We start from the raw sequence: 72,089 nt of genomic DNA, 5'->3' as shown, positions 1-72,089 counted from the left end.
CCAAAATAAGATTATATTAACCGCAATAGACAAATTTTCTAAATACGCGCAAGTTAAACTCGTAAACTCAAAAGCAGCAGAACACCTTAAAGTACCCTTACGTGAGTTGTTAATAGCCTTCTGTATGACAAAAACCGTGGTGATGGATAAGGAAAAGGCTTTAAATTCTGCATCAATAAAATTTCTTTTGAATAATCAGTTAGGTATACAAGTCCCCACTACTCCACCATATACTTCGTCTAGCAATGGCCAAATAGAAAGATTTCATTCAACATATACAGAAATAATGAGATGCTTGAAGCTAGAGCACCCCGAAATGGAATTCGAGGATTTAATATTCAAAGCCGTGGATGAGTACAATAAAACCATCCATAGGACCACCAACAAAAAGCCAATAGAAGCATTTTTTGGAACAAATTTAATCCATACTCCAGAAAAATTAGCACTTGAAAGGGAAAAGATTTCAGAAACCATCTTAAAGAAGCAAAATAAGGACCTAGGGTACCATAATAAAACAAAAAAACACGTCAAAATTTACGATCCAGGTGAAATCATCTACGTTAGAATTAATAAGTGGCTAGGCTCGAAACTAACGTCTAGATATAAAAAAGAAATAGTAGCCGAAGATCTTTATACCAAGATTAAAACCAGGTCAGGCAGGATAGTTCATAAAAACCACTTGAAGTATTGATAAACATCCTCTTCCGACAGATTGCTCATGTTACCACTTTGCTGGGGTCACACAACCATACTAGACTATACTAAGTCAAGAGTGGTCATGTTGGAAACCGGGTTAGCCGCGCGCCAGAACGGAACTTTTAAAATCATTCACGTTATCGAATTAGAAAAATATCAAATTGCCATATCCGTTCTAAAAGAAGTCGTTAAGAATTCGACAAACCTTAGTCCGTATCAACCTTTTTTGGCCTATGAGATAACTCGGATACAGAACGAATTGAGGAGGCTTCAGCCGATGAAATTCAGAAAAAAAAAAATCGCTTGATATACTTGGCACGGCTTGGAAATGGTTAGCGGGCACACCTGACCACGAGGACCACATAAGAATGTTGTAGAACAATAATCGGTAAAACAATAATCGGCAGGTCATAATTAATAATCTAATAGAAAATAAGATAAACGATTTAATTAAGATAACTAATACTATATTAATTAGAGGTAAACCCGAATGCAATAATAAGTCAGAAGAGATTGAAATAACCAAATTTAAATTGAGTCTTTTAAGAGAAGAAATAACAAATATTATTTACGCAATTGATTGGGCTAAGGCCAATACCGTAAACTCATTAATACTGTCCTCTGCTGAAATAGACTATATTGACACAATTAAAGAAGAGAGCCTAACATTTGTAAACATTGAAACTCATTAATACTGTCCTCTGCTGAAATAGACTATATTAACACAATTAAAGAAGAGAGCCTAACATTTGTAAACATTGAAGAACTAATAGAGTATAGACTAATAGACGGTAAATCACTCCTTTATATTGTTAGCCTACCCAGAGTAATTAATGAAACTTGTAAACAAATCCTAGCAATACCAATTAAATATCAAAAATTTATAGAAGATATAGACTGGAAACTGGAAGATCTGACTAATTTAGAAAACAGTAAATGTGTAGGAGCCTACTTGTAAAGAAGGAATCCACAATGTAAGGTCATCAACAACCAGCACGTAAAATCCCATTCAGAAATAATGCCCGGTACCTTGCTGCTGAACCAATTTCAAGGGGACATCAACATCAATGGAGAAAACATTACCCTAGAAGGCACCTTCATAATTCAAGCGGAAAACGCGACAGTCATCATAGAAGACTCCTGGTATATTGTGAAGACACGCTTTGAAGTCGAGGTTCAACCGCCGCTGTTGCAATTACTATCAGATAAGCAGCATAGAGGTGAAAGGTTATCACTGGAAATGATCAAGGAGCTACACATTAATAATACTAATATTCTGGAGAGAATCCAAAGAAACAACTTGATTATGTCTTCGTCAAACTGGATTATTCTAACCCTTCTGGCAGCTGCAATGATAACATATTGCATCATCCAAAAATTCTGCAGCGACGGAACAGGCAACCATGGTCCACCAATGGAAGTCTCAACCGCGCCAGTTCAATATGTTGTTGCGACCGAGGACGTCCGCACTTAAGGGGGAAGGAGTTAAGCACTTCTATCATAACAAGGAGTTAAGTACTTATACCATAACAAGGAAGACATAAACCCAAGTCCGTCAACACATGCCCATTAACCGCATGCTCATTGGCCGACCCTATTACATCATCACATGCAATACCCATCGGTCAACCCCACTCAATTGTCACATGCCCATTTGTCGCATGATCGCCTATCCCAAGTAACAGTCCGATCGCTAGGATAAACAACAAGCCACCCCACTCAATCGTCACATGCCAATTTGTCGCATGATCGCCTATCCCAAGTAACAGTCCGATCGCTAGTATAAGCAAAAAGCCTGATACCCAGAACTCCACAAATTTCGGCAATAAACAAAGAATGGTCCTGAACACTTGTGCATCGTCCAACATAATCGAATCATAGAAAATCAGTCTTAAGCCTAAGTTCAAACCATCCGGTAACTTCGCTTTAGCTCCGCGGAATTCACTCAGTCAGAATCTTTCAGTTATCATTAAGTTGTATGTAATTGTAAAGTGACTTTAAATAAAAATTTTATTTTTTTATACCGTGAGTGAAGAAAGTGTTTAATTGGCGCCCGAGCAGGGACCCTGCCAAATAAAACTTGATCGAGTGTTAGTGAAAGATACCAGTGGTCGTGACCGAGAAAACGCGTTAAATGCCTTAAAGTGTCAACGAAATAAAAACACTATATTGAACTACACGAAGAATCAGACAGGGTCAAATTTATCGCTGCAATTTCCTCCAAGATCCGTTCAGAGGAAAGCTCATAACCCAAACGTGTTTGCCCAGGAGCGTTAGTACCTTCAACGTTGGAAAAGCGAGCCCTCCTACATGCCGATCAGTACAAGCACCGAAGATGTTATTAATAATGTAAGTTAAGCAAAATAATTCTAAGTAAAAATCAAAATAAGAAAAAAAGAATTTGTGTAGACACAGCGGGAGAAAAAATTTGTGAACCAAAATTTAAATTTAAAAAGAAAAAAAAAGAAAAACACAAGCTAAAATATTTATAAAATCCTTATTTAAATTTGTTTCCCACTCAAGAAAAAAGAATCAAAAATTGAAAAAGAAACTAGTAATAAGTAATCCCAAAAAAAAAGGGAGAGAAATAATTCAAAATCTTTTAAAAAGATATTTTTGAAAAAAAAGAATAATCATTTAATATTGAAAAATTTGCATAATACCACAAACTAAGTATTAAAAAAATATTTTTGGAAAAAAAGAGAATAATCATTTAATATTGAAAATATTTGCATAATACCACAAACTAAGTATCTAAGTACCAAAAACCATTTCCACCCAAGATTAGCGGACATACCGCTATACCTTTGTCAATATAAACGAAAATCCAATTTTCGCGGCAGCAGCTTCCGATGCTCCGACAGCATCCACCTCAAGTGCAGCAACCGCAAATAGAATAGAGGCACTGTCGATACAAGGATTAGATGTAGCTATCCAAACAATTTTGTCAGCTACAGGAAATAGTGAAGCAATTAAATTATTCTCAGCCAGGACACATTCCCTTTAGGGACCAGACAGCTAGCGTCCAGGATAACTGGCATGAATTAGACAAAGTGCCAGATATCGTAAAAAATCTTGACAAATTCTCAGGTAGTCGTGAAGAATTCTCAACATGGTTTGCTTCCGCCACACGTTTGATGGAATTGTACGCCCCCATTCAGGGAACACCCAAATACTTTGCAATTCTTGTGACCATTCAAGGCAAAATTACAGGCCATGCGAATACACTGTTGAAAGTATATCGCACCGCATTACATTGGGGTGCAATCTCGCAATGTCTGTTATCTGAGTACTCAGACAAACGAGATTTAAGCAGTTTAGAATATCAGTTATTCACCATGACCCAGGAAGGCGCATCCGTTCATCAATTTTACTTCGCCGTTTACCAACAGATGTCTTTAATACTAGACCAAATCGAAACACTGGGTTATACTCCCGAGACTATGGAAGCCATGGCAAAACAGGTCAGAGATGGGGCTCTAGATACCTTCATCAGAGGTCTTAACAGAGATCACTCAGACAGAATGAGCTTAGCTCAACCCAGAGATCTAAGGCATGCATTGCAATTGTGCGAGATGTTGGACAATAAAAGGGCTAGGAACATTATCAGCCATCGTGACACTCGTCCACCAGTAGGACCAAAACCCCTGCAGTATGCAAAAAATAACTTCCAACCTCAACAATCATACATACCGGCAATTCCACCCAAACCTTATAATAACAAACAACTTTTATAATCAAAAACCAATGCAAAACGTGTTCATTCCCCAAAACAAATTCCCTCAAACGAAAAACCCCATGTTTTTCAATGCACCACCGAGGCCATTTGCCCCGAAGCCTCTGCCGGCACCAACTCCTATGGATGTCGACGGCTCTATTTTAACAAAAAAAAGTTGACTACATGAACATGCCAAACGCTAATTTACCACAACAATTTGCTCTCAAAAGAGTCAACCAGTCCACCGGAAATTTTTCCAATAAAGTACAGAGGCAATTCCATATCGAAACCGGTATGTCAGGTGAACAATATGTCACCATACCGCCTCAAGAAGAGCATTACTCCGATATGTCCGATTATCAGGCTGCTTACCAAGGCCAAGAAGACCTTTTCGAATTAGTCCCATATTCTGAGGTTCGTGAATATCAACAGCAGGAGGAATATTTTACCTCACAAGGGGTCAGAGTTAGTCCCGCAGAATAAAGAGGAATCCAGATCACAATCACAGGAGCCTCAACAGCCACAAATCGAGGACACCGTTAACTTTTTAGGTTAAAGTGTTCCTCTTTGCCGTACTTTGTTGTCCGGGACAAAGACGGAACCGCATACAATTTCTTAATAGATACCGGCTCCAACAAAAACTATGTCCAACCAGAAATAGCCAAAAACGTCAAAACGAATGAACACAAGTTTTACGCGAACACCGTAAGTGGTCGCATTCTAATCACCAGCCATATCCATTTGGGTTTATTTAACGAACCCAACAAACCTATAACTTTCTTCTTATTACCTTATTTGAATCCGTTCCATGGAATTCTAGGTAATGACACACTAAGAGAATTAAACGCCATCATTGATGTAGGGAAAGATCTACTATATGTCAACAACTCTCACGTTGTTAAAGTAAAGCAGATGCGAGCTCATCAGGTCCATACGATCAAATCAGATGAGCTCACCAATCAACAGAAACTAGGGTTAAAGGCACTCCAAGAGGAGTACGAATCGCTTTTCGCAGACCCAAATAAGAAGTTGACTTATGCTACTAATGTCCAAGGAGAAATCCGAACGACAACAGACACTCCAGTCTACATCAAACATTACCCGTACCCAGCTTCTCTTAAAGAAGTAGTAGAAGACCAGCTACAAGAACTACTATGAGATGGTATAATACGACCCTCACGGTCGCCCTATAATTCCCCTGTATGGATAGTCCCTAAAACGAGCGACAGCCTTGGGAATAAGAAATATAGGATGGTCATTGATTACAGAAAGCTCAATGCAGTTACAGTTTCGGATAAGTATCCTATCCCCGAAATCGGAGAAATGGTTGCGCAGTTGGGCAACACTAAGTATTTCTCTGTTCTCGATCTAAAGAGGGGATTTCATCAGATTTTCCTTAAGGAATCGATATTGAAAAAACGGCATTCTCTGTAAATGGAGGGAAATACGAGTTCACAAGACTTCGGCCTAAAAAATTCCCCATCAAAATTCCAAAGAGCTCTCGATGACATTTTGAGAGACCTCATTGGAAAAATTTGCTATGTCTACATTGATGATATAATAATATTCAGTAAATCTGAGGTAGAGCATTTCCGACATCTAGCTCTAGTATTTTCTACCTTGTCCAAAGCAAATATGAAGGTCCAAGTAGATAAATGCAAATTCCTAAGACACAGCGTTGATTTCCTAGGCGTAGTTATCTCAAGTGAGGGAGTTAAAACCAATCCAGAGAAAATTCAAGATTTATCAAAGATTTTGCTAAGTTAGCTAGACCCTTGACCGCGTTATTGAGAGGAGAACATGGCAGAGCTAAAAAGAATGTCTCAAGCAAGATCGAAATCCGATTCGGTGAAGCCTTTGAGAAAGTAAAAAATGCATTAGTATCACAAGACGAGATGTTAGCATACCCTGATTTTAAACAAGAGTTCCATCTAACCACTGATGCCTCAAACTTTGCATTAGGAGCTTCTCTAGAACAGAACAGTAGACCCATTACATTTCTCTCCCGTGCGTTATCCAAGGCCGAAAAAAATTATGCTACAAATGAAAGAGAAATGCTAGCAATAGTATGGGCATTGGATAAGGTAAGGATGTATGTATACGGCAATTCCAAGGTGATCATTTACACTGACCACCAGACTCTCACTTATGCTCTCAGACCGAAAAATAACAACACAAAGCTGAAGAAATGGAAAAGTTACCTGGAGGAATATAACTACGAGTTGAAATATAAACCGGGTAGCTCAAATGTGGTAGCAGACGCACTCTCTAGAAACCCTACCAGCATAAATGCTAGCAGTACGTCAGCTACAGTCCATAGTGATGAAAGCTCAGGTCATGAACTCATTCCAGCAATGGAAATCCCCATCAATGTCTTTAAAAACCAATTGTTTATCCTCACTGGTGATAACGAGTCCACCACCTTTGAAATACCGTTCCCTACATATCACAGACATACAATAGTGAGAAGCAATAGAATAGTTAATGGTATTTTCACTTCCGAAAGTATCATGGAAAAAATTCAACAAATATTTCCGGAGCATTTTACGAATTACAAAGCAAGAATCACACATATTCAAACTATAGATGTCCATGATCAGATTCAACAATAAGATATCATAATAAAAGATCACCTCAGAGCATTCCGTTGAAAATAAAAAACAAATTTTATCTGAATATTTTTTTCCCGGTATGAAGAAAAAGGTAGAAGCAATAGTAAACACTTGCCAAACGTGCAAACTCTCTAAATACCAAAGACACCCTCCGAATCAAGAAATACAACCAACCCCTATTCCGACATATCCAGGTAAAATTATTCATATATATTTATATTCCACCCAAAATAAGATTATATTAACCGCAATAGACAAATTTTCTAAATACGCGCAAGTTAAACTCGTAAACTCAAAAGCAGCAGAACACCTTAAAGTACCCTTACGTGAGTTGTTAATAGCCTTCTGTATGACAAAAACCGTGGTGATGGATAACGAAAAGGCTTTAAATTCTGCATCAATAAAATTTCTTTTGAATAATCAGTTAGGTATACAAGTCCACACTACTCCACCATATACTTCGTCTAGCAACGGCCAAATAGAAAGATTTCATTCAACATATACAGAAATAATGAGATGCTTGAAGCTAGAGCACCCCGAAAGGGAATTCGAGGATTTAATATTCAAAGCCGTGGATGAGTACAATAAAACCATCCATAGGACCACCAACAAAAAGCCAATAGAAGCATTTTTTGGAACAAATTTAATCCATACTCCAGAAAAATTAGCACTTGAAAGGGAAAAGATTTTAGAAACCATCTTAAAGAAGCAAAATAAGGACCTAGGGTACCATAATAAAACAAAAAAACACGTCAAAATTTACGATCCAGGTGAAATCATCTACGTTAGAATTAATAAACGGCTAGGCTCGAAACTAACGTCTAGATATAAAAAAGAAATAGTAGCCGAAGATCTTTATACCAAGATTAAAACCAGGTCAGGCAGGATAGTTCATAAAACCCACTTGAAGTATTGATAAACATCCTCTTCCGACAGATTGCTCATGTTACCACTTTGCTGGGGTCACACAACCATACTAGACTATACTAAGTCAAGAGTGGTCATGTTGGAAACCGGGTTAGCCGCGCGCCAGAACGGAACTTTTAAAATCATTCACGTTATCGAATTAGAAAAATATCAAATTGCCATATCCGTTCTAAAAGAAGTCGTTAAGAATTCGACAAACCTTAGTCCGTATCAACCTTTTTTGGCCTATGAGATAACTCGGATACAGAACGAATTGAGGAGGCTTCAGCCGATGAAATTCAGAAAAAAAAGATCGCTTGATATACTTGGCACGGCTTGGAAATGGTTAGCGGGCACACCTGATCACGAGGATCATAAGAATGTGGTAGAACAATAATCGGTAAAGCAATAATCGGCAGGTCATAATTAATAATCTAATAGAAAATAAGATAAACGATTTAATTAAGATAACTAATACTATATTAATTAGAGGTAAACCCGAATGCAATAATAAGTCAGAAGAAATTGAAATAACCAAATTTAAATTGAGTCTTTTAAGAGAAGAAATAACAAATACCGTAAACTCATTAATACTGTCCTCTGCTGTTGTGGCACAATTAAAGAAGAGAGCCTAACATTTGTAAACATTGAAACTCATTAATACTGTCCTCTGCTGAAATAGACTATATTGACACAATTAAAGAAGAGAGCCTAACATTTGTAAACATTGAAGAACTAATAGAGTTTGCCGAGGTCAGCGTAGCCTCAGACGGTAAATCACTCCTTTATATTGTTAGCCTACCCAGAGTAATTAATGATACTTGTAAACAAATCCTAGCAATACCAATTAAATATCAAAAATTTATAGAAGATATAGACTATGAGAATATCATGAAATGCAACAAGAAATACTTCGGGTTAATCAAGAAGAATAAATGTAAAATTCATAATGGTAAGACAATCTGTAAACTGGAAGATCTGACTAATTTAGAAAACAGTAAATGTGTAGGCGCCTACTTGCAAAGAAGGAATCCACAATGTAAGGTCATCAACAACCAGCACGTAAAATCCCATTCAGAAATAATGCCCGGTACCTTGCTGCTGAACCAATTTCAAGGGGACATCAACATCAATGGAGAAAACATTACCCTAGAAGGCACCTTCATAATTCAAGCGGAAAACGCGACAGTCATCATAGAAGACTCCTGGTATATTGTGAAGACACGCTTTGAAGTCGAGGTTCAACCGCCGCTGTTGCAATTACTATCAGATAAGCAGCATAGAGGTGAAAGGTTATCACTGGAAATGATCAAGGAGCTACACATTAATAATACTAATATTCTGGAGAGAATCCAAAGAAACAACTTGATTATGTCTTCGTCAAACTGGATTATTCTAACCCTTCTGGCAGCTGCAATGATAACATATTGCATCATCAAAAAATTCTGCAGCGACGGAACAGGCAACCATGGTCCACCAATGGAAGTCTCAACCGCGCCAGTTCAATATGTTGTTGCGACCGAGGACGTCCGCACTTAAAGGAGGAGGAGTTAAGCACTTCTATCATAACAAGGAGTTAAGTTCTTATACCATAACAAGGAAGACATAAACCCAAGTCCGTCAACACATGCCCATTAACCGCATGCTCATTGGCCGACCATATTTCATCATCACATGCAATACCCATCGGTCAACCCCACTCAATTGTCACATGCCCATTTGTCGCATGATCGCCTGTCTCAAGTAACAGTCCGATCGCTAGGATAAACAACAAGCCACCCCACTCAATCGTCACATGCCAATTTGTCGCATGATCGCCTATCCCAAGTAACAGTCCGATCGCTAGTATAAGCAAAAAGCCTGATACCCAGAACCACTCCACAAATTTCGGCAATAAACAAAGAATTTATTTATAGCGGACGTTGACGATACTATGCGCAGTACGTTCAAGTGGCCCCTACGACACCAGGACATAGCCTGTTACGCGCGAGCCCAAGCAGATAACTGCCCACCTCCCACCCGACCGACCGAGGGGTGCAGCCGTATAACGCACGGCACGAATCGCGTGGACAAATACACAATAGAAAAAACAGACAAACAAATAATACTATAACTGTCTATTAACTAAATGGGATAGGATAGATGTTTTAAGCATATTAATAGAAAACTCTGAGCTGATTACAGGGAATAGAAGGTTGTAATCAGAGCAGAGGACCCTAAAAGGTTCATGCATAGCATAGTTAGAAGAACAACGACTAAGGGATAAAGGTATCAAAGGATGTCTACTCCGTCTACATGGTACCGACAGATTCACCTGAGCTAATAACTCAGGCGAGTCGATATCACCAATTAGGAGCTTGTGCATAAAAATGACACCAAGCATAATTCTACGGTTAGTTAGGGACGGAAGGTTAATCAAGAGAAGTCTACTAGAATACGAAGGCAAATTGACATTGCGATCCCAGCTTAAGCCACGAAGAGCAAATAGCAAAAACTGCTTTTGAACGGATTCAAGTCTAATCTGGTGCGACTCATATTGAGGTGACCAAATGCAAGATCCATACTCTAAAATAGGACGGACAAGCGAAGTAAAAAGAACTTTAGTTGTATAGGGGTCATCAAATTCTTTTGACCATCTTTAAATGAAACCCAGGACACTCATGGCCTTTGCGACCGTGGTGGAAATGTGGGTGTTAAAATTTAACTTATGGTCCATAAGTACGCCCAAATCATTTATATTATTTAAACGTTCTAAAGGGCTATTGTTTAGAAAATAAGTGACCAGTTGGGGAGAGTTACGGAAAAAAGTCATTACCTTACATTTGGTAGTGTTAAGATTTAGTAGATTAAACTGGCACCAGGATTGAAAGTTTTTAAGATCAGCTTGTAGCCGACTAAATGAATCTGTATCTTTATGAGTAAGACAAATCTTGACATCGTCAGCATACATAAGCACACGCGAATGAACAATGACTGATGGAAGATCGTTAATGAATAGTCTGAAGAGCAGAGGGCCAAGATGACTACCTTGAGGTACACCAGAAGTCACAGGAATGGAAGCGGAAAAAGAAGACTTAAAAAGTACCTTCTGTTTTCTATTTGTTAAATATTCACGAACCCAAGAAAGGAAAAGGGGTGGAAACCCAATGTCGCTCAGCTTAGAAAGTAATAGGGTATGATTAACGGAATCAAAGGCTTTGCTAAAGTCAGTATATATTACATCAGTTTGTTTACCATTTTTAAACCCCTTGATAATTACTGATGTAAATTCTAAAAGGTTGGTGGTTGTAGATCTACGTTTCACAAACCCATGTTGGGATGGCGAAATAATAGAGCTGCAAAAATGTTGCAATTGAGAAGTTATAATTTTCTCAAAAGCTTTCGGAATAGCGGACAATTTTGAGATACCCCTATAGTTAGAGGCTTCGGACTTTTTGCCATTTTTATGCAGAGGAATGATATACGACTCCTTCCAAATAGATGGAAAAGAGGAAGATTCGACAGACAATAGAAACAATTTTAAAATGGGTTTACATAATGCATTTGCACAGAACCTGAGTACGCATCCAGGAAGACCATCTGGCCCCGGAGAATAAACAGGTTTAACTAATTTAAGTTCGCTAAGAATAGAACTTTCATCAATCACTGGATTGAAAATGCAATTAGCCTTTTTTAAATGATAAGGATACGGACTTGCTCGATATTCCGTTGAGGAATAAGTTGTTTTGAAAAAACTCGCAAACATATCGGCAATTGCCTGATCAGTGCTTGCTTTTTTATTTTGAAAAGACAAAAAAGATGGGTGCACAGAGGTCTTACGTTTAGAATTAACAAAGTTATAAAATTGTTTAGGGTCAGAAGAAAACTGAAGCCTACACCGCTGAAGATAATTCTTATAGCATTGTGTATTAAGCATCATGAATTTTGAACGAGCGACTGTATACAGAGCATAATCTGATGAACGACGTGTTTTTTGAAACTTCTTATAATATCGTGTCTTCACATTTTTCAAATTGGATAACTCACGAGAGAACCAGGGAGGTTTGTTAAGCCGCTCCAGCCTACCAAGAGGCACACAAATATCAAAGAGTGAATTCAGAGTATCATAGAAAAAACGAACAGCTGAGTTCATATCTCTACAATTGTACAGATAAGACCAATCGGTAGTAGCAATGTTTTCATTAAGGCTGGCAAAGTCAGTATTACGAAAGCACCTAGTTAGAGGTAACTCATTTAAACCAAGTAATGGTGAAAGCAAGGGCAAATCAATTTTTAAATTTAATGTAGGATGAAATTTGTCTTCTGGAAGAACAAATGGTTCGATCCTAGAAACCTCACAATAAGAAGAATCCAATACAAAAATAAGATCTAACGATTTTCTATTAGAATTTACGACGGGATTGACTTGGGATAAAGATAAGCCTAGAAGGCCATCAATAAAGTCATGTGACAAAGAGGGCAGCAACGTGGTAGATTCATCTGTTAGTGACCATGCTAAAGCGGGTAAATTAAAATCACCTACAACTATGAGCAAGTCTTGACTGGAAACTAAAGAGGAGACAAACTGAATTGCCTCTAAATGATTTAAATATACCACCATGTCTGACAATGGTGGAATATAGGAACAAGTAATGAAAGCATTAAAAGATTTAAAATTTACTTTAACACCGACAAACTCAATCTCCTGGGTACTAGAAAATTGAATCATTTCAGATGATAAAGCAGCATCAACAGCTATCAGAACGCCACCACCTATACGAGAAATCCGGTCACGTCTGAATATAGAAAAGTTTGTGGAAAAAACCGATGCATCAGCAATATCAGGTTTTAGCCACGTCTCTGTAAAAGCTAGAATGTTATGTTCAAAAGAAAGACTATCTACATAGAGATTAGAAAGTTTAGATTTCAGCCCTCTAACGTTCTGGTAACCCAGGTTAAGGGACGAAGCTAGTTTTTTGACACACCAGCAGATGCTGATGTGGCAGGAATGGTATTAGTTGTTGTTGTTGGCAAGCGAATCGGTTTCCGATTTTTCTTTTTCACAGTATATTCCTTAACTAGTATATGTTTTGGCCAAAAATCTTCTCGACATATAGTGTCGAAGATATTGGCAGAAACACTAATTTTAAAGGACGAAATGTCCCGAGAGTAAGAAAATTTAAACTTCTCCAACGCAATATTCGAGACGTTAACTTTCTTCCGAATATAGGCTATTACATCATCAGATGTGACAACAGGGTCTAGCCTAGAAACAAATATATGTTTCTTTGGTGGTATGCCAACGAGAGGCCGCGGTCCCAAAGCGTCAGCCACAGCAGTAACGTTGGACAAGTCACCCACTGCAGCAGTCAACTTGAATGGTCCTGAACACTTGTGTAAACAAAGAATGGTCCCACGCACTTAGTGGACTAATGGACTCAGCCAACGCCACCGCCTGCGACGACGTCAATTATCCAAGGCATCATTCAACATAATCGAATCATAGAAAATCAGTCTTAAGCCTAAGTTCAAACCATCCGGTAACTTCGCTTTAGCTCCGCGGAATTCACTCAGTCAGAATCTTTCAGTTATCATTAGGTTGTATGTAATTGTAAAGTTTTTTTTTTTTTTTTTTTTTAACGTTTAATATATATTTGTTGAATCTACTCTTAAATTAGAGCCTAACAACAAGTTTGAGATATTTTTCTTAATCTAGTACTTAAGATAAATCCTGGGGATATTGCAGGCGGCCCGAATCACTTGTTATTGGGTTGGTCTGTCATTTCTTTTAAGACGAGTTCTATTATTAGTTCGCGTAAGGGAATTGGCAAGAACATTTCGGTGTGCATCCAGTTTCGCAGAATACTTTAGTTGTTGACTACCTATTTCAGATTTTACGCTAGGTATATTTAGATCATTTTGAATGTTGTCGTTCCGTATGTACCACGGGGCCCCCGTGATTGATCTTAAAATTTTCGACTGCGCTCTTTGTATAATATCGACATTGCTGGTACTTGCCTTCCCCCATAGTACTGCTCCGTAAGTCCAGAACTGGTACGTTGTTTAGCATTAGAGCTGGACAGTTTCTTTTGTTAAGCGTAAATGTAACATGTTTGCATTTCTGCTCGTTGACCCGGATACGCCAGGTTGCTAGCCATTCCTCTACCACCTTGAGGTGTTCCTCTAATTTTGCAGAGGCTTGTATTGGGCATTTGGATCTGCTGAGGATTGCCGTGTCATCGGCAAAAGTGGACGTTGTAAGTCCTAAACTCGTTGGTAAGTCTGCAGTGTACAGTAGGTAGAGCAATGGGCCGAGTACACTGCCTTGCGGTACACCAGCTTTGATTTCAAAATCAGCCGAGACGGAGCCATTACATCTTACAGCGAATTGCCTATTGTAAAGGTAAGATTCCATGAGTTTGTGGGTGTACTGTGGCAGTTTTTGCCGGATTTTGAACATCAGACCCTCCAGCCAAACTGTATCGAAAGCCTGGGCAACGTCGAGAAAGACAGCTGCACAGTATTCTTTTAGTTCGAAAGCTGTTCGTATTTCAGATGTTATGCGATTGACTTGTTCAATTGTACCATGTTTTTCGCGAAAGCCGAACTGGTGTGAAGGGATTGTGTTCTCCGATGCCAGAAATGAGTTTAGTCGGATCTGCAAGACCTTTTCAAAAAGCTTCGAAAGACAAGGCAGCAAACTGATTGGAATAGGATGATGGCTGGGTTTTGTCCTTTCCCACTTTAGGAATCATGATGATAGTGGACCTTTTCCATGTTCTTGGGAAGTAGCCAATTCTTATTATAGCGTTGAACAGTTTACAGATGTATTGTATGGCAATGATAGGAAGTTCCAGGATCATTTTCGGTGTGATTAGGTCATGGCCAGGGGCTTTTTTTGGCTTTATGTGGTTTTTAATAACTGCAGTGATCTCGTCCGATTGGAGTTCCGAGTACTCACTATCCGTTAGCGTGCTCGAAGGGGGAAGTACAGATGAGTTTGATGTTGGATTTGGCTGGAAAACCATTTTAAGATGTGTGGCAAATACGGATGCCCTTTCTTCGTCACTGCGGGCCCATCCACTGGTTGGACTCCTTATCGGTGAAATTGTCTCTGAAGGAGCGCTTAAAGTTGGGTGGGCTTTCCACAGAGGATGTTTGGTGCTGGTTGGGCTGAGCTTTTCTATGTATTTTCTTTTTCGATTAGCATGCCTTAGGCGAAGTTTTGCTGCTGGTGATCGAGTAATCTGCCATTCTCTTCTTAGACGTCGTTTTTCCGTTACTAATTGTTCTATCCGCCGGTTCGTAGGGCTGTCAACAGGTTTAGTGTAAGAAGAGGCAGGTGGAGTAGATGCTCTTGCTGCAGCTGCCATCATAGACTCAAGTGCAGAGACGCACATATCAATGTCCTCTGCAGCATCCAGTTTCGGCGAACAGTCAATGTGGGCACCCATGTACATTTTAAATTTAAACCAATTTGTTTTGTTGTTTGTAAGCCTATATGGGCGATCAAGTACTTGAGGTCTTGTTAATAGTGTGAATAGCACTGGAGAGTGATCGGAAGTTAGATCTAGCAGTGTATCCGCAGTGATCCGATTACGTGGAATCCTCTTGGTTACTGCGAAATCAATCAAGTCAGGCACTTTCTGTGGATCTGTGGGCCAATAAGTAGGCCTACCCGGTGAGACGCAATCCATCTTATTGAGAGGGTTGACTATTGTGTTGTACAACTGCTTGCCTTTAGGATTTACCAGGCGAGATCCCCAGTGCGTATGTTTGGCGTTATAGTCCCCTGCTGCAATGAAGCGATCTCCGAGTGTGTTAAAGAAATCGGTAAATTCCTTTTCAGAGATTGAGAAGCGTGGTAGGCAGTACAGGGCAACCAATGTAGTGTTGCCGCAGCTGGTTTGGACGGTTATAGCAGTTGCTTGTAGGTGCTGTGTTTCAAATCTGTTGAGGAACGAGTGTTTTATACGGTTTTTTGATTAGGATACCAGTCCCGCCATGAGCTTTTCCGTCTGGATGGTTTGTTGCATAGAAGGTATATTTTGGTATTTGAAAATTATTTTTTGATGTTAAATGTGTTTCCGAAATCAGCAAAACGTCGATTTAACTTGAGTCTAGGAATAGTTGCCGTTCATTTTTGTGCTTGGAGATGCCGTTAGCATTCCAAAGACATAGACGTAGGGAAGCCATTATTTATTCTCGATAAGCTTCTGGATGAGCAGGTTTTGATTCCGCATCAGTTCTTGCATACAGTTTTGCATGAACGTCATAAAAGTGGTCATGTTTTGATTGAGTGAGATCAATAGGGCTTCTAAGCCACTTGGAGTTTGCTGGCCAAGCTCTGGTGCGCTAGGTTGCGGATTCTGTAGATGGTGGAGTGACGGGGTCTCTTTTGCGGGCTCCGTGTCCAGTTCGGAGCACACTAGCGAAGGATACACTAGGACTGTATGTAGCAGGCATGTTAGATGATCTAACAGCCTTGGCGAAGAATACCTCCGGTGTAGTTTTAGAGGCGTTGACGGTGATTTTTGGTCCAGCTGGGGGTTTGCTCCCGTTTAGGTGAGATTTAAGATCCTTGAAGACAGGACATCCTCTGTAGTTGGCCGTGTGGTTCCCTCCACAGTTACTGCGTAATCTTAGTGCGACATTGTTTCTGTCCTTGGTGCAAATGCCATCTTTATGATGTTCGCCACAGCCAACACACACTGACCTGAGATTGCAGTTGTTAGAGGTGTGGTTGTATTCCTGGCAGTTTTTACGCTGCGGTGGTTGGTGTCTCTAATGGGGCTCCTCTACGGTGATTCTTCTGTGCAGTAGGAGGTTGTAGATTGGGTGCACTTCATTTGGCTTCGACCGCTTTGCATCTGGTTGGAGCTCGATTTTAAAGAGCGGCTGTGCGACTTTGTTCCTGTTGATGATGTTGACAACGGATTTGACCGCAAACCCTTTTTCGACCAACGCGTCTGCTATTTCTTGAGTAGGGACCGATGGCTCAATCCCCTTCAACACAACCTTTTAGTTGGTAGGTATAGAAGTTGATGTTAGCATTACGAAGGTACTTTCGATGGGCTTAGCTTCCGCTTAGTTATTTTAATATATCTATCCATTCCAGTTTGGACAGAAGTCGTTGTGTTTACTATTGTGGCTGACTCAGGGCGACTTGTCGTTGACGGCTTGAGGCAGGTCAATACTTCGGCAGACGCTGCAGTAGTTGCTGTCAACGAGCTGACGGTGCTGGTCGGTGCAATCGGTGACCCAGTTATCGTTATTGATGGAGAAGCACACTGCTCTCTCCACGGTAAGTTGCTTTTGATTGCTGAGTGGCTGGCACTTTCGGTGTTATTGCTTACGTTAGCATTCAGTGGGGTCGGCGACACCACCGAAAAGTACGCGTTGTTGCGTTGGACCGAGAGTCGACGCTCACGTTGTTGTTGTACAATTAGTTCTTGTAGCTGTTGCTGTTGGGGATCGAGAGAGCTTGGGCCCGAATTGTTGGACATGGCTTTTGTAAAAATTACGCACTTTGTTGTTGCAACTTAGTATTTATTGCTATTAGAGCAATCTAATAGCAATATGATTGTAAATAGGCGTCTCTGGGGCGACTGAGAGCCCTACACAAATTTTTGCAAACGCGGTCTTTTTTTACACTCAATTTTTGCGCGGTGCATTAAAAAACACGTCTGTACACGGCGGCAGTTAAATTATTATCGAAATTGTAAAGTGACTTTAAATAAAAACTTTATTTTTTTATACCGTGAGTGAAGGAAGTGTTTAATTGGCGCCCGAGCAGGGACCCTGCCAAATAAAACTTGATCGAATGTTAGTGAAAGATACCAGTGGTCGTGACCGAGAAAACGCGTTAAATGCCTTAAAGTGTCAACGAAATAAAAACACTATATTGAACTACACGAAGAATCAGACAGGGTCAAATTTATCGCTGCAATTTCCTCCAAGATCCGTTCAGAGGAAAGCTCATAACCCAAACGTGTTTGCCCAGGAGCGTTAGTACCTTCAACGTTGGAAAAGCGAGCCCTCCTACATGCCGATCAGTACAAGCACCGAAGATGTTATTAATAATGTAAGTTAAGCAAAATAATTCTAAGTAAAAATCAAAATAAGAAAAAAAGAATTTGTGTAGACACAGCGGGAGAAAAAATTTGTGAACCAAAATTTAAATTTAAAAAGAAAAAAAAGAAAAACACAAGCTAAAATATTTATAAAATCCTTATTTAAATTTGTTTCCCACTCAAGAAAAAAGAATCAAAAATTGAAAAAGAAACTAGTAATAAGTAATCCCCAAAAAAAAAAAAGGAGAGAAATAATTCAAAATCTTTAAAAAAAATATTTTTGAAAAAAAAGAATAATCATTTAATATTGAAAAATTTGCATAATACCACAAACTAAGTATTAAAAAAATATTTTTGGAAAAAAAGAGAATAATCATTTAATATTGAAAATATTTGCATAATACCACAAACTAAGTATCTAAGTACCAAAAACCATTTCCACCCAAGATTAGCGGACATACCGCTTTCCACAGAGGATGTTTGGTGCTGGTTGGGCTGAGCTTTTCTATGTATTTTCTTTTTCGATTAGCATGCCTTAGGCGAAGTTTTGCTGCTGGTGATCGAGTAATCTGCCATTCTCTTCTTAGACGTCGTTTTTCCGTTACTAATTGTTCTATCCGCCGGTTCGTAGGGCTGTCAACAGGTTTAGTGTAAGAAGAGGCAGGTGGAGTAGATGCTCTTGCTGCAGCTGCCATCATAGACTCAAGTGCAGAGACGCACATATCAATGTCCTCTGCAGCATCCAGTTTCGGCGAACAGTCAATGTGGGCACCCATGTACATTTTAAATTTAAACCAATTTGTTTTGTTGTTTGTAAGCCTATATGGGCGATCAAGTACTTGAGGTCTTGTTAATAGTGTGAATAGCACTGGAGAGTGATCGGAAGTTAGATCTAGCAGTGTATCCGCAGTGATCCGATTACGTGGAATCCTCTTGGTTACTGCGAAATCAATCAAGTCAGGCACTTTCTGTGGATCTGTGGGCCAATAAGTAGGCCTACCCGGTGAGACGCAATCCATCTTATTGAGAGGGTTGACTATTGTGTTGTACAACTGCTTGCCTTTAGGATTTACCAGGCGAGATCCCCAGTGCGTATGTTTGGCGTTATAGTCCCCTGCTGCAATGAAGCGATCTCCGAGTGTGTTAAAGAAATCGGTAAATTCCTTTTCAGAGATTGAGAAGCGTGGTAGGCAGTACAGGGCAACCAATGTAGTGTTGCCGCAGCTGGTTTGGACGGTTATAGCAGTTGCTTGTAGGTGCTGTGTTTCAAATCTGTTGAGGAACGAGTGTTTTATACGGTTTTTTGATTAGGATACCAGTCCCGCCATGAGCTTTTCCGTCTGGATGGTTTGTTGCATAGAAGGTATATTTTGGTATTTGAAAATTATTTTTTGATGTTAAATGTGTTTCCGAAATCAGCAAAACGTCGATTTAACTTGAGTCTAGGAATAGTTGCAGTTCATTTTTGTGCTTGGAGATGCCGTTAGCATTCCAAAGACATAGACGTAGGGAAGCCATTATTTATTCTCGATAAGCTTCTGGATGAGCAGGTTTTGATTCCGCATCAGTTCTTGCATACAGTTTTGCATGAACGTCATAAAAGTGGTCATGTTTTGATTGAGTGAGATCAATAGGGCTTCTAAGCCACTTGGAGTTTGCTGGCCAAGCTCTGGTGCGCTAGGTTGCGGATTCTGTAGATGGTGGAGTGACGGGGTCTCTTTTGCGGGCTCCGTATGTCCAGTTCGGAGCACACTAGCGAAGGATACACTAGGACTGTATGTAGCAGGCATGTTAGATGATCTAACAGCCTTGGCGAAGAATACCTCCGGTGTAGTTTTAGAGGCGTTGACGGTGATTTTTGGTCCAGCTGGGGGTTTGCGCCCGTTTAGGTGAGATTTAAGATCCTTGAAGACAGGACATCCTCTGTAGTTGGCCGTGTGGTTCCCTCCACAGTTACTGCGTAATCTTAGTGCGACATTGTTTCTGTCCTTGGTGCAAATGCCATCTTTATGATGTTCGCCACAGCCAACACACACTGACCTGAGATTGCAGTTGTTAGAGGTGTGGTTGTATTCCTGGCAGTTTTTACGCTGCGGTGGTTGGTGTCTCTTATGGGGCTCCTCTACGGTGATTCTTCTGTGCAGTAGGAGCTGTAGGTTGTAGATTGGGTGCACTTCATTTGGCTTCGACCGCTTTGCATCTGGTTGGAGCTCGATTTTAAAGAGCGGCTGTGCGACTTTGTTCCTGTTGATGATGTTGACAACGGATTTGACCGCAAACCCTTTTTCGACCAACGCGTCTGCTATTTCTTGAGTAGGGACCGATGGCTCAATCCCCTTCAACACAACCTGGAGCCCTTTACTGCTTTTTAGTTGGTAGGTATAGAAGTTGATGTTAGCATTACGAAGGTACTTTCGATGGGCTTAGCTTCCGCTTAGTTATTTTAATATATCTATCCATTCCAGTTTGGACAGAAGTCGTTGTGTTTACTATTGTGGCTGACTCAGGGCGACTTGTCGTTGACGGCTTGAGGCAGGTCAATACTTCGGCAGACGCTGCAGTAGTTGCTGTCAACGAGCTGACGGTGCTGGTCGGTGCAATCGGTGACCCAGTTATCGTTATTGATGGAGAAGCACACTGCTCTCTCCACGGTAAGTTGCTTTTGATTGCTGAGTGGCTGGCACTTTCGGTGTTATTGCTTACGTTAGCATTCAGTGGGGTCGGCGACACCACCGAAAAGTACGCGTTGTTGCGTTGGACCGAGAGTCGACGCTCACGTTGTTGTTGTACAATTAGTTCTTGTAGCTGTTGCTGTTGGGGATCGAGAGAGCTTGGGCCCGAATTGTTGGACATGGCTTTTGTAAAAATTACGCACTTTGTTGTTGCAACTTAGTATTTATTGCTATTAGAGCAATCTAATAGCAATATGATTGTAAATAGGCGTCTCTGGGGCGACTGAGAGCCCTACACAAATTTTTGCAAACGCGGTCTTTTTTTACACTCAATTTTTGCGCGGTGCATTAAAAAACACGTCTGTACACGGCGGCAGTTAAATTATTATCGAAATTGTAAAGTGACTTTAAATAAAAACTTTATTTTTTTATACCGTGAGTGAAGGAAGTGTTTAATTGGCGCCCGAGCAGGGACCCTGCCAAATAAAACTTGATCGAATGTTAGTGAAAGATACCAGTGGTCGTGACCGAGAAAACGCGTTAAATGCCTTAAAGTGTCAACGAAATAAAAACACTATATTGAACTACACGAAGAATCAGACAGGGTCAAATTTATCGCTGCAATTTCCTCCAAGATCCGTTCAGAGGAAAGCTGATAACCCAAACGTGTTTGCCCAGGAGCGTTAGTACCTTCAACGTTGGAAAAGCGAGCCCTCCTACATGCCGATCAGTACAAGCACCGAAGATGTTATTAATAATGTAAGTTAAGCAAAATAATTCTAAGTAAAAATCAAAATAAGAAAAAAAGAATTTGTGTAGACACAGCGGGAGAAAAAATTTGTGAACCAAAATTTAAATTTAAAAAGAAAAAAAGAAAAACACAAGCTAAAATATTTATAAAATCCTTATTTAAATTTGTTTCCCACTCAAGAAAAAAGAATCAAAAATTGAAAAAGAAACTAGTAATAAGTAATCCCAAAAAAAAAAAAAAGAGAGAAATAATTCAAAATCTTTAAAAAAAATATTTTTGAAAAAAAAGAATAATCATTTAATATTGAAAAATTTGCATAATACCACAAACTAAGTATTAAAAAAATATTTTTGGAAAAAAAGAGAATAATCATTTAATATTGAAAATATTTGCATAATACCACAAACTAAGTAACTAAGTACCAAAAACCATTTCCACCCAAGATTAGCGGACATACCGCTATACCTTTGTCAATATAAACGAAAATCCAATTTTCGCGGCAGCAGCTTCCGATGCTCCGACAGCATCCACCTCAAGTGCAGCAACCGCAAATAGAATAGAGGCACTGTCGATACAAGGATTAGATGTAGCTATCCAAACAATTTTGTCAGCTACAGGAAATAGTGAAGCAATTAAATTATTCTCAGCCAGGACACATCCCCTTTAGGGACCAGACAGCTAGCGTCCAGGATAACTGGCATGAATTAGACAAAGTGCCAGATATCGTAAAAAATCTTGACAAATTCTCAGGTAGTCGTGAAGAATTCTCACGGAGATCACTCAGACAGAATGAGCTTAGCTCAACCCAGAGATCTAAGGCATGCATTGCAATTTTGCGAGATGTTGGACAATAAAAGGGCTAGGAACATTATAAGCCATCGTGACACTCGTCCACCAGTAGGACCAAAACCCCTGCAGTATGCAAAAAATAACTTCCAACCTCAACAATCATACATACCGGCAATTCCACCCAAACCTTATAATAACAAACAACTTTTAAAATCAAAAACCAATGCAAAACGTGTTCATTCCCCAAAACAAATTCCCTCAAACGAAAAACCCCATGTTTTTCAATGCACCACCGAGGCCATTTGCCCCGAAGCCTCTGCCGGCACCAACTCCTATGGATGTCGACGGCTCTATTTTAACAAAAAAAAGTTGACTACATGAAAATGCCAAACGCTAATTTACCACAACAATTTGCTCTCAAAAGAGTCAACCAGTCCACCGGAAATTTTTCCAATAAAGTACAGAGGCAATTCCATATCGAAACCGGTATGTCAGGTGAACAATATGTCACCATACCGCCTCAAGAAGAGCATTACTCCGATATGTCCGATTATCAGGCTGCATACCAAGGCCAAGAAGACCTTTTCGAATTAGTCCCATATTCTGAGGTTCGTGAGTATCAACAGCAGGAGGAATATTTTACCTCATAAGGGGTCAGAGTTAGTCCCGCAGAATAAAGAGGAATCCAGATCACAATCACAGGAGCCTCAACAGCCACAAATCGAGGACACCGTTAACTTTTTAGGTTAAAGTGTTCCTCTTTGCCGTACTTTGTTGTCCGGGACAAAGACGGAACCGCATACAATTTCTTAATAGATACCGGCTCCAACAAAAACTATGTCCAACCAGAAATAGCCAAAAACGTCAAAACGAATGAACACAAGTTTTACGCGAACACCGTAAGTGGTTGCATTCTAATCACCAGCCATATCCATTTGGGTTTATTTAACGAACCCAACAAACCTATAACTTTCTTCTTATTACCTTATTTGAATCCGTTCCATGGAATTCTAGGTAATGACACACTAAGAGAATTAAACGCCATCATTGATGTAGGGAAAGATCTACTATATGTCAACAACTCTCACGTTGTTAAAGTAAAGCAGATGCGAGCTCATCAGGTCCATACGATCAAATCAGATGAGCTCACCAATCAACAGAAACTAGGGTTAAAGGCACTCCAAGAGGAGTACGAATCGCTTTTCGCAGACCCAAATAAGAAGTTGACTTATGCTACTAATGTCCAAGGAGAAATCCGAACGACAACAGACACTCCAGTCTACATCAAACATTACCCGTACCCAGCTTCTCTTAAAGAAGTAGTAGAAGACCAGCTACAAGAACTACTATGAGATGGTATAATACGACCCTCACGGTCGCCCTATAATTCCCCTGTATGGATAGTCCCTAAAACGAGCGACAGCCTTGGGAATAAGAAATATAGGATGGTCATTGATTACAGAAAGCTCAATGCAGTTACAGTTTCGGATAAGTATCCTATCCCCGAAATCGGAGAAATGGTTGCGCAGTTGGGCAACACTAAGTATTTCTCTGTTCTCGATCTAAAGAGGGGATTTCATCAGATTTTCCTTAAGGAATCGATATTGAAAAAACGGCATTCTCTGTAAATGGAGGGAAATACGAGTTCACAAGACTTCGGCCTAAAAAATTCCCCATCAAAATTCCAAAGAGCTCTCGATGACATTTTGAGAGACCTCATTGGAAAAATTTGCTATGTCTACATTGATGATATAATAATATTCAGTAAATCTGAAGAAGAGCATTTCCGACATCTAGCTCTAGTATTTTCTACCTTGTCCAAAGCAAATATGAAGGTCCAAGTAGATAAATGCAAATTCCTAAGACACAGCGTTGATTTCCTAGGCGTAGTTATCTCAAGTGAGGGAGTTAAAACCAATCCAGAGAAAATTCAAGATTTATCAAAGATTTTGCTAAGTTAGCTAGACCCTTGACCGCGTTATTGAGAGGAGAACATGGCAGAGCTAAAAAGAATGTCTCAAGCAAGATCGAAATCCGATTCGGTGAAGCCTTTGAGAAAGTAAAAAATGCATTAGTATCACAAGACGAGATGTTAGCATACCCTGATTTTAAACAAGAGTTCCATCTAACCACTGATGCCTCAAACTTTGCATTAGGAGCTTCTCTAGAACAGAACAGTAGACCCATTACATTTCTCTCCCGTGCGTTATCCAAGGCCGAAAAAAATTATGCTACAAATGAAAGAGAAATGCTAGCAATAGTATGGGCATTGGATAAGTTAAGGATGTATGTATACGGCAAATCCAAGGTGATCATTTACACTGACCACCAGATTCTCACTTTTGCTCTCAGACCGAAAAATAACAACACAAAGCTGAAGAAATGGAAAAGTTACCTGGAGGAATATAACTACGAGTTGATATATAAACCGGGTAGCTCAAATGTGGTAGCAGACGCACTCTCTAGAAACCCTACCAGCATAAATGCTAGCAGTACGTCAGCTACAGTCCATAGTGATGAAAGCTCAGGTCATGAACTCATTCCAGCAATGGAGATCCCCATCAATGTCTTTAAAAACCAATTGTTTATCCTCACTGGTGATAACGAGTCCACCACCTTTGAAATACCGTTCCCTACATATCACAGACATACAATAGTGAGAAGCAATAGAATAGTTAATGGTATTTTCACTTCCGAAAGTATCATGGAAAAAATTCAACAAATATTTCCGGAGCATTTTACGAATTACAAAGCAAGAATCACACATATTCAAACTCACCTCAGAGCATTCCGTTGAAAATAAAAAACAAATTTTATCTGAATATTTTTTTCCCGGTATGAAGAAAAAGGTAGAAGCAATAGTAAACACTTGCCAAACGTGCAAACTCTCTAAATACCAAAGACACCCTCCGAATCAAGAAATACAACCAACCCCTATTCCGACATATCCAGGTAAAATTATTCATATATATTTATATTCCACCCAAAATAAGATTATATTAACCGCAATAGACAAATTTTCTAAATACGCGCAAGTTAAATTCGTAAACTCAAAAGCAGCAGAACACCTTAAAGTACCCTTACGTGAGTTGTTAATAGCCTTCTGTATGACAAAAACCGTGGTGATGGATAACGAAAAGGCTTTAAATTCTGCATCAATAAAATTTCTTTTGAATAATCAGTTAGGTATACAAGTCCACACTACTCCACCATATACTTCGTCTAGCAACGGCCAAATAGAAAGATTTCATTCAACATATACAGAAATAATGAGATGCTTGAAGCTAGAGCACCCCGAAATGGAATTCGAGGATTTAATATTCAAAGCCGTGGATGAGTACAATAAAACCATCCATAGTACCACCAACAAAAAGCCAATAGAAGCATTTTTTGGAACAAATTTAATCCATACTCCAGAAAAATTAGCACTTGAAAGGGAAAAGATTTCAAAAACCATCTTAAAGAAGCAAAATAAGGACCTAGGGTACCATAATAAAACAAAAAAAACCCGTCAAAATTTACGATCCAGGTGAAATCATCTACGTTAGGATTAATAAACGGCTAGGCTCGAAACTAACGTCTAGATATAAAAAAGAAATAGTAGCCGAAGATCTTTATACCAAGATTAAAACCAGGTCAGGCAGGATAGTTCATAAAACCCACTTGAAGTATTGATAAACATCCTCTTCCGACAGATTGCTCATGTTACCACTTTGCTGGGGTCACACAACCATACTAGACTATACTAAGTCAAGAGTGGTCATGTTGGAAACCGGGTTAGCCGCGCGCCAGAACGGAACTTTTAAAATCATTCACGTTATCGAATTAGAAAAATATCAAATTGCCATATCCGTTCTAAAAGAAGTCGTTAAGAATTCGACAAACCTTAGTTCGTATCAACCCTTTTTGGCCTATGAGATAACTCGGATACAGAACGAATTGAGGAGGCTTCAGCCGATGAAATTCAGAAAAAAAAAGATCGCTTGATATACTTGGCACGGCTTGGAAATGGTTAGCGGGCATACCTGATCACGAGGATCATAAGAATGTGGTAGAACAATAATCGGTAAACAATAATCGGCAGGTCATAATTAATAACACTGTGATAGATTTTTTTAAAAAAAAAAAAAAAAAAGACATGGCAAAATTCGATGCTTTCACCCTATTTCGGGTCCTGCGAATCGAACTGCATCATTAGTTTTTTAAGTTATCACGATGGTTTCATACAAAATTTTTTGCGGAAGTTTTTCATCGAAGTTGCCATTTTTTCGAAAAGGATGTTTTTTTCATTTGCTTCTAATTTCTAAAATATTCATTCTTTTTACAAAGTTTCTTTAGCAAAGTTTCTTAGAATTGAAAGAGCTACAAATATTGGGAAGACATCTAGCCTCTAAATCCGTCCGTTCCGGAGCATTGGGACAAAATGTAAAAATAATCGAATCTTGACCAAATTTTTTTATGTTTTCTTTCTCGCATTTTGCTAAAATTGATATTATTCCATTTGAAGCTTGATCATTATATGAGAATTTATTTTGCTCAATGGCAGCAGAAGAGACACCAGACCTATCTAATTTACGATTTATGATATAACCACATAATCAAATTGAATTTTTTTTTAGATATGTTAACAAAATTAAACTAACTGTAGTTCTTTAGTTTTTGAAAAATATTTATACAGTCGGTATAATCTGGTATCCCAATGACAAATGAAGTATGTACATGTTTTTCGTATAACCCGCTTGCAAGCCAGTGAGTAGAGCAACAACTTTTAGGTCAGTACATATTTTCCATTGATGTTTTCTATACTGAACACAATCCAAAATTAGTTTCATTGAATCGATAAACAATCGCCACTTCTTTAGTTTGTACGTGCAATTCATATGTTCCATTAACCCAACGATATTTTTGCAGTATGCAAACGTATTATTGCCGTTTATTTCGAAAAAGTCCAAAAGTCTCTTCTTGTCTCTTCCTATATCCGTACACTTTTACATCCTTAGACAAAACGTTAACAGATCGTAAATGATGTGCTAAAGGGTTCACTTTGCCTTGCCTTTGTGACAATTTTAGTTGTCTTACCATCGTATATAATCGAGCTTGGGATATCTAGAGATGTTGACAAGTTTTATCGATTTGGGATGGATCATACGTTAAAAGTAACTTTTCAGGTTCGGTGACAAATGTTGGCGAAGTATACCTTTCTGTTGGGCTTTGACATCTTTGTAATTGTAATATACTCCGAAAGAGGTACTGTGCAGATTGAACACTTTTATAGACCATGAAACTCTTCTTTAGTTTTGCGAGTTTATTCTGGCATGCGTAGCAGTTATCCGTACGATGCCATTGTGAATCTATCTAAATCATTGGAATGCCGAAAACAATTTTTGGGCGCAACCTTTTCGACCAATTTTGCAAATTGTTATTGCATAGTGGGCTCGTAAATTTTCCACACACGTAGCAAAATCCGGCAAAACTTGTGGGACACTTGTTCGCAAGTCAAAATTACGATTAACATCTATGCTTGCACGATCAGTAGAGGTAATTTTTGCTCTCATAAGTACCCACCGATATCAGTAGAATAGCGGTAAAAGGCTTACGTAGTCAAAGCTCATGGGAAATATTTCTAATATCAAGGGCGTATTTAAGTTTGTAAGGGGTAACATTTTTTTTCTCTTAACATAACTTTTATAATGCATTATCAAGTAAAGTAAGTACTTGAGTACTTTAAGTAAATTGATTTAAATGCACCCCTCCCCCTCCCCCGTGCTCAATCCAGGCTCAATCCAGGCTACGCCCTTGACAACTACTATTGTTGTTGGTATAAATATTTTTCAAAAACTAAAGAACTACAGTTAGTTTAATTTTGTTAACATATCTAAAAAAAAATTCAATTTGATTATGTGGTTATATTATAAATCGTAAATTAGATAGGTCTGGTGTCTCTTCTGCTGCCATTGAGCAAAATAAATTCTCATATAATGATCAAGCTTCAAATGGAATAATATCAATTTTAGCAAAATGCGAGAAAGAAAACATAAAAAAAATTTGGTCAAGATTAGATTATTTTTACATTTTGTCCCAATGCTCGGGAACGGACGGATTTAGAGGCTAGATGTCTAGAAACTTTGCTAAAGAAACTTTGTAAAAAGAATGAATATTTTAGAAATTAGAAGCAAATGAAAAAAACATCCTTTTCGAAAAAATGGCAACTTTGATGAAAAACTTCCGCAAAAAATTTTGTATGAAACCATCGTGATAACTTAAAAAACTAATGATGCAGTTCGATTCGCAGGACCCGAAATAGGGTGAAACCATCGAATTTTGCCATGTCTTTTTTTTCGACTATCACAGTGTAATCTAATAGAAAATAAGATAAACGATTTAATTAAGATAACTAATACTATATTAATTAGAGGTAAACCCGAATGCAATAATAAGTCAGAAGAAATTGAAATAACCAAATTTAAATTTAGTCTTTTAAGAGAAGAAATAACAAATATTATTTACGCAATTGATTGGGCTAAGGCCAATACCGTAAACTCATTAATACTGTCCTCTGCTGAAATAGACTATATTGACACAATTAAAGAAGAGAGCCTAACATTGAAGAACTAATAGAGTTTGCCGAGGTCAGCGTAGCCTCAGACGGTAAATCACTCCTTTATATTGTTAGCCTACCCAGAGTAATTAATGATACTTGTAAACAAATCCTAGCAATACCAATTAAATATCAAAAATTTATAGAAGATATAGACTATGAGAATATCATGAAATGCAACAAGAAATACTTCGGGTTAATCAATAAGAATAAATGTAAAATTCATAATGGTAAGACAATCTGTAAACTGGAAGATCTGACTAATTTAGAAAACAGTAAATGTGTAGGCGCTTACTTGCAAAGAAGGAATCCACAATGTAAGGTCATCAACAACCAGCACGTAAAATCCCATTCAGAAATAATGCCCGGTACCTTGCTGCTGAACCAATTTCAAGGGGACATCAACATCAATGGAGAAAACATTACCCTAGAAGGCACCTTCATAATTCAAGCGGAAAACGCGACAGTCATCATAGAAGACTCCTGGTAGTCGAGGTTCAACCGCCGCTGTTGCAATTACTATCAGATAAGCAGCAAAGAGGTGAAAGGTTATCACTGGAAATGATCAAGGAGCTACACATTAATAACACTAATAATCTGGAGAGAATCCAAAGAAACAACTTGATTATGTCTTCGTCAAACTGGATTATTCTAACGTCCGCACTTAAAGGGGGAGGAGTTTAGCACTTCTATCATAACAAGGAGTTAAGTACTTATACCATAACAAGGAAGACATAAACCCAAGTCCATCAACACATGCCCATTAACCGTATGCTCATTGGCCGACCATATTTCATCATCACATGCAATACCCATCGGTCAACCCCACTCAATTGTCACATGCCCATTTGTCGCATGATCGCCTATCCCAAGTAACAGTCCGATCGCTAGGATAAACAACAAGCCACCCCACTCAATCGTCACATGCCAATTTGTCGCATGATCGCCTATCCCAAGTAACAGTCCGATCGCTAGTATAAGCAATAAGCCTGATACCCAGAACCACTCCACAAATTTCGGCAATGAACACATGTGTAAACAAAGAATGGTCCCACGCACTTAGTGGACTAATGGATTCAGCCAACGCCGCCGCCTGCGACGACGTCAATTATCCAAGCCTTCATCCAACATATTCGAATCATAGAAAATCAGTCTTAAGCCTAAGTTCAAACCATCCGGTAACTTCGCTTTAGCTCCGCGGAATTCACTCAGTCAGAATCTTTCAGTTATCATTAAGTTGTATGTAATTGTAAAGTGACTTTAAATAAAAACTTTATTTTTTTATATCGTGAGTGAAGGAAGTGTTTAATTTATATAAACATATTCAAGTGCACAATTATATTTTAATGCGTATATGTTTAATTGTTTATACTTGCAACAGAGTGTTACAAGTTGAGCTCATTGTATTGAATGATTATTTGTATGAATATACTTTACTTGATGATTCGCTTTCCAAGGATAAAAGGGGAGGAGCTCGACTCCAAGCACCAAAACCACAGCAGTACTTTGATGAGATTGCGGATCAGCAGGCGAAAAGTCAAGCGAATCCTGCTTAACGTTTTCTTAATCTTACGGTTGGCCAGGAGATGAAATCTATAAGCGGCACAGTTTGTCGGGTCTGCCAGTATACCATTGCCCAATGCCGCGAACGATAGTTGAAACCTTGCAGCTTGGAGGATTAATTAATTCAAACATCCCTTAGGAAATAAAGGACGCTTCAGATCCCACGTCAATTAAGCGCGGACTTGGAACTCCAAAATAATGAATGGTTAGCCTCGCACTACCCAAGAGGCTCGTTTTGCGCATCCCACGCGGCCTGGAACCATTCGATAGTCAAGGGTGACTTTAAAACAATGGCTCTGGCTTCACCACAAGTTTTGCAACTTAAGTGGTAAAGCGTCTCCGCTTATGTGAGGCCTGCATTATGGATAAAAATCGCGGTAAATAAGTCCCGGAATGAAGGCCAAGCCAGGCTGTCTCCGTTGAAAAATTCGACTTCGCACGGAGGGACTGTGTGGCTTTGATAGGCCATATTAACTGAGGGACTGACTGGTGGGGGAGCCATTTTCGCAGGCAATTGCTCAAGGTATTTTTTTGAAGATTTGTACATATATTCTGTATACATTAAACAATATTTTGACATACTGTAGAATATCCATACCATAAATCAATCAATACAAAGAGCTCAACTTGGAACATTTTGTTGCAAGCATAATCAATTAAATATGTACGCAACAAAACATAAGTGTGCACTTAAATATGTATATATGTGTACATTAATGTATTCACATAAACATATTCACAAAAATACACAACTAAGTATGTTCAAATAAGTATGTACATAAATACGCACATACATATATTCACTTAAGTCACAATGCACAGGCGTAACATGTGCTGACCAAGAACTTTGATGACTGACACTCTCCCTCTCCTTTGTAGCTGTCGCCTAAGTCGCAGGATAAGAATATATATGTAAACTTAGGTTAAGCCAAAGAATATTTGAATTAAAATCAATTGAAATCATACCACTGAAAAAGACAGACGTGTTCTCTTACTCAAACAATAACCTAAGAGTGGAACCCGGTCATTACAATACGAAATTTAAAAAAATATATATTTTTTGACGATTTACGCCTTAATTGTTAAAAAAAAAAATTTTAACGAAAAAAATATTTAGTTATTTAATAAGAAGCTTCTGTTAAAAATTCAAAAAAATCGGTTCAGTAGATTTCGAGTTTCAGAGGTCAACGTTTGAAAACACTGACATGAAATAAACGCGTTTAAAGTTTTAAAAGTATTTTACACACACGGCCGACCGCGCTTCTTAAAAAGCTATAAAATCTAAAATGCTGTCAATATCGTTATGAAAATTTGGGAAGCATTCTCTTAAAACACTATACGTTTGAAATATCAAACAAAAAAATTGAGTTCTTGAAAATTCTAACTCAATATAACCCCATAATAGGATGTCTACTCCGTCTAGATGGCAGCAATAAATTAACCAAAGCCAATAGCTCAGGCAATTCAATATGTATGTAGGATCTTCTGCATCAAAATAAAACCAAGCATAATTCTACAATTAAATAAGGATGGAATGTTTATCAAAAGAAGTCTACTAAAATACCATTCAAGTCTAGTCTGGTGCGACTCACATTGCGGTGACCAAATGCAATATCCATACTCTAAATAGGGCGGACAAGCGAAGTAAAAAGAACTTTAGTTCTGTAGGGGTCGTCAAATTTTTTTGACCATCTTTTAATGAAACCAAGAACACTAATGGCATTTGCGATCGTGGTGGAAATATGGGTGTTAAAATTTATCTTATGGCCCAAATCATTCATATTATCAAGACGTTCCAAAGGACTATTGTTTAGAAATTAGTAACCAGTTGAGGAGAGTTACAATAAAAAACCATTACCGTAGATTTAGTAGTGTTAAGATATAAAAGATTAAACTGGCAGCTGGATTGAAAGTTTTTAAGATCAGCTTGAAGCCGACAATATCAATTTGTTTCTTTATAACTAAGACAAAGCTTGACATAACTAAGCACACCCGAATGAATAATGATTAATGAAAGATCGTTAATGAATAGTGTGAAAAGCAGAGGGCCAAGATGACTACCTTGAGGTACACCAGATGTCATAGGAATGGAATTGGAAAAAGGAGACTTAAAAAGTCAGTGTTTATCGCTTTACTGAAGTCAGTGTATATGACTACAGTTTGTTTAGCATTATTGAACCCCTTGATAATTATAGAGGTAAATTCTAAAAGGTTAGTGGTTGCAGATCCACGTTTCACAAAACCCATGTTGGGATGGCGAAATAATAGAGCTGCAAAAATGTTGCAATTGAGAAATTATAATTTTCTCAAAAGCTTTCGGAATATCGGACAATTTCAAATACCCCTATAGTTAGAAACTTCGGATATTTTTATGCAGAGGTATGATATACGACTCCTTCCAAATAGATGGAAAAGAAGAAGATTCGACAGACAATAAAAACAATTTTAAAATGGGTTTACACAATGCTTTTGCACAGAACATGATTTCACATCCAGGTCGACCATCTGACCCCGGAGAATAAACGGGTTTAACTAGTTTGCTTTGAAAAAACTCACACACATATCGGCAATTGCCTGATCAGTGCTGGCTTTTTTATTTTGAAAGGACAAAAACGACAAATTTTAGAGTAACGGATCGCGCCAAATCGCTGGATGGTGCGAATGCTGCAGAGGCAGTGGAAGAGGCTGCTTTCAGGAGGAGCTCATGTCTGGGCCGGACTCAGCGTCAATGCAACTGGTCAAGGGCTCGAAAGCGGCACCGGTAGTTCCACCGGCATCGAATATCCCTGAGCTCGACGAATTGGGTAAGCTCCTTAGGGATCTAGTAGAGATGTTCAATCACAAGTATGAAGGAGCTTCAGGAACTCCTGGCCAGTTGACCGTCTGGAATAGGAGAAAGTCTACTGAGCCAGATCAACAGCCCGGTGTGGTCAAGGTCGTAAGTAGACTTCGTGGAAAGCCCCCATTCGGTGATTCTCCAAAACGCCCAAGGGATGAAGTGGCGAATGACAGCTGTGCGCCAGCAAAAAAGCAAAAAAGTGCACATCTTGGAGTGATCAGAAAGGCAAGTGATAGGTCCAAAATCGAGAAGACACCCAAAGCCAAGGCAGCGACCTAACGCTATTATCGTCGAGAAGAAGGGCAACATGTCATATAGCGACATTCTAAAACTTGTGACACGTAGCGAGGATGCCAAGCTCAATACCGTGGGCGAGTGTGTCCAAAAAGTGACACGTACAGCAAGGGGCGACCTGCTTCTAGAGCTAAAAGGCAGTGCCAATAACTTGCAGCAGATCAAAGGAGATATCGATATGAAATTGAGTGGCAAGGCCGAAGCCCATACCCTTACTGGAAATTCTCGATATGGATGTTGAAACAACCGTGGACGAGATTATAAATACGATTTCTGCTGAACTGAGCATGAAGCTCTGAGATGTGGGCTGAACGACCACATGATAAAAGGCTGCCACAACAAGGCTAAATGCTTTTTATGCCTTGAAAGGGGATTTGACCAGTTGGACCACGTTTTCGGGGGTCAAAAATGCCCTGCATGGACCAAGCAGAGTCCCAAGATGGTGTCCCACCACAAAAAAGATTAGAATTCTCTAAGTGTGCTTGAGTTAAACACAGATGCCGTGTTAATTAGCGAACCTTACAGGTGCTGTTTGCCACAAAGCCTCTCTCTGAACCAGAGAGCGGGTACTGTTACAGGCGTTTGCTGCCGTACACGTAGTCCTATTAAACAGCGGCTCCCAATTTACCTTCAGGCGCGCGGGCATGGGATCAATCATTGATCTCACTTTCACCAGCACCACCGGCCTTTATCCATACTCGTCATGGAAAATAAGAGATCCCTACATATACTGCAAGTGACCACGAGGCCATCGTTTTTGCTGTGGAGGAGTCTGGCAGTCCACCAAATGCTCCTGAGATTCCTTATAAAAAATATAAGGTAAATACGCTTAACCTGCAAGAATTTACAGCGGCACTCAATAGCTGCGACTGGGAACAGGATGAATCAGAGATTATGTCTCACCATCTCTCCAATATGGTCGAGGGTGCATGCGACGCAAGATGCAGCAATGTGGTGCATACACAAGGCACCACAAGTCTGTATATCGGTGGAACCAAAATATTGGCGACTTAATGAAAAATGTCTTGCAGCGAGGAGACGCTACTAAAGGGCTAGACGCCGAGAAGCTGAAAACTTGCCGCAGCTGCAGCACGAATTTAGATCTGCTAGGACGACATTAAAACACGCCATTTGGGCAACTAAGAGGGAAATTTTTCTAAACCTATGTGATTCAGCAGAGCACACCCTTGGTTGAAGGCCTATAAAATCGTCGTAAAGCGCATATATGCAAACAGGCAGCACAAACCCCTAGATGCGGAGCGAATCAGCTTTATAGTGACTGAATTATTCCCGCGCAGAGAAGACTCAATCGACAGTAGACGTCCTGTTACACCAGGAGCAAGAAGTAATGTTATTGACCCCGTGACAATACAGGAAATTGCGACTGAAACAAGCGCACTGAAGCCGAGTAAGGCACCAGGGCCCTATGCCATCCCCAAACGGGCCCTAAAGCTGGCAATGGCGCTGCGGCCAGACTCATTTTTGGAGGCTGGAAATGGCAAAAACTGGTGTTGATCCCGAAACCTGGAAACCCCACAGAGATGGCCTCATCGTACAGGCCCATCTGCTTGGTGGATACTATGGGCAAACTCCTAGAGGACCTTATATGTACCCGGCTTCACAGAGCCATCAATGCCGGAGAGGACCTATCGTCCTACCAATTTGGTTGTCGCAAAGCCGAATCGGCATTGGAAAGGTTGTCAGTATAGTCGCAACAGACATAACAGGCACTTGATGGAAGTACGGGATGAAGAAATACTGTATCCTATCTTAGTGTATTGTACGTGTACTGTATGTATGTTGCCTCACCGTTAGTTTTTAAATACATTGTTAAATAAATAGAATTAAAAAAAAAAAAAAAACAAGGGTTAAAGTGCTGAACTTTACAACGAAAGAGAAAATACATATACAAAGTAAGCGCAAAAGAAATAATGCTGATATTATTGATTATTATTGAGTATGTCTATAGAGATTTTCAAGGGTCAGATCAGTGCTAAGATCCACATTGCAGAGTGCGGTTGTGTACAAAGATGTAGCCGTTGTGTTTTGTCAGTTTTGTAAAATGAATTTTAAAGCTTTTTCAAATTGTCATGTTTCGTCTATTTTGTTTAGTCCTTGTTTTAAAAAACCTATGATTACCTATGATTGAACAAAATATATCGCTGCAATGAAATAAAAATGCACTACAATTTTGTTTTTACAGAACAAAAGTGACTTGAACCCGACGTGGCAAAGGTATATGAGAAAAATAAGTACCTATTGTAATCGCTGCCTATTATTCAGTTTGGCTGTGCAAGATGTACATTGTTAAAAATAGTTGTTCTTTGGTGGGTTATGTTTCCAGTCCAAATCAGGACTTCACAATAGTACTTCAAGAAACCTTCAAAAAGGTATGTGCCAAAATTTTTTTTTAAATTTTCTTTGCCATTTGTTTTATTTTAGCAAGGAATAGCAGAATATTTTCAGCTTTGGATTTGGAAAACTACGAAAGAAAGGCGAAAAGAAACATTACTTCTGTGTGTCAAAATTTGGTGCAGAATCAGCTCACACTTACCACCACCCATTTTTTACTAAACATTTTATCATCCAAATCCAATTGATTGTTTGAAAATTTGTCAGTTACTGACAAAATCTGCTACTCACATCGATAATCTAAACCATGAAAGAAACAAAATTCAACTTAATTTTAAAACTGAGAAGAATTTTATAACACATATTCAGTGGTAGGACATACAGTTTTGCGGCTCTTAACTTCGATTTTATGCGATTTTTAAAAACTGTTATTGAACAGATTGGTCGTTTCTATTAATACCATAAGATTTGTCATTGTAATATAGCATTGTTACATATATTTTGTTATCTTATTCTTAGTCGCTTCCTTTTTCTGGAATGAAAGTGCATTAAATTGCATTAGCAAAGTCCCGAAGTATTCCTAACGGGACACATTTTTAAAATTTTAAATATCGACAATACACCATTAAACCCCTTGAGATAATTGTACGTTGAGTAAAACTACGATAAACTGTAAGGCAAATTTTAGCCCCATATTTAATTTATATAATTGTGTCTTTGTGTAGTTGTAAAATCAGCTGTTAAGAGATGGTGGATGGTGCTAGTTAGACTCGTCAAGATATTTGGTGAATGGTCTCTAGTGGGAATAGGGTGTCATTAACCTTCGCCCATGAAGATGTTGGCTATTGGGAATCGAGTATAAGATAAGTAAACGTAGATGTCTTGAAGTCTCAATATATCTAAGCATCTTTTAACTTATTGCATAAGTGTGTTAATGCAGAATGTCTTGGTCAAAAAATGTATCAAATAATGCATGGAGGTACAACGGCAAAGCCTAAATAAACGCTGTTATGCTTTTAGATGCTTAATCATACTAAAAATCTACTTTCAGATGCGGTCGGTTAATGTCAATGTATCCCCGACATTATGTTAATCCAATATACCAAAGGGACGCCCAATGTTCTAAGCGTGTTGAACTGTCAAGACTTAGTCACATGCCAATCAAGGGAGCCCTTAATAACTCATCGGATACAATTTTTAATGGAGAAATTAAACAGAAAATGATAAATTATATAACCAAAAATGGAGAAGGATTTCTATCGCGAAAGCTTATGGTTCAAACGTTCGAAATGATAAAGCGAACACAACTAGAGGCTTCGTATATAACACCAGAAGCTAATGAAAGAGGAACGGATGCCGAAAGCCTTTTAATTCAGGCTGTCGAAAATTGCCGACCTTTGTTACAATTGTCCTCCATAAAACGTGGCGGCGTCAAATATCATGTGCCTATTCCTCTGACCAACAAAAAGTCATATTTTTTGGCTATGAAGTGGCTTCTTGAAGCTTCGCGCGAAAAGGATCGTAAAGTTTCATTACCTGAAAAACTAGCATGGGAGATTCTTGATGCTGCCCATGGCCACGGAAGAGTAATTAAAAAAAAGGAAGAGTTAAATCGCCAATGTGAGAGTAATCGTGCTTATGCCCATTACAGATGGAGTTAATAAAGGTTAATTACACATATTTGACAAATACACGACTTGGACGGAAATGGCTGGGACTTTATTACCAACGATCAATCCCAAACAATTGTTTTATTTATTTTATATTACCCATTCCAAACCTTTTTATGCAAGAGCTTACACTAAGCTACTAGCCATATAAACAAATAAGTTGCTTAAAAAAGCAATAGCCCAATTAGTATGTTTTTAAAAGACGGGTAAGGTGGGTACACATAATATGGGTAAATGTTTACTACTACTATTCGGGCCCAAAACGTGCTTAAACTACATAATTTGGGTATCAAACGAAAGAGAAAAATTCCACGAGCACGACCTCAGGTGCGCCTTGGCGATTTATTTCGTAGTTTTTGAGTAATTAACAAAAGAAAATTAATATTTTTAGCGGGACTATAGCTAAAAGTAGCTTTTTCCGGCTAAAAAAAGCTGTTCAATTTTGAGATGGTGTTGCCGAATGCCGAATTTTGGATACTCGAATACGCGGGCTTTTTGAATCTTTTGTTCGCACTATTCTCAACAAACGAAAATATTGTTGAGTTTACAATATTTCTTGACTTTATAGAAGGCTGCCAGAGCAGCCGAATATTCCTCGACTTTTGAGTTTAGATAAAAATATTTGGCTACCAGGGCAGTCAAACAACGCGCCAAATAAAAAATAGCGTTTGACAACACTGAAATCTAGCTTTACCCGATTTTTCCACTTTTCAACACTGAAATCTCGAGTAGTAATAGTAAACATTTACCATAATTTTACATGTTCAACATTTGTTTTCTGCAATTCAATTCATTAATATACAAACAAAACCATTTTACCCTTCATACTACAATTTGTTTTTCTTCTTCCCTCATTCCCTAAGCAAAGCAACGCGCGCATACACATAAAGTTTAAGTATCGTTGCGTCTGTGTGTGTTGATTTGATGATAATAGTAGGCAGCAAGCAGCGCTGCCGGCAGGGATTGAACCGATTTATATTGACTCTAACTTGTGTTCTATTTATCCGATCGGATTGAAATTTGAATCTGAGTTTTTATATCCAATACTATCATCGTAGTAAATTTCATGGGGATATCCAATTTTTATAAAAATGTTAGTGGTCCGATCGTGACAATTTTCCTACTTTATCTTACCCGGGTAATAAAAAGCGCAAAAAAAAAAAAATTCATCGCGATAGCTCTTAAGATGGCTGAGTAAACCGCATACGCACAGACGGACGAACGGACAAACGGACATGGCTACATATATCGACTCAGCTTCTCATGCTGATCAAGAATATATATACTTTATGGGGTCGGAAACGTCTCCTTCTGTGCTTTACGAACATCTGACCAATTTTATTATACCCTCTGCAAGGGTATTAAAATCAGAAATAACTGACTAGGAGGGCTTTGGGCCAATGTTTTACTGATTTCAGCAGGACAATCCATGAAATATGCCACTGAACTTGGAGAACAATCGTGTTAATATTATCGCTATTAATCGGTAAATATTCAAAAATATCCAAAATTCATAACAAAATATTATGTTCTGGTATCTAATTGGAGCAGCAGTATCGATGAATATATGTATTTCATGTGCGGTGGCCGCACATTCACTTAAGAAAGTAATATTGCCAGAAGAACAAATACAAAAAGTACGACCAAGCGTTCCAGAGGGCTTGACACTCGGCTTAATGTTTTGGAATGCTATGTATAATGTTATTCACATTATGCATATGCCTTGGCACTAGTAGCGGCTACAGACAAGTATTCACTGATTTCACTCAGGACCTCTATTCACTATCCACAGCCGAAGGGCAGGGACTTTTTAAGTTATTCTACACCTATATAAACATATGGTTTAAAAGCTGTCATGGGGAAGTCAAATTTGAGACTTAGACATACGCCATAAATCATATAATGAATGAGAGGCGGAGAGAGAGAATGCGTTTTGTAATCCTCCTTTATATATCCATCTCTTTATCTTGAAATAATTTATAAACAGTATAAATTATTTTTTTTTTATTATCCATTTTGTAAATACTAATAACTTTTTTCATCAACAATCTATTTCATTTTCCCGCAATAATTTAAATTTGGCGACATGTTTTTTTTTTTTAAATTGGTAACGCCATTGGGCGTGCTTTCCAACATTGTCTTTATTTAGCTATATTCCGATAAAAAAGATACATTTGGTAAATACATACATCGAAAGAATGTGGTGAGACGCACCGTCGGTTATACAAACTTACGGCCACCTTCTCGACCATTTTAATGAGTATATAGCGCAGTTCCACGTTATATATGGTGTAACCAGAACTTCGCTATATACCTAAGTTCTCGGTACGTGCATCTGGGTATCAAAGTTACGCTTTGATGCATTCCCTTCGCAATCCAACAATCCGACATAATGGTAGTGTTTGGTTTTATGTAACGGTTCTTATTACCTCAAACGGAGCTGCCGCACATTTTCGCTTCCCGAATTCACCCCCAGAAATATGTAGGTATACCTCCCGAATGAATACATCCCATACTCATCCTCATTGCCGTCACCAAAAGTGCTAAAAGGAAGCAGAACTTTCCGAAACTTAATAGCAATTGCTTAAAAATCGTGTCTTTCCTGACAATTTCGAAAAATTAAACCCTATCAATCATTTGCCGACGATTCTTAACAGATCAGTATTGGCGTTGACATTTTTTTGGCCTGCTTGGTATCATTTTAAGCAACTAATTCACTTTAAAGTATAACTACACTTCAACTATAAAAGATAGTGAATTAAATTCCCCGTCGAATGAGGTACTGTTCACCAAAACATTTACCATCTAGCTTTAGCAGATTTTACCAAGTATTTACCCTTTAATTTATGTTTATATATGTAATACGCCTTTGCCCTTAGGTCGGAGTGGGTAGAGGTTGTAACATTAACTTTACTTAGGGTCATTCGTAACAGGCCCGGGCCTGATGTCATATGGGCCACTTGTTCGTACTGAGCGTTGTACGACTACGTCTACGGCATAGGAAGTTTTTAACAGCTTTGGTCTTTTCGTCTGAGATACATATCTTCTGATTGTTTCGTACATGTATCGCAGCGTGAACAGAGTGAAGCCTGAAGTCCGGCAACCCCGAGAATCTGCGAGAATCCGTGTTCTGCGTCAGGAAATCTCTGTATTTCGCATCGATACGTCTATGATGTGTTCTCGTATGGTGGGATTTGTAGATTTGGTAAGTCTTTAAGGTCCTGCAATAGTTCTTTCTATCTTTCCTTAATTTGACCATCGACAGTCTCATCCCAATCTAGGCCCTTGAGTGTCAAGTCTTGCATAAGAATTTTGCACCGAACTATGATCGGACTTATGAATCCCAGCAAGTCAAACATTCTTGCTACTACTGAAAGTATTGATCGTTTGGTAAATGGTTCTTGGTGGTCACAAATGTATCGAAATGTAAAGATGTCACTGCTGGGCATCCACGTCATTCCCAGAGTTTTGGTAGTGTCTTGATCTTCCATGGCGATAAATACTTCGTCCTCTGAAGTTTTCGTAATTTCCTTGCAGTTGCTACTAAATTTTGTAAGATGCAATCCAGCCTGTGCTAAGATGTCTACTGTATCATTTTTAATGTGTTGAAGCTCGGTTACGCTATTAGCTCTGGTTAGCAAGTCATCCACATATAAGTCGTTGCGTAATGTTTTAGCTCCTATAGGATGATCATGTGAGTACAAATCGGCAATATGATGAACACCTCTGTTATCTAAGAAGGGTGCAGCTGACATGCCATATGTTACAGTGGTAAGCTCATAAGTTTTTATTTCTTCTGATATTGTTGGTCGCCATACAATGCTATGTAACTGTAAGTGCATACCTGTTCAGACGGAATGATAGAAATGGTAGTATTATGTCCTGTTTGAATTGTGGGGCCAATTATTAGAAGCTCGTTTAATGATTTTCCCGATGATGTTTTAGCCGAAGCATCAAACACTAAGTTTCCTAGTAACGCTGTGCGGACGCAACACGCAATGAAGTGGTATGTAATAATTCGGTTTGTTCTGGTTTGCAACAGGTTTGAGAGACATGTGGACAAGTATTATACATATACTCGTCGATGAAATCCACATGGGATTGTTTTAGTTGTTTCCTTTATTTCCTAATGATTTGAAACGCCGTACTGCGTTGACTTAAGACATTCCTAATTTTTCTGGGGGTTTTTTAAATGGAAGTCGAACTTGGATTCTTCCATCAGATTTTGCACTTGCATTTTTACAAAAATGGGTTTCGCATTCTTGTTATTTTTTGTTTTGCCGGTTACCAACAAACTCACACTCTTCAATTTCCCAAAATCTTTTAACTAGAAGATCAAGTGATGGGTTGACGTATAGCAATAAACATTGCTGTTGAGGCTTTTCGTGTGTAGTTTCCAAATTTCCACCAACTATCTATCCATATTCTGTGTTGATTAAATATGGCATGTTTTAGCCTAAGCATTGCTGACCATTAAAGATTGCTGCAACAGCCCACTCGTGTTTATTGAAATGTGTATCTAGTGAGGCTCGTTGAAATACGGATCGGCTAGATTGATATAAGTAGGTATGGTCCAATTTGATGTGTCAATATGATCGTGTGGTTGCTGAGCACGAATTTTTTTAATGACGGAAAAATTTGCGGACCAAGTTGTAATGTACAGGAATTTTAGTTATTTTAAAATTCAACTGATTTCGATTATTTAGTATTTTTGGTGTTGTTATCGATATTTACTAAAGTGGTGAGAATCGAAATTTAGGTAACCAGCTGAAAAAGGAGTGAACTAAGTGGCAACGCCACACATCTGATCGGTTTATTGCTTGCTTTGCTTTACATTATTTTCTATAAATGGAATTTGGATAAAACAATAAGAAAAATAAGGCAAAAGAGTCTTATTGGACAGCGTGGTTTTTGGAAAAGTGTTCTTTCTTTTCTCCACGTGAATTCCAACTGATCGGACGTATTTGTCTAAAATTTTAAATAACCCAATAGGGGAGTGCATCAGAACCCCTACGCGTGTGCGAAAAACAAATTTATGCGTGTGTATGTGTTCGAGAGATTGATGTAAGTTAATTTCATTGCAATAATTCTCGAATTACTGTATATTTAACTTATGCATTTTCTTTTCAACAGCATCGGAAATAGTTTCCATCAAGTATTGGCAATTTTTGTAAAAGATTCGCCTTACTTGACATTTTTTTTGAGACACCTGTCTTCGGCAGACTTGCCCCCAGCAGTCTCAAAATTTTTGTGAGTGAACTGTTTGCGGCAGTCAAAGGCTTGAACCGACGATCGATTGTGAAAATCCGAGAGTTAAATATATTTAACTTTTGCCTTGGATGGTAGTAAGGGTAAATAAAAGATAAATTCCCAAAATTGTTTTGTGTCTTATACAGTGTTATTATAGATATGGCGTTAGCGAAGCAAAGTGAAAATTTCGAATGTTGAATCATATATAATTGTCAACATCGCACTTTTCGCTTATCCTGCCTCCCATGTAATCTAGACCTTACAAACCGAACACGTGGAGGATTATAAGCCTAGAAGGATGTACAAAACCTAACCTAACCTAAATCTTAACCTAACCTAAAGCGTGTAGTATTATAAAATAGAAGGATGTATTAAAATCTAACCTTTCTACAAACAAAACCTAACCTTAATCAACACCTTATTTTTTATTCGTCTTCGGAACGGACGAAATAATCAGGATTAAATGAAATGAGTCAACATAAGGCTCCCCAGTAGTTTAGAATCAATTTTAAGTTAAGTTTACATTGAATTTCTTTTTTTTTTTTTTTTTTGTTGGCTAAATGCTTCAATGTTAAAGGAAATTGAATTCAATGGCAGTGTATATTTTCGTTAGTTAATAATTTTCATTTTTCAGAATTCGAGTATGCATGTAAATTCACAATGTAACTCAATGCTTTAGCTCTATTTGGAATTTGTAATCCTTCCTATTTTCAACAGCGACAACAACACAACAAAAGATCTTTCTGCGTGGGAAAAATTAACAAGCGGTAAGTGTATCTTAAACCAATTTTCTGTATACATTTATAAATTTATCTGATGAAATGAATTTATTACGGTGAGCATTAGCATTTGATACATTGTCAATGGACATATATCGATAAAAATATTTATATAGAAACGAATTTGTAAGGATATTCGCGTAATCACGCCACCTAGATGTATAAATTTTTTTTCTTTTAATTTGATTTTTTTTATTATATTACGTATTAGAGTAATCATTAGTAATAAGAGCCAAAATGCAACAAATGCAACCTTTACAATCGGATTTGTACTGAGATTCAGCTATTTAGCTAAACTGTTTTGAAAATGAAGAATTTTTGTAGATCAAACTGATCTAATCTCTAGTACGCTGATGCTAATTATTATGAAATGTTTGAATAAATTTTAAGTTCATTATGAATTATTAATTTCTTTAGTTCCCTGATGTAGAAGGAGAAGTCCTAGCTTTCGTATTGGGAGTCTGCGATAACTTTCACTGGCAAGCTCATGGTAGGGTGGGTACAGACGCGGAGCGCAATTATCATCTATAGCGCCTGCAAGAAGTGCTGTCCGAAACTCTTTTTTATTCTTTTCTAATAAAAACCCAGTCAAGGGATTCGGTTAATATGAGTAGCCGACATAGATAAAATACGCTATGAAAATACTAGCTATGACGTTCACAAAGAACCACCCCACAGGCTGTTTTTGCTAGTCGTTTATGAATCCCATTGAGCAGTCATATGCATACTAAACACCTTCTCTAAAGTCTATCACACGCGTTCTCAATATAATTCAAGTGGATCGGGTAACTCTAGTTGGAAATCGAGGTATAGTCCTGGTGGAACCGCGGGAGTAGGTTTATCCGTTCTGCCTTCATCTTATTGAGCAAAAGGATCGCAGTGTCACTAACCTTTGTGTTTTGCTGACCGATGTCGACAGTGCAAACCAGGAGTGTTAGACTGCTAATTTATTTTATTGATATATATGTGTAGTTCTCTTTAGCTAATACATATATAAGGCGGGATGTCCCAATTTTTATTTGAGATTTTGTCGTGCTATGTCAGGTGTTATTACATATTTGGCGCCCACGTGGGCCCGTAACGAAAGGTCCTAGAATGGTGAGGCTAACAGAAAAAAGGTCTTACTCTTTAGGGCAAGAATTGGTCCCATGGACGAGAGGTTGAATTTAAATTTTAATGTAAAGGGGGTCGAATAACATCAGACCATATTGAGCCTTCGACAGAAAAGACCGAATGTGTCATTGCCTTTCTTTATTACTTTCTTTTTTTTTCGTTTTGCTCTCTACTTATTGAGGAAAATTTAGCTTGGAATTCGTCTTGTAGCAAGACTACAATAGCGAACACTTAAACACTGCTTAGGACGTAGATGGTATTCTCTTCTCATTCTATTTTTGTGTAACGTTTGAATGTTATGCTATGTTATGTTATGATTCTGCCACAGCGACCTCTATTAGTAGGATTGGCTAATACTGGCATTGGCGAGATACGTCTAGCTTGGAACTCGTAACGTAGTAGGTTTACGTCTACGACCAATAGAGCGCAAAACCAATAGCTTGAAGGATCTTTTTGTTTCTTTCTATTTTTTTTGGTTATTATTTGCTTTTGCACAGGCTTTGGATAATGCGCTGTTGCCGTTGCTGCAACCATCTCCTCTTCATCTTCAGTATCTTCAATACGTGTATCATCAAAACGTGTGATCGGTGTCTAAAAATAATCCACTTAAAATATTTATGTTTGTTATCAATAAAGGCTGAATTTTTAACCTTAAGGGATGCAAACTCTTTCATTTCACTTCTTTACTATTTATTTTGTTATAATATTTCCACACTTTACTCTGCGTCGGTGCCATTATTTTCAATTCCAATTCGCAATTAAAATATTGTGCTGTAAAGTTTACTTCGCGCTGAAATTCACTCACCCACGCGATTATCTGATCAAATAATCAATTATTGATTCAATTAATCGAATGTCCCTAATCGATTAAATATAATCGCAAATTGAAACAAAATAATCGATTACTGTGTATCATATAATTAATTTTGCCATCACTCCCGGAAATGGTATATGAAAGTCGTTTCATTAATATTCTTTCGAGCCTCCGCTCTAATCTCATCTCGACCACATTCTAATACTTTTATTAACGAATCGGTTATCAGCTTTCTTATTTGCATCAAATATTCATTTTTACATTTCGTTCTCGATGTCGAAATCTTCATATCCCTTCTCGTGTACTAAGTTTCTGACCAATTTAGTCCATTCATCTGACAACTGTGCTTCAACAATCTTCTGTTCAAACTCTGCTAGACGCTTTGGATGTTGATAAACTGGCAACTCATCCGTTAGTGCAATGTTCATCTCAATAGGAGTGCTTGTATTTCTAATAGGTTTGTAACTTTCAATCAACTGCCTGACTTCACTAGCGATTTCTGCACTGGGGTGTGACAAGTCACTCTTGATTTCCACTTTGTTCTGTTCTGCACTTAAGATACACATGCTTTCAATTTCATTAAACAACTCAGCACAAGATCCATTCGCCTTATACAATGATTCTTTTTGCTTGATGCTCACGAGCTTTGTGCTTTCATTTGTCACAACCAAATCAACGTGGTCTAATATGGTTCTACCCAAAACTGTCTCATATGCGATGTCCTCATCAGGAACGATATGAAACTCGTCTTTCATCTCAATGTCCTTTATCTTGACACTTATGGTAAAACTACCAAAGGTCATCACATGACTTTCACCAATGCCTGTAAGGGTCTTCGAATATCCTGTTAATGACTTAATTCCAAGTTTGACAAACACGCTTTTACGTGGGAGACTCAAATTTGCTCCTGTATCAGTTAGACCGTTGAACTTAATGGTTTTATTAGTTACTTCTTTCAACTCTAAACCCGAATCAGTAAATTTACCTGATGCTTTTACTAATTTATTCTCTACAACATTGGTTCTTTCTACTTTGGTGGTATCTTTATCTTTACTCTGTCTCTCTGTCTGCCTGCTTCCACAGTGAACGCTAATTATCATCAACTTCGTGTCCGCTGTCTGCTCTCTCCGTCTGTCTGCACAGTAAACACTGGTTTCATCAACTTCGTGTCTGCTGTCTGCTCTCTCGATCTGTCTGTTTCCACAGTGAACTGTAATTATCATCAACTTCGTGTCCTCTGCCTGCTTTTTCTTTTCCTCTCGAGCTCCTCTCAACTTCAGTCGCCGACTCTTTGCCTAAACGGCGCCAAAATTCTTAGTAACGCTCTACTTGCGACGTCCGACCGCTCATCGTCCACCTCGTACAGTCACACCAACTTTCACTACTTTTTGAACTTGAAGTGGTTGCTTTTTGTGAAATTCGTTCGCCAACAACCTTGATTTTGTATATGTATTACACGTTAATGCATGCAATTTTAACAATTTTCTGTTCACTTGCGAACTTCACACACACACAAATTTCACTAATTGTCTTGGGCCAGAAATCTCGGTTGAGCCCCCAGTTTGTGGGATCGGAGTTTATCCCGGTTGAGTCTCCAGTTTGTGGGATCTTAATTTATCCCTATTATTAATTTCGATATTATTTAAGGATGTGATTTCGTTATTTAGTCTTATTTATTAACAATGTTTCTTTGTGATAAGAAATGATTCTTTGTGTGCGATGTGATCGAGGCGAGAGTTCGATTGCTAGTGCTTTTTAAATCAACGCTTCTGCTTTATTTTTCAATTAGTGAGACGACCAGATAGGTACGGCCGCTGCGTGTCGTTCTGTCTCGCTCACTAGGTACTGCACGATTTCCATGATTATGCCCGCCTGACACTTCATTTCCTACATGCATACAACCGTTTTTCCATAAGGCCGGAGTTGGCCGTTGGCTGGTTGGGGCGCTAGGGTGTTCGTATGCTTGAGTGAGCGAGATACTAATATATGCTTGTAAAAAGCATGTAAAACTGCATTTGTTTAATAAAATCAAAATGTTTGCTTTACTGGTGTAGGGTATACCTAAGTCGGCGAGACGACTTACTTACTTCATTTTTATTCACTTTGCCAAATATATTACTGCCTTGTGCAGTCACTGTACTTTTTAATGATGATGTAATATGCACGCGTTTCACTTTATATACATATGTATATGTATAAGTTAACAAACAATCTAAAGAACTGCCTTTGCACTAAGTCTTAGAACAATTCCATATAAACATAAATACGCTGACACAGCGTCTGACCAAGAGCCCATAGCATGACCATACGCCTTACATATTTACTTCTTATGCATTTAGCTTTAGATTCATATTCCCATTTATGTACTTAGGTTTAGTTCTCTTTTATTTTCTTCAACATATTCAGTTTTTGTATAACCCTTTAATAATAAAGAAGCATAACTCCGGCACTTGGCCGTAACACGATTTATTATCTCTAATATATTGCTGATCCACAAGGACGGTGATTCAGATACCTAATCGTATCTCATCCTAATCTACATAAATCAATCCATAAGCTGGATCCCACCAACGGCAACCCCTAACAGGAACCAGTGGACATATTCAACATCTTAACTGGCGCCCAACCGGAATTGGATTACCCTCTAAGAATCCACACCCTACCAACATGTAAGTGACTGTTCGGAAAAAATATAGACAAATTATAATATATAAATTTGAAACCAAACAAATATAAAAATAATAATAAAAATATAAAAGTGGCAGCATAAAGTGATCTTGCTTCAAAGCGCAGAAAAACTTGGTATTGCGGACGTCTTTAGGTTCTACCAAGATAATGACCCGAAGCATAAGGCGGGGATTGTGCAGACGTGGCTCATCTGGAAGTGTCCTCATGTTGTCCATCCACCAGCCTAGTCACCAGACATGAATGTCATTGAAAATTTATGGGCCATTTTGGATACAAATATTCGAAAAAAGAAAATTTCAAATAAATCGGACCTTAAAATGGCATTAACCGAGGAATGGCAGAAGATAACGGCACAAGTGACCCAAAAGTTGGTCGAATCGATGCCAAAAAGGCTCAAAAAGGTGGTCACACCAAGTATTAATATTTAAAAATTTTTTCAAATATTAGCTTAAATAGTGTAATTTACTAGCTGGTTGAAACAAGCTGCGGCATTCTTTTTGGTTTATTTTTATACCCTTGTTTAGTTTTTAAGTTCTGAAAATGTTATGAATACATTTAAAGAATAAATTAAGTCATATTTTATATTTTGAAACATTATATTAACTACTTGCATTTAAATTTTTTTGATATCGCTTATAGTTTAGATTTTATAGGAACACAAACTTTTTTTCAGGGTGCTGGTTGAAATAAGCTGTGAGCCACTGTAAATCAACCCATAAGCTGGATCACACCAACGACAACCCCTAACAGGAACCAGTGGACGGACCCAATATCTTAATTTATATATATATTTATGTGAATATTAATATTCACGTCTTTTCGCAATCAAAGTATCAAATTAAATGAAAAAGCCTGTACCAAAAATACTGTTTCTAAGCGAACGCAATGCATGCGAACGAATCCTAACGGATCTTTCCCAAGCTCTCTTCTTTGCTTACGCTTTGTATTCGCTATGCGAAATGAGAGTAAGAACCGTACCAAGTGAAGACATGTGCGTAGTACGCAAAGGGGGTTTTTCATTTATTCTTGCAAACAAAGAAAAATATTTTTTTCAGTTCTGTTTAGTGGTCTTGTTCAGATTGATTTTTATTTCAAAAATATTCTTTGGCTTTACCTATTGTTACATATATATTCCTATGCTGCGACTTAGGCGACAGCTACAAAAGAGAGGGAGAGTGTCAGTACATACATACATACATATTATTTAGGGCGCTTGCATCACTAGCTCATGTTACGCCTGGGCATTGCTGCTCATGTGTACCTATATATGTATGTGCATATATAAATGTACATACATATATGAACATGTTCAGCTGTATATTTATGTGAGTATGTTTATGTGTATATATTACACATAAACATATTCAAGTGCACACTTACATATGTTTTATTGCGTACATATTTGATTGTTTATACTTGCAACAAAGTGTTACAAGTTGAGCTCTTTGTGTTGAATGATTTTTGGTATGGATATATTACACCTCCCCTTTTTAGAAAATAACGTAATATTATGGAGTTATTTATTAATTACTAATAATGATAATAAATGATTGATTAATAGTAATGTATTTATGTTTGTTAGAAAAATTGTTTTATTTGTGACTGGCCAGACAAATTTTATTTAAAAAATCAAAGAAGCTAACATCGGCTATGCCGAAGTTTGTATACCCTTGCAGTCCTTGGTAATAATAATTTACATTTTCAAAATTTGTTTTCTGCAACTCAATTCATCAATATACAAACAAAACAATTTTACTCTCATATTATCACATATGTAAATTTCATAGCATACTCGATTTTTATGAAAATGTTTCTTTTAGTTCTTCTAGAGCTATATGATATAGTGGTCCGATCCTGATGGTTTTCATACCTTATTTTTGCCGGGTAATAAAAACCCCCGAAAAAAATTTCAGCCCGATAGCTCTTAAGACGGCTGAGTAAAACGCGTACGCACAGACGGACAGACAGACGGACATGGCTATATCAACTCAGCTTCTCACGCTGATCAAGAATATATATACTTTATGGGGTCGGAAACGTCTCCTTCTGTGCGTTACAAACATCTGATCAATTTTATAATACCCTCTGCAAGGGTATAAAAAAATTTAATAAATTTTTAATATAATGAAGTAGTAATAATAGTTGAATCCATAAAAAAAAATTTTATGTTTCATTCGTTTTTTTTTTTTTTTTAATTATTTTTGTAAATTTTTAACCTATCCCCATGTACCATGTACCATTTATGTTGTTGTTTTTAGATATTTCTACCACTTCGAAGGGTCCTATATAGGCTGAGTCAAGCTTATGACCAGCTTCGTTTTTTTAAGAAAACCTTATCTCCTATTTCTATTTTAAAATCTGCTGACTTATTGTCATAAAAATTTTTCTGGTTTTCCTTACTTTATACTCCAGACGTAGAGGGGACCGAGCATTGATTATCCAATGTAGGCATCTCGCTTTCGGTTTAAGCTGTGACTTTTTTGCTTCGATGTGCTTGCGCCAAGTTAGTCTTCTGTCTAGGTGGATGCCAAGGTAAGTGACATCCACGGCTTGAGGAACTGGTACGTTGTTTAGCATTAGAGCTGGACAGTTTCTTCTGTTAAGCGTAAATGTAACATGTCTGCATTTCTGCTCGTTGACCCGGATACGCCAGGTTGCTAGCCATTCCTCTACCACCTTGAGGTGTTTTTCTAATTTTGCAGAGGCTTGTATTGGGCATTTGGATCTGCTGAGGATTGCCATGTCATCGGCAAAAATGGACGTTGTAAGTCCTAAACTCGTTGGTAAGTCTGAAGTGTACAGTAGGTAGAGCAATGGGCCGAGTACACTGCCTTGCCTAATCTACATAAATCAATCCATAAGCTGGATCCCACCAACGGCAACCCCTAACAGGAACCAGTGGACATATTCAACATCTTAACTGGCGCCCAACCGGAATTGGATTACCCTTTAAAAATCCACACCCTACCAACATGTAAGTGACTGTTCGGAAAAAATATAGACAAATTATAATATATAAATTTGAAACCAAACAAATATAAAAATAATAATAAAAATATAAAAGTGGCAGCATAAAGTGATCTTGCTTCAAAGCGCAGAAAAACTTGGTATTGCGGACGTCTTTAGGTTCTACCAAGATAATGACCCGAAGCATAAGGCGGGGATTGTGCAGACGTGGCTCATCTGGAAGTGTCCTCATGTTGTCCATCCACCAGCCTAGTCACCAGACATGAATGTCATTGAAAATTTATGGGCCATTTTGGATACAAATATTCGAAAAAAGAAAATTTCAAATAAATCGGACCTTAAAATGGCATTAACCGAGGAATGGGAGAAGATAACGGCACAAGTGACCCAAAAGTTGGTCGAATCGATGCCAAAAAGGCTCAAAAAGGTGGTCACACCAAGTATTAATATTTAAAAATTTTTTTCAAATATTAGCTTAAATAGTGTAATTTACTAGCTGGTTGAAACAAGCTGTGGCATTCTTTTTGGTTTATTTTTATACCCTTGTTTAGTTTTTAAGTTCTGAAAATGTTATGAATACATTTAAAGAATAAATTAAGTCATATTTTATATTTTGAAACATTATATTAACTACTTGCATTTAAATTTTTTTGATATCGCTTATAGTTTAGATTTTATAGGAACACAAACTTTTTTCAGGGTGCTGGTTGAAATAAGCTGTGAGCCACTGTAAATCAACCCATAAGCTGGATCACACCAACGACAACCCCTAACAGGAACCAGTGGACGGACCCAATATCTTAATTTATATATATATTTATGTGAATATTAATATTCACGTCTTTTCGCAATCAAAGTATCAAATTAAATGAAAAAGCCTGTACCAAAAATACTGTTTCTAAGCGAACGCAATGCATGCGAACGAATCCTAACGGATCTTTCCCAAGCTCTCTTCTTTGCTTACGCTTTGTATTCGCTATGCGAAATGAGAGTAAGAACCGTACCAAGTGAAGACATGTGCGTAGTACGCAAAGGGGGTTTTTCATTTATTCTTGCAAACAAAGAAAAATATTTTTTTCAGTTCTGTTTAGTGGTCTTGTTCAGATTGATTTTTATTTCAAAAATATTCTTTGGCTTTACCTATTGTTGCATATATATTCCTATGCTGCGACTTAGGCGACAGCTACAAAAGAGAGGGAGAGTGTCAGTACATACATACATACATATTATTTAGGGCGCTTGCATCACTAGCTCATGTTACGCCTGGGCATTGCTGCTCATGTGTACCTATATATGTATGTGCATATATAAATGTACATACATATATGAACATGTTCAGCTGTATATTTATGTGAGTATGTTTATGTGAATATATTACACATAAACATATTCAAGTGCACACTTACATATGTTTTATTGCGTACATATTTGATTGTTTATACTTGCAACAAAGTGTTACAAGTTGAGCTCTTTGTGTTGAATGATTTTTGGTATGGATATATTACACCTCCCCTTTTTAGAAAATAACGTAATATTATGGAGTTATTTATTAATTACTAATAATGATAATAAATGATTGATTAATAGTAATGTATTTATGTTTGTTAGAAAAATTGTTTTATTTGTGACTGGCCAGACAAATTTTATTTAAAAAATCAAAGAAGCTAACATCGGCTATGCCGAAGTTTGTACACCCTTGCAGTCCTTGGTAATAATAATTTACATGTTCAAAATTTGTTTTCTGCAACTCAATTCATAAATATACAAACAAAACAATTTTACTCTCATATTATCACATATGTAAATTTCATAGCATACTCGATTTTTATGAAAATGTTTCTTTTAGTTCTTCTAGAGCTATATGATATAGTGGTCCGATCCTGATGGTTTTCATACCTTATTTTTGCCGGGTAATAAAAACCCCCGAAAAAAATTTTAGCCCGATAGCTCTTAAGACGGCTGAGTAAAACGCGTACGCACAGACGGACAGACAGACGGACATGGCTATATCAACTCAGCTTCTCACGCTGATCAAGAATATATATACTTTATGGGGTCGGAAACGTCTCCTTCTGTGCGTTACAAACATCTGATCAATTTTATAATACCCTCTGCAAGGGTATAAAAAAATTTAATAAATTTTTAATATAATGAAGTAGTAATAATAGTTGAATCCATAAAAAAAAATTTTATGTTTCTTTCGTTTTTTTTTTTTATACCCTTGCAAAAAGGGTATTTTAATTTTGGTCAGAAGTGTGCAACGCATAGAACGAAGCATCTCCGACCATACAAAGTATATATATTCTTGATCAGCACGACGAGACGAGTTCAACTAGCCATGTCCGTCCGTCCGTCCGTCCGTCCGTCCGTCCGTCTGGATCAACGCAAACTCCTCCTAGACCGTAAAGGGCTACAGAGCTGAAATTTTGCACGCAGGCTTGTATATACTGCAGGCGTTGTATATCTCGGATTCAGCCGGATCGGACCACTATATCATATAGCTCCCATACAAACCCCAAAGTCACGAACAGTGACTTTTCTCAATAACTTCGTTATTTTCTATGCTATTATCGTGAAACTTAATATTAGAGAGGTTACTACGCCTATAAGCGACTATGCCAAATTTGATCAAGATCGGATGACTATATATATCATATAGCTCCCATAAGAACGATCGGTCGAAAACAGTGACTTTTATGAATAACTTCGTTACTTTTAACGTGATTGTTTTCAAATTAAACATTTGTTAGTTTAATATATCTGTTAATGACTGTGCCAAATTTTATCAAGATCGGATGACTATATCATATAGCTCCCATAGGAACGATCAGTCGAAAACAGTGACTTTTGTAAATAACTTCGTTACTTTTAACGTGATTGCTTTCAAATTAAACATTTCTTAATTTAATATATCTGTTAATGACTGTGTCGAATTTGATAAAGATCGGGTGACTATATCATATAGCTCCCATAGGAACGATCGGTGGAAAACAGTGACTTTGATCAATATCTTCGTTATTTCCTATGATTGTATTCAATTCTTTCGCAAACATAAGCCTTTTTAGATAAAACGTTCTTCCACATTGATGGCTAATAGGTAAGGAAAGAGTTACCAAAATAGTTGCAAGGGTATACAAACTTTGACGCGGTCGAAGTTAGCCCCGGCCATCTGGTTTTTAAATTATTTTTGTAAATTTTTAACCTATCCCCATGTACCTACTGTTTGTATCTTATTTTTATTGTTCCTAATTTTTATGTTGTTGTTTTTAGATATTTCTACCACTTCGAAGGGTCCCATATAGGCTGAGTCAAGCTTATGACCAGCTTCGTTTTTTAAGAAAACCTTATCTCCTATTTCTATTTTAAAATCTGCTGACTTATTGTCATAAAAATTTTTCTGGTTTTCCTTACTTTATACTCCAGACGTAGAGGGGACCGAGCATTGATTATCCAATGTAGGCATCTCGCTTTCGGTTTAAGCTGTGACTTTTTTGCTTCGATGTGCTTGCGCCAAGTTAGTCTTCTGTCTAGGTGGATGCCAAGGTAAGTGACATCCACGGCTTGAGGAACTGGTACGTTGTTTAGCATTAGAGCTGGACAGTTTCTTCTGTTAAGCGTAAATGTAACATGTCTGCATTTCTGCTCGTTGACCCGGATACGCCAGGTTGCTAGCCATTCCTCTACCACCTTGAGGTGTTCCTCTAATTTTGCAGAGGCTTGTATTTTGCATTTGGATCTGCTGAGGATTGCCATGTCATCGGCAAAAATGGACGTTGTAAGTCCTAAACTCGTTGGTAAGTCTGAAGTGTACAGTAGGTAGAGCAATGGGCCGAGTACACTGCCTTGCGATACACCAGCTTTGATTTCAAAATCAGCCTAGACGGAGCCATTACATCTTACAGCGAATTTCCTATTGTAAAGGTAAGATTCCATGAGTTTGTGGGTGTACTGTGGCAGTTTTTGCCGGATTTTGAACATCAGACCCTCAAGTCAATCTCTATCGAAAGCCTGGGCAACGTCGAGAAATACAGCCGCAGAGTATTCTTTTAGTTCGAATGCTGTTCGTATTTCGGATGTTATGCGATTGACTTGTTCAATTGTCCCATGTTTTTCCGAGTACTTACCATCCGTTAATGTGCTCGAAGGGGGAAGTACAAATGAGTTTGATATTGGATTTGGCTGGAAAACCATTTTAAGATGTGTGGCAAATACGGAGCATCCTTCGACTCTTCGTCACTGCTGGCCCATCCACCGGACCCCTTATCGGTGAAACTGTCTCTGTAGGAGCGCTTAAAGTTGGGTGGGCTTTCCACAGAGGATGTTTAGTGCTGGTTGGACTGAGCTTTTCTATGTATTTGTTTTGAGCCCAGTAATCTGCCATTCTCTTCTTAGACGTCGTTTTTTCGTTACTAATTGTTCTATCCGCCGGTTCAAAGGCCTGTCAACAGGTTTAGTGTAAGTAGGGGAATGTGGGGTAGACACTCTTGCTGCGGCTCCCAACATCCACTCAAGTGCAGAGACGCACACGTCAATGTCCTCTTCCAGTTTCGGCGAACAGTCAATGTGGGCACTCATGTACATTTTAAATTTAAGCCAATTTGTTTTGTTGTTTGTAAGCCCATATGGGTTATCAAGTACTTGAGGTCTTGTTAATAGTGTGAATAGCACTGGAGAGTGATCGGAGGTTAAATCTAACAGTGTATCCGCAGTGATCCGATTACGTGGAATCCTCTTGGTTACTGCGAAATCAATCAAGTCAGGCACTTTCTGTGGATCTGTGGGCCAATAAGTAGGCCTACCCGGTGAGACGCAATACATCTTATTGAGAGGGTTGACTATTGTGTTGTACAACTGCTTGCCTTTAGGATTTACCAGGCGAGATCCCCAGTGCGTATGTTTGGCATTATAGTCCCCTGCTGCAATGAAGCGATCTCCGAGTGTGTTAAAGAAATCGGTAAATTCCTTTTCAGAGATTGAGAAGCGTGGTGGGCAGTACAGGGCAATCAATGTAGTGTTGCCGCAGCTGGTTTGGACGGTTATAGCAGTTGCTTGTAGGTGCTGTGTTTCAAATCTGTTGATGAACGAGTGTTTTATACGGTTTTTGATTAGGATACCAGTCCCGCCATGAGCTCTTCCGTCTGGATGGTTTGTTGCATAGAAGGTATATTTTGGTATTTGAAAATTATTTTTTGATGTTAAATGTGTTTCCGAAATTAGCAAAACGTCGATTTCACTTAAGTCTAGGAATAGTTGCAGTTCATTTTTGTGCTTGGAGATGCCGTTAGCATTTCAAAGTCATAGACGTAGGGAAGCCATTATTTATTCTCGATAAGCTTCAGGATAAGCAGGTTTTGATTCCGCATCAGTTCGTGCGTACAGTTTTGCATGAACTTCATAAAAGCGGTCATGTTTTGATTGAGTGAGATCAATAGGGCCTCTAAACCACTTGGAGTTTGCTGGCCAAGCTCTGGTGCGCTAGGTTGCGGATTCTGTAGATGGTGGAGTGACGGGGTCTCTTTTGCGGGCTCCGTATGTCCAGTTCGGAGCACACTAGCGAAGGATACACTAGGACTGTATGTAGCAGGCATGTTGGATGATCTAACAGCCTTGGCGAAGAATACCTCCGGTGTAGGTTTAGAGGCTTTGACGGTGATTTTTGGTCCAGCTGGGGGCTTGCGCCCGTTTAGGTGAGATTTAAGATCCTTGAAGACAGGACATCCTCTGTAGTTGGCCGTGTGGTTCCCTCCACAGTTGTTTCTGTCCTTGGTGCAAATGCCTTCTTTAGGATGTTCGCCGCAGCCAACACATACTGACCTGAGATTGCAATTGTTAGAGGTGTGGTTGTATTCCTGGCAGTGGCGGTGGTTGGTATCTCTTATGGGGATCCTCTACTTTGATTCTTCTGTGCAATAGGAGCTGAAGGTTGTAGATTGGGTGCACTTCATTTGGCTTCGACCGCTTTGTATCTAATTGGAGCTCGATTTTAAAGAGCGGCTGTGCGACTCTGTTCCTGTTGATGATGTTGACAACAGATTTAACCGCAAAGCCAATGCGTCTGCTATTTCTTGAGTTGGGACCGAAGGCTCAATCCCCTTTAACACAACCAGGAGCCCTTTACTGCTTTTTAGAAGTTGATATTGGCAAAACGGAGGTACTTTCCGATGATGCGGAAATTGTCCTCAATTCGGGTTTGACATTTAATTTCTTATTGAGAGGGGTTACAACAAAGTTATTTGCCCCTACTGTTTCTACTAGCCTCAAAATCAGGGCGCGGCAGTTGGCTCCACGGATGTATAAAGGGGGTGGTCTAGCCGATTTATCTTTATCTACAGCGCCAGCTTGATTGTCTTGCTGATCGGCAAGAATTTTAGAACGATTCCCAATTAGGAGTGCTACTCGTTCATTTGGTTTGGTTATTTTCGGCGTACTTTGACACTTTTTTTCTTTTGCGGGCTTAGCTTCCGCTTAGTTATTTTAATATATCTATCCATTCCAGTTTGGACAGAAGGCGATGGGTTTATTCTTGTGGCTGACTCTGCGCGTCTTGTCGTTGGCGGCTTGAGGCAGGTCAATACTTGGGCCCGAATTGGTGGACATGGCTTTTCCAAAAAATTACGCACGTTGTTGTTGCAACTTAGTATTTATTGCAACAAAGTATTTATTAGAACAAACTAATAGCAATATGATTGTAAATAGGCGTCTCTGAGGCGACTGAGAGCCCTACACAATTTTTGCATCGCGATCTTTTTTATTTTTACACTAAATTTTGGGGAGTGCATTAAGAAATACGTCTGCACAGGGCGGCGATTGAATTCATAACAACGTCTATATAATGAATTGGAGATTTTTAATTTGTTTACTTAAAGCTAAAAAAGATTTTTGGATATTTATAAGAACTGAACCGCTTTGGAGGTCTAAATTTAGATTAGCTATATTAGATTCTTTGCATACATCGGCATATCTTATATTAGGGTTAATTAGTTTAGTAGAGTAGTTTTGGGTTAATGGTGTTTGTCTTTTTCATCTCTAATTCTCTGTTGGTCTTCTTTCTTGTTTTGCGTCAATGTTAAACACATTTATTGGGGGTATATATTTGTTGTTGTTTATGGTGGACTTTTTATACCCTTGCAAAAGGGTATTTTAATTTTGGTCAGAAGTGTGCAACGCATAGAACGAAGCATCTCCGACCATACAAAGTATATATATTCTTGATCAGCACGACGAGACGAGTTCAAATAGCCATGTCCGTCCGTCCGTCCGTCCGTCTTTATTAATTAATATTATAAACGACTATGCCAAATTTGATCAAGATCGGATGACTATATCATATAGCTCCCATAGGAACGATCGGTCGAAAACAGTGACTTTTGTAAATAACTTCGTTACTTTTAACGTGATTGTTTTCAAATTAAAAATTTCTAAATTTAGTATATCTGTTAATGACTGTGTCGAATTTGATAAAGATCGGGTGACTATATCATATAGCTCCCATAGGAACGATCGGTGGAAAACTGTGACTTTGGTCAATATCTTCGTTATTTCCTATGATTGTAGGCCATTCTTTCGCAAACATAAGCCTTTTTAGATAAAACGTTCTTCCACATTGATGGCTAATAGGTAAGGAAAGAGTTACCAAAAAAGTTGCAAGGGTATACAAACTTTGACGCGGTCAAAGTTAGCCCCGGCCCTCTGGTTTTTTTTTTGTTTAGCTTGTTAATATTGGGCCCTGTACCCTTGTTATGGTTGAGGTGGTTTTTGCAGCTTTGGATGCTGACGATGTTGGTATGGGCTCATCTGTTAAAGCTGTTGTTGTTTTTGTTTATCGCAGTTTTTGCTTTGTGCACTTATTCTTTTATTGAGACCTGCTTGTAATTGCACATGCTGCATAAAGCTTTCAAGCACTTCTTGGTCGCACCGTTGCGTATCAATGTCCAGTAATTGGGTGTAGTTAGTGGATTTACGCGAAGCTTTTTTTATGGTCTATGGGAGAGAGTAAACACTTCTTCTTTTTCGTTTTGACTAGTATTTTTTCTTGGTCCATATCAGTTAGTATTTGTATTAAACACTCAAAAAAAATTAAAATGAAAAGAAACTTCGGAAACACAATTTATTAAGCACTTAATTTTTTGACACGTCTACTTCTCACCGCTGTCAGTTAAAACAATACACGAAATACTGTAACCATATGTCCCAATCAGTTTTATCTACTGAAATATATGTAAGTACATAATGTCTGGTGGCAATAGGAATTGCTACTGAATACTTTGTCAAGACAAATATTAAAGCGATTGCGTATTCATTCCCAGTTTCCGAAGTTGGTAGTGCACCAATTGTGTCTACTATCACTCTGTCAAAAGACTATTGTGGAGTTTCGGGTATTACCATAGGTGATCTTGTATGTTTTAACATTTTCGACGTCGGGCATATTGGACATTTATATGTACTCTTTTACATGTTTAGTCATGTTTTTCCAATAATATTGTCTGTATTTATATTCTTCTTATTTTTAGCTCCTTTTTCATTATATATTTGGGTCAATGGCTTGAGTAGAGCTAATCTTGATGATTTAAAATTTTTATTGATTTTAGTTGGCTGATTTAAGATACACCGTCTTGCCATTCAAGCCTTTGGAAAAACTGACCTAAGTCGAGAATTCCATTGGAGTATAAACCGCTAACAGTATTTCTATCTACAACTGTTTTTCCATGTTTCAATAATCATGTAGAATCTGTTATTCGCAAGGTCACCAATTTTCGTACGTCGTCATTTGTTTTTTGATAGTCTGCTTTAGCTTTCGTTGGCCAGCTAAAATCGATTTCTTATACGTCTGGCTGATTTCTGGATGCGTTTTAATCGGCCATCTCAAGAGCTATCGGGCTGAATCTGTGCTTTGTATTATCTGGAGCAGATCAACTATGAAAATTATCAGGATCGGACTACTATATCATCTAGAAAAGACATTTTCATACAAATTGGAATATAGCTATAAAATTTACATATGTGATAATATTGGATATAAAACATCAGATCCCAATTTCAATCCGATCGGATAAATAGAACACAAGTTAGAGTCAATATAAATCGGTTCAAACACAGCCGGCAGCGCTGCTTGCTGTCTACTACGTCGTTATCAAATCAACAGAGCACATGCATACACACACAGACGCAACTCTACATAAACTGTATGTGTATGCGTGCATTGCTTTGCTTAGGAATTGAGGGAAGAAGAAGAACAAATTGTAGTAAGATAAAATTGTTTTGTTTGTATATTTATTAATTGAGTTGGAGAAAACAAATTTTGAACATGTAAAATTATTATTGTGAAGGACTGCATGGGTATATATATATATAAACTTCGTCATAGCCGAATTTAACTTCTTTGATATTTTTAATCCATCCTGTTTTCTTTTTATATGTAACCTATTATCTTAGTACATTTAATATTTTCTATTTCTTTAGTTTAATTTATGTTTATATATGTAATACGCCTTTGCCTCTAGGTCGGAGTGGGTAGAGGTTGCCACATTAACTTTACTTAGGGTTATTCGTAACAGGCCCGGGCCTGGTGTCATATGGGCCATTTGTTCGTACTGAGCGTTGTACGACTACGTCTATATAATTTTTTTTTTTTTTAACGTTTAATATATATTTGTTGAACCTACTCTTAAATTAGAACCTAACAACAAGTTTGAAATATTTTTCTTAATCTAGTACTTAAGATAAATTCTGGAGATATTGCAGGCGGTCCTAATCACTTATTATTGGGTTGGTCTGTCATTTCTTTTAAGACGACTTCTATTGTTTTGGTGTGCATCCAGTTTCGCAGAATACTTCAGTTGTTGACTACCTATTTCAGATTTTCCGCTAGGTATATTTAGATCATATTAGACCGAGCATTGATGATCCAATGTAAGCTACTCGCTTTTAGTTTAAGCTGTAACTTTTTGCTTCGATGTGCTTGCGCCAAGTTAGTCTTCTGTCTAGGTGGATGCCAACATAAGTGACATCCACGGCTTGAGGAATTGGTACGTTGTTTAGCATTAGAGCTGGACAGTTTCTTCTGTTAAGCGTAAATGTGACATGTTTGCATTTCTGCTCTTTGACCCGGATACGCCAGGTTGCTAGCCATTCCTCTACCACCTTGAGGTGTTCCTCTAATTTTGCAGAGACTTGTATTGGGCATTTGGATCTGCTGAGGATTGCCATGTCATCGGCAAAAATGGACGTTGTAACTCCTAAACTCGTTGGTAAGTCTGCGGTGTACAGTAGGTAGAGCAATGGGCCGAGTACACTGCCTTGCGGTACACCAGCTTTGATTTCAAAGTCAGCCGAGACGGAGCCATTACATCTTACAGCGAATTTCCTATTGTAAAGGTAAGATTCCATGAGTTTGTGGGTGTACTGTGGCAGTTTTTGCCGGATTTTGAACATCAGACCCTCCAGCCAAACTCTATCGAAAGCCTGGGCAACGTCGAGAAAGACAGCCGCACAGTATTCTTTTAGTTCGAATGCTGTTCGTATTTCGGATGTTATGCGATTGACTTGTTCAATTGTGCCATGTTTTTCGCGGAAGCTGAACTGGTGTGAAATGAGTTTAGTCGGATCTGCAGGGCCTTTTCAAAAAGCTTCGAATAACATGGCAGCAAACTAATTGGCCTATAGGATGATGGCTGGGTTTTGTCCTTTCCCACTTTAGGAATCATGATGATAGTAGATCTTTTCCATGCTCTTGGGAAGTAGCCAATTCTTACTATAGCGTTGAACAGTTTACAGATGTATTGTATGGCGATGATAAGGAGTTCTAGGATCCTTTTCGGTGTGATTAGGTCATGGCCAGGGGCTTTGTTCGGCTTTATGTGGTTTTTAATATCTGCAGTGATCTCATCCGATTGGAGTTCCGAGTACTCACTATCCGTTAATGTGCTCGAAGGGGGAAGTACAAATGAGTTTGATATTGGATTTGGCTGGAAAACCATTTTAAGATGTGCGGCAAATATGGATGCCCACTCTTCGTCACTGCTGGCCCATCCACCGGACCCCTTATCGGTGAAACTGTCTCTGTAGGAGCGCCTAAAGTTGGGTGGGCTTTCCACAGAGGATGTTTAGTGCTGGTTGGACTGAGCTTTTCTATGTTTTTCATTTGAGCCCAGCTTTCCTCTTGTCTTAACTCCTTGGAGAGGTTGCGATTGGCATGCCTTAGGCGAAGTTTTGCTGCTGGTGATCGAGTAATCTGCCATTCTCTTAGACGTCGTTTTTCCGATACTAATTGTTCTATACGCCGGTTCGAAGGCCTGTCAACAGGTTTAGTGTAAGTAGGGGAATGTGGGGTAGACACTCTTGCTGCGGCTCCCATCATCCACTCAAGTGCAAAGACGCACATGTCAATGTCCTCTGCAGCATCCAGTTTCGGCGAACAGTCAATGTGGGCACTCGTGTACATTTTAAATTTAAGCCAATTTGTTTTGTTGTTTGTAAGCCCATATGGGCGATCAAGTACTTGAGGTCTTGTTAATAGTGTGAATAGCACTGGAGAGTGATCGGAGGTTAAATCTAACAGTGTATCCGCAGTGATCCGATTACGTGGAATCCTCTTGGTTACTGCGAAATCAATCAAGTCAGGCACTTTCTGTGGATCTGTGGGCCAATAAGTAGGCCTACCCGGTGAGACGCAATACATCTTATTGAGAGGGTTGACTATTGTGTTGTACAACTGCTTGCCTTTAGGATTTACCAGGCGAGATCCCCAGTGCGTATGTTTGGCGTTATAGTCCCCTGCTGCAATGAAGCGATCTCCGAGTGTGTTAAAGAAATCGGTAAATTCCTTTTCAGAGATTGAGAAGCGTGGTGGGCAGTACAGGGCAAGCAATGTAGTGTTGCCGCAGCTGGTTTGGACGGTCATAGCAGTTGCTTGTAGGTGCTGTGTTTCAAATCTGAAATCATAGGTGAAATGAACGAGTGTTTTATACGGTTTTTGATTAGGATACCAGTCCCGCCATGAGCTCTTCCGTCTGGATGGTTTGTTGCATAGAAGGTATATTTTGGTATTTGAAAATTATTTTTTGATTTTAAATGTGTTTCCGAAATTAGCAAAACGTCGATTTCACTTGAGTCTAGGAATAGTTGCAGTTCATTTTTGTGCTTGGAGATGCCGTTAGCATTTCAAAGTCATAGACGTAGGGAAGCCATTATTTATTCTCGATAAGCTTCAGGATATGCAGGTTTTGATTCCGCATCAGTTCGTGCGTACAGTTTTGCATGAACGTCATAAAAGCGGTCATGTTTTGATTGAGTGAGATCAATAGGGCCTCTAAGCCACTTGGAGTTTGCTGGCCAAGCTCTGGTGCGCTAGGTTGCGGATTCTGTAGATGGTGGAGTGACGGGGTCTCTTTTGCGGGCTCCGTCTGTCCAGTTCGGAGCACACTAGCGAATGATACACTAGGACTGTATGTAGCAGGCATGTTAGATGATCTAACAGCCTTCGCGAAGAATACCTCCGGTGTAGTTTTAGAGGCGTTGACGGTGACTTTTGGTCCAGCTTGGGGTTTGCGCCCGTTTAGGTGAGATTTAAGATCCTTAAAGACAGGACATCCTCTGTAGTTGGCCGTGTGGTCCCCTCCACAGTTACTGCATAGTCTTAGTGCGACATTGTTTCTGTCCTTGGTGCAAATGCCATCTTTATGATGTTCACCACAGCCAACACACACTGACCTGAGATTGCAGTTGTTAGAGGTGTGGTTGTATTCCTGGCAGTTTTTACACTGCGGTGGTTGGTGTCTCTTATGGGGCTCCTCTACGGTGATTCTTCTGTGCAATAGGAGCTGAAGGTTGTAGATTGGGTGCACTTCATTTGGCTTCGACCGCTTTGTATCTGATTGGAGCTCGATTTTAAAGAGCGGCTGTGCGACTTTGTTCCTGTTGATGATGTTGACAACGGATTTGACCGCAAACCCTTTTTCGACCAACGCGTCTGCTATTTCTTGAGTTGGGACCGATGGCTCAATCCCCTTTAACACAACCAGGAGCCCTTTACTGCTTTTTAGAAGTTGATATTGGCAAAACGGAGGTACTTTCCGATGATGCGGAAATTGTCCTCAATTCGGGTTTGACATTTAATTTCTTATTGAGAGGGGTTACAACAAAGTTATTTGCCCCTACTGTTTCTACTAGCCTCAAAATCAGGGCGCTGCAGTTGGCTCCACGGATGTATAAAGGGGGTGGTCTAGCCGATTTATCTTTATCTACAGCGCCAGCTTGATTGTCTTGCTGATCGGCAAGAATTTTAGAACGATTCCCAATTAGGAGTGCTACTCGTTCATTTGGTTTGGTTATTTTCGGCGTACTTTGACACTTTTTTTTCTTTTGCGGGCTTAGCTTCCGCTTAGTTATTTTAATATATCTATCCATTCCAGTTTGGACAGAAGGCGATGGGTTTATTCTTGTGGCTGACTCTGCGCGTCTTGTCGTTGGCGGCTTGAGGCAGGTCAATACTTGGGCCCGAATTGGTGGACATGGCTTTTCCAAAAAATTACGCACGTTGTTGTTGCAACTTAGTATTTATTGCAACAAAGTATTTATTAGAACAAACTAATAGCAATATGATTGTAAATAGGCGTCTCTGAGGCGACTGAGAGCCCTACACAATTTTTGCAAACGCGATCTTTTTTATTTTTACACCAAATTTTGGGGAGTGCATTAAGAAATACGTCTGCACAGGGCGGCGATTGAATTCATAGCAACGTCTATATAATGAATTGGAGATTTTTAATTTGTTTACTTAAAGCTAAAAAAGATTTTTGGATATTTATAAGAACTGAACCGCTTTGGAGGTCTAAATTTAGATTAGCTATATTAGATTCTTTGCATACATCGGCATATCTTATATTAGGGTTAATTAGTTTAGTAGAGTAGTTTTGGGTTAATGGTGTTTGTCTTTTTTTATCTCTAATTCTCTGTTGGTCTTCTTTCTTGTTTTGCGTCAATTTTAAACACATTTATTGGGGGTATATATTTGTTGTTGTTTATGGTGGACTTTTTAATATTGGGCCCTGTACCCTTGTTATGGTTGAGGTGGTTTTTGCAGCTTTGGATGCTGTCGATGTTGGTATGGGCTCATCTGTTAAAGCTGTTGTTGTTTTTGTTTATCGCAGTTTTTGCTTTGTGCACTTATTCTTTTATTGAGACCTGCTTGTAATTGCACATGCTGCATAAAGCTTTCAAGCACTTCTTCGTCGCACCGTAGCGTATCAATGTCCAGTAATTCGTAGTAGTTAGTGGATTTACGCGAAGCTTTTTTTATGGTCTATGGGAGAGAGTAAACACTTCTTCTTTTTCGTTTTGACTAGTATTTTTTCTTGGTCCATATCTAACTGATGTTAGTATTTGTATTAAACACTCAAAAAAAATTAAAATGAAAAGAAACTTCGGAAACACAATTTATTAAGCACTTAATTTTTTGACACGTCTACTTCTCACCGCTGTCAGTTAAAACAATACACGAAATACTGTAACCATATGTCCCAATCAGTTTTATCTACTGAAATATATGTAAGTACATAATGTCTGGTGGCAATAGGAATTGCTACTGAATACTTTGTCAAGACAAATATTAAAGCGATTGCGTATTCATTCCCAGTTTCCGAAGTTGGTAGTGCACCAATTGTGTCTACTATCACTCTGTCAAAAGCATATTGTGGAGTTTCGGGTATTACCATATGTAGGTGATCTTGTATGTTTTAACATTTTCGACGTCGGGCATATTGGACATTTATATGTACTCTTTTACATGTTTAGTCATGTTTTTCCAATAATATTGTCTGTATTTATATTCTTCTTATTTTTAGCTCCTTTTTCATTATTTATTTGGGTCAATGGCTTGAGTAGAGCTAATCTTGATGATTTAAAATTTTTATTGATTTTAGTTGACTGATTTAAGATACACCGTCTTGCCATTCAAGCCTTTGGAAAAACTGACCTAAGTCGAGAATTCCATTGGAGTATAAACCGCTAACAGTATTTCTATCTACAACTGTTTTTCCATGTTTCAATAATCATGTAGAATCTGTTATTCGCAAGGTCACCAATTTTCGTACGTCGTCATTTGTTTTTTGATAGTCTGCTTTAGCTTTCGTTGGCCAGCTAAAATCGATTTCTTATACGTCTGGCTGATTTCTGGATGCGTTTTAATCGGCCATCTCAAGAGCTATCGGGCTGAATCTGTGCTTTGTATTATCTGGAGCAGATCAACTATGAAAATTATCAGGATCGGACTACTATATCATCTAGAAAAGACATTTTCATAAAAATTGGAATATAGCTATAAAATTTACATATGTGATAATATTGGATACAAAACATCAGATCCCAATTTCAATCCGATCGGATAAATAGAACACAAGTTAGAGTCAATATAAATCGGTTCAAACACAGCCGGCAGCGCTGCTTGCTGTCTACTACGTCGTTATCAAATCAACAGAGCACATGCATACACACACAGACGAAACTCTACATAAACTGTATGTGTATGCGTGCATTGCTTTGCTTAGGAATTGAGGGAAGAAGAAGAACAAATTGTAGTAAGATAAAATTGTTTTGTTTGTATATTTATTAATTGAGTTGGAGAAAACAAATTTTGAACATGTAAAATTATTATTGTGAAGGACTGCATGGGTATTTAAACTTCGTCTTAAGATAAATTCTGGAGATATTGCAGGCGGTCCTAATCACTTATTATTGGGTTGGTCTGTCATTTCTTTTAAGACGACTTCTATTGTTTTGGTGTGCATCCAGTTTCGCAGAATACTTCAGTTGTTGACTACCTATTTCAGATTTGCCGCTAGGTATATTTAGATCATATTAGACCGAGCATTGATGATCCAATGTAAGCTACTCGCTTTTAGTTTAAGCTGTAACTTTTTGCTTCGATGTGCTTGCGCCAAGTTAGTCTTCTGTCTAGGTGGATGCCAAGGTAAGTGACATCCACGGCTTGAGGAATTGGAACGTTGTTTAGCATTAGAGCTGGACAGTTTCTTCTGTTAAGCGTAAATGTGACATGTTTGCATTTCTGCTCTTTGACCCGGATACGCCAGGTTGCTAGCCATTCCTCTACCACCTTGAGGTGTTCCTCTAATTTTGCAGAGACTTGTATTGGGCATTTGGATCTGATGAGGATTGCCGTGTCATCGGCAAAAATGGACGTTGTAACTCCTAAACTCGTTGGTAAGTCTGCGGTGCACAGTAGGTAGAGCAATGGGCCGAGTACACTGCCTTGCGGTACACCAGCTTTGATTTCAAAGTCAGCCGAGACGGAGCCATTACATCTTACAGCGAATTTCCTATTGTAAAGGTAAGATTCCATGAGTTTGTGGGTGTACTGTGGCAGTTTTTGCCGGATTTTGAACATCAGACCCTCCAGCCAAACTCTATCGAAAGCCTGGGCAACGTCGAGAAAGACAGCCGCACAGTATTCTTTTAGTTCGAATGCTGTTCGTATTTCGGATGTTATGCGATTGACTTGTTCAATTGTACCATGTTTTTTCGCGGAAGCTGAACTGGTGTGAAGGGATTGTGTTCTCCGATGCCAGAAATGAGTTTAGTCGGATCTGCAGGGCCTTTTCAAAAAGCTTCGAATAACATGGCAGCAAACTAATTGGCCTATAGGATGATGGCTGGGTTTTGTCCTTTCCCACTTTAGGAATCATGATGATAGTAGATCTTTTCCATGCTCTTGGGAAGTAGCCAATTCTTACTATAGCGTTGAACAGTTTACAGATGTATTGTATGGCGATGATAAGGAGTTCTAGGATCATTTTCGGTGTGATTAGGTCATGGCCAGGGGCTTTGTTCGGCTTTATGTGGTTTTTAATATCTGCAGTGATCTTATCCGATTGGAGTTCCGAGTACTCACTATCCGTTAATGTGCTCGAAGGGGGAAGTACAAATGAGTTCGATATTGGATTTGGCTGGAAAACCATTTTAAGATGTGTGGCAAATACGGATGCCCACTCTTCGTCACTGCTGGCCCATCCACCGGACCCCTTATCGGTAAAACTGTCTCTGTAGGAGAGCTTAAAGTTGGGTGGGCTTTCCACAGAGGATGTTTAGTGCTGGTTGGACTGATCTTTTCTATGTATTTCCTTTGAGCCCAGCTTTCCTCTTGTCTTAACTCCTTGGAGAGGTTGCGATTGGCATGCCTTAGGCGAAGTTTTGCTGCTGGTGATCGAGTAATCTGCCATTCTCTTAGACGTCGTTTTTCCGATACTAATTGTTCTATACGCCGGTTCGAAGGCCTGTCAACAGGTTTAGTGTAAGTAGGGGAATGTGGGGTAGACACTCTTGCTGCGGCTCCCAACATCCACTCAAGTGCAGAGACGCACATGTCAATGTCCTCTGCAGCATCCAGTTTCGGCGAACAGTCAATGTGGGCACTCATGTACATTTTAAATTTAAGCCAATTTGTTTTGTTGTTTGTACGCCCATATGGGCGATCAAGTACTTGAGGTCTTGTTAATAGTGTGAATAGCACTGGAGAGTGATCGGAGGTTAAATCTAGCAGTGTATCCGCAGTGATCCGATTACGCGGAATCCTCTTGGTTATTGCGAAATCAATCAAATCAGGAACTTTCTGTGAATCTGTGGGCCAATAAGTAGGCCTACTCGGTGAGACGTAATCCATCTTATTGAGTGGGTTGAATATTGTGTTGTACAACTGCTTGGTCTTATGATTCACCAGGCGAGACCTCCAGTGCGTATGTTTGGCGTTATAGTCCCCTGCTGCAATGAAGAAATCTCCGAGTGTGTTAAAGAAATCGGTTAACTATTTTTCAGAGATTGAGAAGCGTGGTGGGCAGTACAGGGCAGCCAATGTAGTGTTGCCGCATCTGGTTTGGACGGTTATAACAGTTGCTTGTAGGTGCTGTGTTTCAAATCTGTTGAGGAACGAGTGTTTTATACGATTTTTGATTAGGATACCAGTCCCGCCATGAGCTCTTCCGTCTGGATGGTTTGTTGCATAGAAGGTATATTTTGGTATTTGAAAATTATTTTTTGATGTTAAATGTGTTTCCGAAATTAGCAAAACGTCGATTTCACTTGAGTCTAGGAATAGTTGCAGTTCATTTTTGTGCTTGGAAATGCCGTTAGTATTTCAAAGTCATAGACGTAGGGAAGCCATTATTTATTCTCGATAAGCTTCAGGATAAGCAGGTTTTGATTCCGCATCAGTTCGTGCGTACAGTTTTGCATGAACGTCATAAAAGCGGTCATGTTTTGATTGAGTGAGATCAATAGGGCCTCTAAGCCACTTGGAGTTTGCTGGCCAAGCTCTGGTGCGCTAGGTTGCGGATTCTGTAGATGGTGGAGTGACGGGGTCTCTTTTGCGGGCTCCGTCTGTCCAGTTCGGAGCACACTAGCGAATGATACACTAGGACTGTATGTAGCAGGCATGTTAGATGATCTAACAGCCTTGGCGAAGAATACCTCCGGTGTAGTTTTAGAGGCGTTGACGGTGACTTTTGGTCCAGCTTGGGGTTTGCGCCCGTTTAGGTGAGATTTAAGATCCTTAAAGACAGGACATCCTCTGTAGTTGGCCGTGTGGTCCCCTCCACAGTTACTGCATAGTCTTAGTGCGACATTGTTTCTGTCCTTGGTGCAAATGCCATCTTTATGATGTTCACCACAGCCAACACACACTGACCTGAGATTGCAGTTGTTAGAGGTGTGGTTGTATTCCTGGCAGTTTTTACACTGCGGTGGTTGGTGTCTCTTATGGGGCTCCTCTACGGTGATTCTTCTGTGCAATAGGAGCTGAAGGTTGTAGATTGGGTGCACTTCATTTGGCTTCGACCGCTTTGTATCTGATTGGAGCTCGATTTTAAAGAGCGGCTGTGCGACTTTGTTCCTGTTGATGATGTTGACAACGGATTTGACCGCAAACCCTTTTTCGACCAACGCGTCTGCTATTTCTTGAGTTGGGACCAATGGCTCAATCCCCTTTAACACAACCAGGAGCCCTTTACTGCTTTTTAGAAGTTGATATTGGCAAAACGGAGGTACTTTCCGATGATGCGGAAATTGTCCTCAATTCGGGTTTGACATTTAATTTCTTATTGAGAGGGGTTACAACAAAGTTATTTGCCCCTACTGTTTCTACTAGCCTCAAAATCAGGGTGCGGCAGTTGGCTCCACGGATGTATAAAGGGGGTGGTCTAGCCGATTTATCTTTATCTACAGCGCCAGCTTGATTGTCTTGCTGATCGGCAAGAATTTTAGAACGATTCCCAATTAGGAGTGCTACTCGTTCATTTGGTTTGGTTATTTTCGGCGTACTTTGACACTTTTTTTCTTTTGCGGGCTTAGCTTCCGCTTAGTTATTTTAATATATCTATCCATTCCAGTTTGGACAGAAGGCGATGGGTTTATTCTTGTGGCTGACTCTGCGCGTCTTGTCGTTGGCGGCTTGAGGCAGGTCAATACTTGGGCCCGAATTGGTGGACATGGCTTTTCCAAAAAATTACGCACGTTGTTGTTGCAACTTAGTATTTATTGCAACAAAGTATTTATTAGAACAAACTAATAGCAATATGATTGTAAATAGGCGTCTCTGAGGCGACTGAGAGCCCTACACAATTTTTGCAAACGCGATCTTTTTTATTTTTACACCAAATTTTGGGGAGTGCATTAAGAAATACGTCTGCACAGGGCGGCGATTGAATTCATAACAACGTCTATATAATGAATTGGAGATTTTTAATTTGTTTACTTAAAGCTAAAAAAGATTTTTGGATATTTATAAGAACTGAACCGCTTTGGAGGTCTAAATTTAGATTAGCTATATTAGATTCTTTGCATACATCGGCATATCTTATATTAGGGTTAATTAGTTTAGTAGAGTAGTTTTGGGTTAATGGTGTTTGTCTTTTTTATCTCTAATTCTCTGTTGGTCTTCTTTCTTGTTTTGCGTCAATTTTAAACACATTTATTGGGGGTATATATTTGTTGTTGTTTATGGTGGACTTTTTAATATTGGGCCCTGTACCCTTGTTATGGTTGAGGTGGTTTTTGCAGCTTTGGATGCTGTCGATGTTGGTATGGGCTCATCTGTTAAAGCTGTTGTTGTTTTTGTTTATCGCAGTTTTTGCTTTGTGCACTTATTCTTTTATTGAGACCTGCTTGTAATTGCACATGCTGCATAAAGCTTTCAAGCACTTCTTCGTCGCACCGTAGCGTATCAATGTCCAGTAATTCGTAGTAGTTAGTGGATTTACGCGAAGCTTTTTTTATGGTCTATGGGAGAGAGTAAACACTTCTTCTTTTTCGTTTTGACTAGTATTTTTTCTTGGTCCATATCTAACTGATGTTAGTATTTGTATTAAACACTCAAAAAAAATTAAAATGAAAAGAAACTTCGGAAACACAATTTATTAAGCACTTAATTTTTTGACACGTCTACTTCTCACCGCTGTCAGTTAAAACAATACACGAAATACTGTAACCATATGTCCCAATCAGTTTTATCTACTGAAATATATGTAAGTACATAATGTCTGGTGGCAATAGGAATTGCTACTGAATACTTTGTCAAGACAAATATTAAAGCGATTGCGTATTCATTCCCAGTTTCCGAAGTTGGTAGTGCACCAATTGTGTCTACTATCACTCTGTCAAAAGCATATTGTGGAGTTTCGGGTATTACCATATGTAGGTGATCTTGTATGTTTTAACATTTTCGACGTCGGGCATATTGGACATTTATATGTACTCTTTTACATGTTTAGTCATGTTTTTCCAATAATATTGTCTGTATTTATATTCTTCTTATTTTTAGCTCCTTTTTCATTATTTATTTGGGTCAATGGCTTGAGTAGAGCTAATCTTGATGATTTAAAATTTTTATTGATTTTAGTTGGCTGATTTAAGATACACCGTCTTGCCATTCAAGCCTTTGGAAAAACTGACCTAAGTCGAGAATT

General features: G+C 38.7%; 1 protein-coding gene and 2 long non-coding RNA genes across 3 annotated transcripts; all 3 read left to right on the top strand.

The window, feature by feature from the left end:
• The first annotated feature begins 36,698 nt into the window (after positions 1-36,698).
• mRpS7 (mitochondrial ribosomal protein S7) lies at positions 36,699-37,696 on the top strand. Its single transcript, XM_068284206.1, has 2 exons — positions 36,699-36,821; positions 36,894-37,696. The coding sequence occupies exons 1-2, from the start codon at positions 36,784-36,786 to the stop codon at positions 37,501-37,503; spliced, it is 648 nt and encodes a 215-aa protein (XP_068140307.1). The 5' UTR covers positions 36,699-36,783; the 3' UTR covers positions 37,504-37,696.
• Positions 37,697-42,433: 4,737 nt separating this feature from the next.
• LOC137573887 (uncharacterized) lies at positions 42,434-43,161 on the top strand. The gene is made up of 3 exons (XR_011031933.1): positions 42,434-42,576; positions 42,646-42,863; positions 42,920-43,161. It is a non-coding gene; the product is annotated as an uncharacterized lncRNA (long non-coding RNA).
• Positions 43,162-45,115: 1,954 nt separating this feature from the next.
• Positions 45,116-48,753, top strand: LOC137572488 (uncharacterized). Its single transcript, XR_011031682.1, has 2 exons — positions 45,116-48,137; positions 48,228-48,753. It is a non-coding gene; the product is annotated as an uncharacterized lncRNA (long non-coding RNA).
• The last annotated feature ends 23,336 nt before the right edge of the window (positions 48,754-72,089 follow it).

Source organism: Drosophila tropicalis, unplaced genomic scaffold (genome assembly GCF_018151085.1).
Source record: "Drosophila tropicalis isolate 14030-0801.00 unplaced genomic scaffold, ASM1815108v1 contig_1002, whole genome shotgun sequence".
Taxonomy (NCBI): domain Eukaryota; kingdom Metazoa; phylum Arthropoda; class Insecta; order Diptera; family Drosophilidae; genus Drosophila; species Drosophila tropicalis.
The sequence above is the reverse complement of the archived record's forward strand: the minus strand, read 5'-3'. Positions and strand labels throughout refer to the sequence as shown.

Coding starts and splice junctions, on each gene's coding strand:
- mRpS7 (XM_068284206.1), top strand. CDS start 36,784: ATGTCTTGGTCAAAAAATGTATCAAATAATGCATGGAG. Junction 36,822..36,893: donor GTATCAAATAATGCATGGAG/GTACAACGGCAA, acceptor ATCTACTTTCAG/ATGCGGTCGGTTAATGTCAA.